The following is a 50,521-nucleotide window of genomic DNA, read 5'->3' on the forward strand; positions in this document are numbered from 1 at the left end:
GTTTGAACACCTCAATTTTTTTTTATTTGAAACCCATAGGTGTTGAATAGTTCATTGTATGCATTAACTAAAAAGAGCATTTTTTGAGTTAATACATATCGGTCTTCTGATTGTAAACGGAGCCCATCCGACTCCCGCTTAAAACATAAGTGGTCTTTAATATTAGTGCGGATCTAATTTGCACGAATCTTAAAATTGATCGGACAGTCCAGATGCATTAACTATTCCTTTTTGAGTTAATGCAGAGAATACGAATTCGTTGAACACCCCCACCTACATCAAAGCATAGATATTCACTCGAAATCTCGAATACAGCGGTACTTGGTACTTACATAAGGGTATTTTCGGAAATAAAAATATTAATGAAGTACCACCCTCTCTTACCTCTCTGAGTCATCACTGGAGGCTCAAAAAAGAGCCAATTACCCCTTTTCTTCTCTTCACCGCCGTTTTTTTCGGAACCCTAGCAACCAGAGAATCAGAGATCAGAGAGAGCTAAGATACAATGGAGCGGAAGCTTACCGCGACGGCTCTAGTAGGAGACTGGAAGCTCCATTTGGCACTGGCAGCTGTGATAGGAGTGGTCGGGATCGCTCTGGCAACGATGGGGCCCACTTTAGCCACTATCGTTACATTTTTCTGGCCACTCGTCGTATCTACCGTCTTCCTCCTGTCCGCCGTAGCCGTACTCTTTCGGATCTCTCCGCCACCCAGCGATCCCCTTCATGAGGAAGTCCCTGGTCAAGAGCTGATGCAATACGTGGCAGGATTGCCTGACGAGGTGTCATTGGAAATGTTAGAGAGACTAGATCGGGAGTGTCAGTCGGAGAAGGAAGAAGGAGAGATGCAGAGGCGAATGGAGGAAGAGACGGTGAAGGAACAGGAACAGGAACAGGAACAGAGCGGTGAAGCTTCTACTGCTCCGCTGGATCAATGTTAGGTAACGTGGTCTGCTGATGTCAGCAAGGCGGTAAACTTTTCCTTTCATTTGTTTGCCTGTGAATGCGTCTGCAGTACTGTAGACTGTAGAGTAGTGTAAGATAGAATAGACTCGCTGCAATTTAGCTGTAGCTGGGAATCCGTATCGTAGAGGATCACCTCACTTTATGGTTTGGGATTAAATATCAATTAGCTTGGGATTCGGATCGCATAGGGGCTTTATTTTTTGGGCCTTGAGATTCGCGCCAAGCTAAAAAGTATGGTCCAGATCTAGTAATTGTAAAAGATTCCCTTATCAGGTATTCGAGAGGATGTGAATTCTGTAGCTGGAGGAGTATTTCCAAATAAGTTTTAGTCATTCATTCCTTGCCGTTTCTTTCTTCTTTTCCTGATTTTGTTTATTGTTTTATTTGGTGCAATTCGATGACTAAATGGCAATCGTGTGACATTTAAATTAAAAAAAAAATGCGATGGAAAATATATTATAAAACAAAAGGATAAATTACCCAATTTATTTATGGCGATAAAAGACACTCAATATGTTTTTATTTTTATTTTTATTTCAATATGTTTTATTAAAGTTGCAACAAGTGCGTATCGCATAATTCACAAGCGTGCATATCATGTTATGCATTGATTGCGTCTTCTACATCAAATATAATATTTATTGTGAGAATTATGTTGTTCAAGATTACAACTTTTCGTCACTATGATTGTGATTTTACAATTAAATTACATTGATGCGTCATCCAAATAGGATTGTAGTTGCCATCTCACCAAATTTCCAACTAATTATTTTTCCTTGCACCTTGTTTGGATGGAGAGTAGAGGAAGGGAATGGAAAGAAAAGAAAAATTTTCATCTAATCGTGTTTGATTGACAAAATTATGTTTTAGGTGAAGGGTAAAGGAAGTGAAAAAATTTAACCTTGTATTATTGTAATTAATAGAATCGGTTTTCCTTTCAATTTGAGGTGTAACAGATAGAAAAAAAAATTCTTACAAATATTTTTAGAAAAAATAACACAAATGTCCAACTCTATATCTTACTAATATAATTTTCATACAAGTTTTTTATCACAAACTTATAACAACCATCAAATTTTCCATTAAACTTCTAAATTTTAATCAACCAAACAAAAAATAAGACGAAAAGAAAAATTAAATTTATTTTCTCTCATTAATCATCAAAACACAAATAGATTAAATATGTTGATCTTCATTTCTATTTCATTTCCTTCTATTCTTCACCTCTCCTTCTTTTATCTACTCTCTATCCAAACAGAGTGTTGGTAACGATCTAAAATAAATATGGAAAACTCGACAAATTAACATTCATAAAGTAATATAAATAAAAAGTTAATCATATTATTGAGATTAGGAGGAGACTAACTTCTTGGATTGAAATTTATGAGGATGTCATTGGTATAACTAAAAGTTAGGAGGGCCCTTAATAATAAATATGATGCGGAAACACGTGCTAAAGAGTCCTTTGATTTTGGTTTTTTGTGGGCTGAACCTGCTCATGGTAAGGCTGCTCGTACAGAGGCACGTCATTCATTTCTAACTGGTCCCACATGGTTGTATCAAGACTCAAGAATCATGATCAACAACTTGTTTATTTTAACCTATTCCACACTACAGGGGCCCAGTCATAATATAATTTATTCACATTTCACGTGGTTTTAGGCTGAGCCGGTAAGCTGCAGAATCCATATCCTCAGAGGCAGTGGTGGACCCACGTCATTCCGAGTCCTTATCATCTGCCTTAACTCAAAAGAGTATCTTTCAGTACATTTCGGTTGTCCGATTGTAAACATAGTCTATTTGGTTTTTATATAGAATTTTTTTTTAATATTAGTATTGATCTAATTTACATGAATTTTGAAGCTATTCCACCGTTCAGATGCATTAACTCAAGAGATTTCTTTTTGAATTAATGCAGAGGATACTAATTCTGTGATTTCAGAGAGGACAGCTACCTCTTGAATTTTGAGTTTTAGTGGAGATCATGACATTCTGATTGATTTTGTTTTTCTCTAAAATTTGTTTTATCGATGTTTGATTTGTAATTCAGAATAAATTTTAGGATTAAAATTAAAATAATTTTTTTGAATTATGATTGGTAATTAAAAGTATAGGTTAGAGAATTAGAAATTACAAGACAGAATATTAGAAAGTATAAGTTAAAGTATATTTTTTTATTAAGTATCTAATTAGTTAAAGAATTTAAACTCGATTCAATATTTTTTAACTCCCTTCCGACAAAAATCTTAGGTCCACCCCTGCTCAGAGGTAACAGAATATTTCTATTTAGATTTGGACCGTCCAATCGAAATTCGGGTCTATTCGGTCCAAGATGAAATGCATAAGCTCCTTTAATATGAGTGCAGATTCTGATTAAACGGTTGGATCTAAACAAAAATATTTTGTTACTTTAGGTGATACAAATTCGTAAGTTGCACGTATGTATCTGTATCCGCTATTATTTTATTTAAGAGCATCTGTATTTTAATTTATTTTTACTTTCAAACAATGTGCTGACATTTTCTGTTTTACTTAATTTGATGTGTAATAATTGTTAATTTTAAAAGTTTTTTCTTAAAGAAAATGATTTCTACTTTTGACGTTAACAAAATATTATAATTTTACTTGTTCTTTTCTATGTTGCGCTCTCTCTCTTCACCTAAAAGGTTTGTAATCCACCTTCTCTGTTTATCTTGTCATTTTTCTCTTCTCACCCTTCTCTCACGGATTGGAATAAGAACTGAGTAAAAACATGAAGATTCTCTTCAGATCTTTTAGTCTTCTTTGCATGTCTCAATTAAAATTTTAAGTGTAAACGGGAATAAAAACTGCAGACTTAGTGCAGTGACATAAACTCTCATCCTTCTTTTAAGAAAATGCAGGTTCAATTTTTAGAATAGTATCTCAAAGATGTTGAGGATGTACCATGATCTTTTAATATAAAATAAAAAATTAAACAAGAATAGTTATTGTTGAAAGACGGTTCAAATGCCTCCATGTTTTTGTGCCTCCATCATGCCTCCATTTCTCTCCATCATTTTCAAAGTTCAAATAGTCGATCCGAACCGCTCAACCTAACCTCCATACTAAAATATGTTTGGAGACCAAATTTTATATTTTTAGGAATTTTTTTACTATTTTTTTAGATAGGTACAAAAATACTGTTTTTAGATGGTTCAGATTTACTGATTTTGTACCTATCTAAAAAAATAGTAAAAAATTTCAAAAAAATATAAAATTTGGTCTCCAAACATATTTTAGTATGGAGGTTAGGTTGAGTGGTTCGGATCGACTGTTTGAACTTTGAAAATGATAGAGAGAGATGGAGGTATGATGGAGGCACAAAAACATGGAGGCATTTGAACCCTCCTCTAAGAATAAATACGCATGTTATGAGAGCAAATCTAGATGAGGTTAAAAGCATAGTGACAAATCAATAGTTCGGATTCGGTTCAATTAATTAGGTTGGGTTAAAAGTTCGATTCGGGAAAATTTGAATATAATTCGGAAATGATTCGGCACCACAAGGAAGTAAAAAAATTTTAAAAAAAGGAAAAAAAACCTAACGAAAAAAAAAATCTCGTTTTTCGCATTTTTTATATGTGTTTTATTCACGAATAAAACATATTATACGTTTTTTGCGTTTTATTTCGGTGTTCGGTTTAAAAACGTTTAAAAAACGAATTAAACGCAAATAATTCGCGAATTAATCATGCATCTGGTTACTATAGTTAGGAAGTACGTTTATATTGAGAAATAGAAAATTTGCCTCAGAGAATCATCATAGGCATATTTGGGAAGAAATCTACTAGCTTAAATAATACAACCGTTATATTTAGAAAAATAGCGACAATCCACAAGAATCCAGCAATTTATATTTTAGAAAAATAGCTAACGGCTAATAGGATTTTGTGTTATAAATACGCAATTTGTATTTTAGAAAAATAGCTAACGGCTAATAGGATTTTGTGTTATAAATACTCATGTACAGAAGTCAGAGGGTCTTGTAAATCAGAACAATTGAAATAAAATCATTCATCATTTCAGAATTCTAGAAACTGTAAAAAAATTCTAGAAATCAAAGATGCGAAAAAACAGATTCAATTCAACACATAAATTAGGACTAAGTATATTAGGTTGCACTTACTGACTTACACGAGAATCAAGATGGGGAACAAAGATAAACTGAAATTGAAAGAAAATACTAAATAGAAAATTAATAGTAGTTACCACTTACCAGGGATAAAGTCAGGTTGCAATTTGCATGAGAAGTAAATCGATGTCAGATAGATATAAACAACACATACTTTATGAGACAAGTTGATATGAATGATGAAAGCATAGAAACTACTTTACAGTAGTTGGGTTGGTGTAGCTACAGGAGTCCGTTTGGTGGAAACAGGAGAGAAATTAAGGCTCTTACGAATTTCTAAAGGGCCTGTCGGTGAGGAGTCCGCATCATCTGCATTAACACATCTAGACTATCTGATTTTACAACCATTCAGGAGCCCTTCAATATTAATGTGGATCTAGTTCGCATAAATCTTAAAACAGATTGTCCGGTTCAAATACATTAACTCAAAAGGTTTTTTTTTTTTAGTTAATGTAGAGAATATGAATTCGTCGGTGAGGGAGGGAAAGAATAGCAAAAAAATTGAGAAATTGTAAAATTGAGAATTTACCATTTTTCTTCTCTATTTTACATGTGTTCGGTACTTTCAACAATTAAAATAGTGACACTTATCTTCATTAAAATATAATAAATATAAGAAATAACTCTTATAACTTTTGTTAAATTTTGATAGTGCACCATACAATTCTCTTGTCTTCATTAAAATAAATGAAGCAGCTAACAGTCCCTCAAAAATTCCCGGAGATTTTCAACTAATTCTGTAAACATCAATACTAAATCATGTAAACATCAATACTAAATCCTGTAAACTAATTCAACAAATCCTGTAAACATAAAAACGCGTGAAAGTTGTTAAAAACGCGTGAAAGCGATTAAAAACGCGTGACAGCTGTCGAAAACGCGTGACAGCTGTTGGGGACCACCTTCTGTGAACATACACATAATATCCTGTAAACATACACATATTATCCTGTAAACATACACATATAATTTTGTAAACATACATAGTGTACTTAAAATTATAGCAGTTGAAATATCTTGTAAACATACACATATTATCCTGTAGACATACACATATTATCCTATAAACATACACATATAATTCTGTAAACATACATAGTGTACTTAAAATTATAGCAGTTGAAATTATGGCAGTTGTGGCAGTTAAAAACGCGTCAGAACTAAGCTAAAAAGGGAAGACTTTTATACACGGGAATTTTTGGGGAACTGTAGCCCGGGGGACATTACCTTTTCTCTAAAATAAAACAGATCAAGAATTTTCAGACAAGTTCATATCTTTGTCAATTAATTGAAAATTTTACTTAAAGAAGAAATTCTATCATAGAATTCCATTTATACCCTGAAAAAAAAAATCTAAACGATAACTACACATTTCCATAACAAATTTAATGCACTGTAACGTGATGAATGTTTACACATAAACAAATTACATATTCAATAAAATGTTGAATGCAAATAGTGATAAATAAATTTCTCAAAATAAAAATACAATATAGTCATGCAATTCTCATTTAAAGGTAATATATGATAACATTAAACATTAAACAATAATAAATTTAATCCAAAAAAACATTAAACAATAAACTAAAATAGTATAATAGATCTTAAAATAGCAATAAAAAATAAATTTACAAGAAGCGTTTACAAATTTAATTTCTATGGCTTCTTCGGTTTTGCATATTTTCTCACAATGCATTTTTTATAGTTGTTCGAAGCACATCTCCAACATGTATGTTAGCTGGGATCATTCTCTTCGTCAAACTCTTCCCCATCCTTTCGTAGCTCTTCTTGATGGTCCAGAAAATCATCATCGTCATTTTGTAATTCATTGTCTTATGATAAAATTGTGCAAAATAAAACATGCTAAAACAACCAAGCATTGTATCTTAAATTTATATGGATGCATTATCATAAGAATCTTGAATCTATTCTTTACCACACCAAATGCCCTTTCGACAACATTTCACATTTGGGCATGGCGGTGATTGAATAGATCCTCCGCTGATCGGTAGCGACTGCATCTAGCAACTTGTTGAAATTATGATAAATGGTACACATGACCACGAAATAGACAAAGAAATCGACCTGTGTTAGCATACTTTGCACCAGCCATGTAATTTCTCTCTTATGGAACGGTAAAAACACCTTTCTCAATTGCCTTACGTAAAACCTTCATATCATTAGCTGATCCCTCACATCCCACTAAGACGAAAACAAATTTCATATCAAAATCAACTGCAGCCATAACATTTTGTGATACAAAGTTTTTTCTATTAATATGAAACATTCACTTTCGTCTTTTTACCAATGCAGGAATGTGCGTACCATCAATCGCACCTAAAGCATCATATACAAAAGTTAGGCAATATTATATCACAATATAATATGATAGAAGTGATTAAGAGTTAGATGTACAATAGCTGCTAAGAGTTAGATGCCAGAAGTGATTCAGAATGTGAGCGAGAGGGGTACCTTAAAAAGAAAAAAAGTTGGTGTCATTACTATATGGTAGGATTATATGCTTGTAATCCGACAAAGTAGAATTATGATAACTAAGTATATTTTTATATACTAAACGTTAGTAGTCTCATTTAGAGTCATCATCCTCCTCTGCAACTGTGCAAGAAGAATAAATGGGGAGACGAGTGAAAGAATATTAAATCAGCGAAATAAGGGTAAAAGGAGACATTTTCTATCTCTATTCTTCTCCAATTTTTAATTCCATCTCCCCACTGGAATTGAAAAAGGTGGAAATGTATCAATTCTCAATTCTCTATTCCAGTTCATTCCAGTTCTGTTCGGCTGGAATAGAACCTTAATTCCGTTCAATTCCTCTATTCTAATGTTGCCGAACAGGCCCAAAAGATATTGTCTACCCCATATTTGGTTATGGCCTGAAGGGTGGAATAAGGAGTTTAGTCCTTGTTATTCCACCAAACGAGCATTAATTGAGTCGCCTTAAGATGGCATAAGCCGACCGGCCTAAATTAAACCACTTCACATGGTGGTTTAATTTTATTGTACATCGTGGCCTAACTCGAATGATTATAATAATATATTATTAGTATATAATTAGTATATTATTATTAGTATATACTTATATAATTTATATCTTATATTGTTAATATATTAAATAATTATTATAATAATAATATAATATATTAATGTTATATAATTAGTATCTCATTATTAATAATGATTGTTAATATATAATTATATAATTAATATCTTATATTGTTAATATATTAAATAATTATTATAATAATATTATACAATTAGTATATTTTTATTAATAATAATTATTAATATATAATTAATATTTTATATTATTAATATATTAAATAATTATTATAATAATATTATAATATCTCATAGTTATTGTTAATAATTATTATAACAATATTATAATATATTATATTTATTATTAATATATTAATATTATATAATTAGTATCTTCTTATTACTATATAATTATATAATTAGTATCTTATATTGTTAATATATTAAATAATTATTATAACATTTTATAGTTATTATTAATATATTAATATTATATAATTAGTATCTTATTATTAATAATTAATCAACTTAAGCTTTCAAAATTTTAGTCCTCCACTAACTCTAACCAAACAAGGAATACCTTAAGCCATGATCTAACTTTAGACCTCAACCAAACATAAATAGTTTAGACCGACCTAAGTTGGAATAATCAATTTAGACCTCCTTAGCTTTAATCCATAATCAAACACCACCTAGGTGTCTAGGATGTTATTAGATTTGGTTCGGTTAAAATTGAAATAAATAAATTAATTAAGATTTTATTTGGTTTTTAATAATACAATTGACTTCACTGAAATAAATTTATCAATAGAATTAAAACTGAACAAAACAAACTGAATTGGATTTCGGTTTATTCGGCTGAACCAAAATAAGAAGATTAATAATAAAGAAACAGTTCTTGCTAATTTTTAGTGATTTTCATACTCAAGGAGAAAAGAAAACATTCATAATTATTTTTTATAGGCTCAAAGAATTATACTACTCTTTTTGATCGGTTCACTCTAATTGATTTTAAAAAATTCTAAACCAAACCAAATAATTAAACCAGTTATTAAAATACAAACCGAATTGATCTATTTAACCGGAAAACCAAAACCATTTAATCCGAACTACCTCAGCATTATATTTACGAAAAAATAACAACTTATGCCAAACAAAAGAAATTTCATCTATTTATAACTCAGGATTGCAGATCTGAGCCGTCTGATTATGAACAGTCATTTATTGAGGGGGGGAGAAAAAAAAAAAAAAACAATGTTGCAGGTTTCTACAAGCTTACAATCAGCTCTCATAATTGCAATGGAAATCATCTGGCCTGTTACCTGACTCTAACTTTATAGACGGGTTTCTGATTTTTGGTGGGCTTACAAAACCTTCCCTTTTTTAACGGGCCGGGCTGATTGAAGTTCTCTCAATGTCCCTAAACAGCCCAAATCAATCAGCCCGCCATTGCATAACGGAGCCAAACCAGAATTCAGATCTAATGCAATACCAGACAGCGTAGAATGAATCTGAGTCGTTCGTTCTAATCTGACACGACTCTCAAAGCGGAGCCCTGCTGTGAGGGTACCACTCGCTAAACCAGTGAGGTCTGAAATGGCGGGAAGGAGGTCGTGTGTGTCGACGATGGAGTCGCCCTTGCAGTCGCGCCTTCTGGCGAGCGTGAGAAGGTTTGTCCGATCGTTGGTTGAAGATATATGCAATGGCCGCTCTCCTTCGGTCGCGCTGGATCGCTATCGCTCCTTCTGCTCCGATCCTTCTGGGAACTGCGCTTGTAGCTTCGACACTCCTTTCGCAAAAGAATTTATCTCCATTGGCAGACAACCTCAAGCTGCTCACAGGCTAGGTTCGCCTTTTCTGTCTTGGTATTTCCAATTCTAGCCTTGTTTTGGTAAGCAGTGTTGTGTTGTTAACTTGTTATGGATTCTTTTGGTTAATTTTATATGCAGCTGTTTTGCTTAGAGTTCTCTCCATTATCCAACTGCTGCTTCAACAAAACAAGCACGCTTCTAAAAGGGACATATTTTACATGGATCCTGCACTTTTTGTAGGTATGCATATTTCTTCTCTTGTGTAATTTGGTGTTAGTTGAACTTGTAAAATTTTATCCATAATGCCTTTGTTTTAGACTTTGAAAAAAAAATGCAAAAAAAGCATGCATAAATAGCTATTATTCTTTATTTTCAGATCAGGCTGTTGTGGATCACATAATTAATGATATCTGTGTTCTTTTAAGATGTAGCCGTCATCATCTTAATGTGGTAATATTTGATTCTTTATCCCTGTCATTATGATTTGTCGAAAACCTAATGTGATCGATGTTTTTTCAAACGATAATTAATTTTGGCTTTTGTGCAGGTTCCTGTCGGAAAAGGGTATGCCGCTTTTCCTTCAATTATGCAGGACAATTAAAGATATGAATACACATTTTATTTTAAGTTGTGCTCTTAGTTACTTCATTGATTTTAATGAATACATTTTGCAGTGCTTTAAAGTTTCATCTGTAATGCTCTTTGCACAATTGCAGGCTAGTTATGGGTTGGCTGAGATTCAAGGAATCTGACAGAACAATCTCTTGTATAAAGAACCCAAACACTGTAAGATTGGATTAAATAGAATGAAGTGATATGATTGCATATTTACAATTATATGCTTTGATTATTCCTTAATTTATGTGATTACTGTGCAGGAACATCCAATTCCAGTATGTCTTGAGGATGTGGAAGGTATTGTACCAAAGTTCTAGCATTATCTAGCTTGTCAGAGATAATATTGCACACCATTTCTCTATTTGCTTCCTGATGTGCTTTATTTTGGTAGACATGGTGAGTGTTGCACAATACATACTAGTTGTGGAGAAGGAAACAGGCAAGCTTTCACATGACATTCATATTGCTGAGTTGTGATTTATGTTTTACTTTAATTGGATGACTTGCTGCTTTTCTTTTTCGGCAGTATTTCAGCGCTTGGCAAATGATAAGTTCTGTGATAGAAATCGTTGTATTGTTATCACGGTCAGTAAGATACCCTGTTTATGGTAACTTAGTTTGCACAACTAGTTTATTACCTAAATCACTAAGGTAGTTCACTTGGTAAATTTTAGGGAAGAGGCTATCCTGATGTCCCAACAAGAAGGCACGTGTCTTTATTTTCTCTTGTTCTACTCTTTATTTGTTTTATTTGGTTTAACCGATACAAGCTGTAATTTGGGTCATTGCATGTTACATATACAATAGGTTTTTGCAGCATCTTGTTGAGCATCTGCATTTGCCTGTGTATTGCCTAGTAGATTCAGATCCTTACGGGTTCGACATTCTGACGACATACCGCTTTGGTTCAATGGTACCATCTATTTTAATTTTAAACACTTGATAATTTCTGTTACTGAATTTTGCCAACTAGTTGCATTGGTAGCAGATTGTATTCTTTTTTGTCTATCACTTAATATTTACATATTTAGCATGTCTGTTTTTTCTCTATAGCAAATGGCATACGATGCAAAGCTGATGCGGGTACCTGAAATGCGGTGGCTTGGTGTTTTGCCCTCTGACTTCGGGGAATTTAATCTTCCTGACCGATGCCTTCTCAATTTGACACCTGAAGGTGAAAACATTTTGTCTGTACTAGTAATGGTCTAACATGTCACTGTTGGGCCTGCCTTGTATTTATAAACAAAGGAACTTCACAAAGGAGTCTGAAGCTAGCAGCGTTTCAGCTTGAGTGGGACATTGATCAGGGTCAAAAGGAATCATTTCAAACCCACTATTTATCTGAATTTTAAAAAGTGGTTCTTGATTTGTAGTATTGCAAAAAAAATGCCCATTATAAGCTCAACTACTGACTGGGCTCATGGAAAATATGAAGTGATTACATTGTCCTCAGTTCAGTTGTCTGTATGTTAGAATTGTTTTAGACTTGTGCTGGGGTTAAAAAAGTTAATGCTGTTCTACGAATCAAATTTCTCTTGTTTGAATGCCTTTTTTCTCTGACTCTTAACTCTAATAATTTATGTAATCAAAGAAGCTATACGAAATTGAAAGCATTGGTTTGTCAATGATATTGGAAGGGCAAATTTGTCCATGTTTATCTTTGAAAATACGAAGGACAAACATAGGGTTTCTTTTGGCACCACAAAACCTTTCCACTCCTCTATACTGCTAGAGTACGTAACTAATGCTAATTTTGGTGTAGACAAGAGGAAGGCTGAAACCATGCTATCAAGATGCTATCTGATCAAGGATGCACCTCAATGGAGGTCTCACCATTTTTTTTTTTTTTTCTAAACTCAGCACATGTAGTTCCAAGTCTTTTACTTTCATCTGTACTTGTTTTCTTATGTTTAATGTAAGTTTCATATTTTGATTTAACATGGCAGGACAGAGTTGGAGATGATGTTGCACAAGGGAGTCAAATTTGAGATTGAAGCACTGTCTGCTATTTCATTTTCTTTCTTATCAGAAGTGTACATCCCTACCAAGATTGAACATGGGAAGCACATTTAATTGCCATGCAATCTTAATGTAGACGTTTGTAGCTTAGTCAATGAAAATTGCATCTATTACATATACTGCATTTTTTATTTTTTTATTTTCTTTGTTTGTGAATAATTCCTCACAAATTTATGGGAGTTGGTTGGTGTATTTAGAAGTGCTTATATTACAAATATTGAGTTTCTAACAATAATTTTGTTTGATGATAAATTGGATAGAAGAAAATCTTGGAGAACTCATTGTAAACAAGTATGTCATTATACAAAAAGCTGATTTGAAAACCTAAAAAGAGATGAAAAGCCAACCTAGCAGTTAAAAATTACAATACAATAGAACCACCCAACAAATGTACACCAATACCAGTATTAACAGTTAAAAAGCAAAAGTCATGCACAGAAAAACCAGGGCAGGAAACACAACTTTACATCATTGTTGGTTGGACTGAGCCACTATAAGATTATATACTGGCAATGTCACCAACTGATCTGGATCAATTATCAAATTCCTCGAGAAAACACACCTTTCCATCATCGTTGGTTGGATTGAGCAACTATAAGATCATTTGGTGACAATGTCCCCGAGTGATCCACATCAAGATTTTCAAATTCCTCCAGAAAAACTGCTATATCCTCTTCGGTAATCTTCCCAATCTCTTTCAGCTTGTATATTATGAACTCTGGAGCACTGCATAATTAAAAAAATTATGTATGAATCTTAAGATGATCATCACATGAAAATGTTAAATTGCATCTAATTTTTTGGACTCAGATATGATGCATACCTAACAATATGATTGCCGTCAAAATCAGCTGCTTCGAGATCGACATTAGTAGTTCTTCTCGTAAGCACCCATTTGGCCAGCTTCTTTTGCTTATGCTCAGTATTCCACTCAGCTAGGTAGAAGAAGAATTGTGCTACAATTAGCGTGCTAATTACTATCCAAAACACGGCAAACACACGGCCCCATTTTGATGAAAAGCTCTTGTCCCCATACCCCAGTGTTGTAATAGTTGAGCAAACACAATAGAATGAGTCGACAAAGTTTAGTTGCTCCACTTTCCACAAGAAAAATATACCAGTTGCCATAAGCAGCACCAAAACGACTGCAGTCGAGTAAAATTTGTATTTCGCCTTATTTGTTTCAATCGCTTTCAGCATCTCGGCTTTACGGCCCTTCATCTTCATGTTAAGTGCTTTGAAGAGGAGCGCCTCCTGTTTCTCTACAAGCCGATCAGCTGCTTTATTCAATAATAGAGCAACAACTGCCACACCTAAGAACACAAAGGCGCACGCAAGAAGCTTTGATACGGCACTATTAGGCACAAGGTCACCATAACCAACAGTTGTCATTGTTACTATAGTGAAGTAGACCGCATCCAAAATTGGGTTAGTGCGTTTACCAGTCATTTGGTTCTCAACAATGTAAAAGCAGGTTGAGGCTGCTAGAAGGTAAAATAGGAAGAGCAAGGCAACTAGCTTGAAACTCGGTTCAATACCACCAAAAAGGTTTTTGCCAGGAACCCATTTGGCCGGTTCGGGGGAGCTTGAAGGGGTCTCACATGAAGTGGCGCTTCTAGTCCGGCGGAACCTTGAGGGTTTTAATTGAGATGATGGTTTCTTTTTGCTCGTATCTTTTCCGGGATTTAGTAAGCTATTTGTTAATTCTTTGTGTGCTCCTTCGAAGTCGGCCATTGATCGGTACACTCTTCAGTGGTGGTGGTGCCCACGGAATCAGAGAAATAAATACAGAATGCCAACTTATGTGGAAGGAAGAATGAATATCAATCAGATCAAGGTAGAACTTGGAGAAAAAAAATGAAAAAAATAAATAAAAAATAACACGGTCTGCTCCTATGATACCCAATCAAAATTTCTCAATTACACATGCTGGTTCAAGCATCAGAGATGGGGAACTCACCTTGGGGAAAATACAGATCCAGGCTTCAGTGTGAAAAATGGAAGAAGAGGCTACTCTTTGACTTGAGACCGAGACAAATGCCGACAGTTCAGCATCAGAGATGGGGAAAGATCGCGAGAGAATTAAAGTGGTTACACAAAGATGTGACACGGTGGTTATAGCTTTTTCTATTTTCTAAAAGGAGAAGAATATCCAGAGAAGAGTAGCGAGTGCGTATCCTCTGAGATATCTCAACTTTTGCGTGACCGACGTGTCCGATGCCTATTCGGGGGTGATGTGGGGGTCAGTATTGTGTGTGCTTTGAGATTCGTGTAAAACGTACTTAAACGGTTAAGATTTTCCATAAAATCACGCAAAGTTTGAGATATCTCAGAGGATACCAATTCAAGAGTAGCGTGGGTCCTCCATTCTCAACGGCTCTTCTGAGTTCTGATGAGGGCCTTTTAATAGATCCAACGCATATAATTGTTTCTCCATGTTATGTCGGCACGTGGGACCTGATTTCAGAAATAATAAACGTTTTAGACCAATTCGTCAAAGACCATGTGTAGATAAAATATTCCAGTCCAATCTAACATTTTTTTTATGGGGGGAATTTCATGTATACCCCTCAAAAACTTCAAAATTACATGTTTCTCCTCTAAACTTAAAAAACTCACAAATTATCAATGTAGTAATTGTTGCACTTAGGGGCACCTTTAATTGCTCAAAAACTGAAATTAAATTGCAATTGAAAGTAAAGAGATGAGTTTAGAGAAATTTGACACGCGGGGTGATAACGGAGTTCGGCAAAACAAAGGCCTACGTCTCCGGGGCTTCGCAACCTTGTGAGGTGCACCTTCCTATTACCCAATACGAAAGGATTACAACTTGTGAACCGTTGAGCCCTTACACACCAAGCGGGAAATCAAACGGCCAACTCAAAGAGATGAGAACAAGGTCTCGATTGTCTAGGAACACAAGAGAAACACTCAATAGATCACTCTAACCTAATCTATATCAAGATTGGTGAAGTAGGTTTGAGGTTGCTTGAGGGATTTTGAAGTTTTAGGCTCTCACAACAATGGAGTATGCTAAGCTCTCAGAAAATCACTTTTGAATTAATTAGGGTCGGCTGAGATAAGTGAGAAGAAAACCTCACTCATCTATTTATAGTGTCAGCTCAAAAATGAGCTGTTTGAACCAAAACGTTACAACGTTTTATAAAACGTTACAACGTTTTATAAAACGTTACAACGTTTTATAAAACGTTACAACGTTTTAGTTCAAATTGCGATTTAGGGTTTAGATTTCTGACAGCTCAGCAAAAAGGTTCAAAAACGTTACAACGTTTTATAAACGTTACATAACGTTTTGTGCTGTAAAATCTTGATCAAAAACAGGAACAGTTTGAAGCTTAGATTTAATTAAAACGTTGTAACGTTTTATGAAAACGTTACAACGTTTTATATTTGAAATACTGACAATCCTAAAACGTTATAACGTTTTTACAAAACGTTACAACGTTTTATTTGTTTTGTACACCAGTGCTTCTGCCGTTTTTAGTAATCCTAAAACGTTGCAACGTTTTGTAAAAACGTTATAACGTTTTAAGTTATTTCTGTGTTTTTAATCAATCTTTTACTTAAGTGTTTTTGGCAGAATTAAAACGTTACAACGTTTTATAAACGTTACCAACGTTTTACTTCTGCAAAAACATCCTCAAACTTATTTTACCACCTTTGATTTTACAATTTGTCTTCTTGATAAAAGTCTTCATGATTTCTTCAGTCCAAGCGTATCATTCTGTAATTCCAACTCTTCTTGGACCTACATAATCTTAAAATAGAAGAAATCGTAAAATTCAATAATTGTATGTTTTTACAAATTAGTCAAATAGACGAAAATGATTATTGTACGAACAACAATCTCCCCCTTTTGACGATTTGCAAAAACATACAATGCGAGTAAGTGCATAAATCGAAAATTGTCCAGTTTGGTTCACTCAATTTTGATTTTGTGTATCTAGCAATTGTTACCAATTTCTCCCCCTTTTGGAAATCGACGAAAGGGAATAGAAATTAGCACTAATTTTAAGTGCTCCCCCTCAAAATATGCACTCCCCTCAATTTAGCAATGTAACAACGATAATTCACAAATAAACTATGATTGAGGGTATAACTCTAATCATGCAAGAAATTTCAATTTCAATTTATCACATCAAATTATGCACATCAATTATGCATAAACCATGTATATAAACCATTTCAATTCATGCAATCCAAAACAATTCAATACAATTTATTAAGGCTTCAAGATATCCAATTTTGCACTTTGTGCAATATAGCCCCTAACAAGTTATCAATTCATATACCACATTTAAAATATCTACATCTCATACACATTAACACCAAATAGCAAATATCCAATATGTCAATTCAATCAATTCATGCAATTCAACAAAATTAAACATTGCAAGCATAGTATAACATGAGATTTGAAGAAAAATGCCTAAAAATCACAATTTTTGCAATTTGAACCCTAGATTTGAGCAATCTAAATCATAGCTAGCTAATAATTGTAGCAGTTCAACAAATTTAAAACACGAATTAAACCTCATTATAGTTCATAACTAAAACATGCAACAATAACATTAATAGTTCATGCAAAGAGATCAAATTGTCAATTTCGAAAATGCAATTAAGATAATTTTAAAGGTAGATCTACTGTGCGGGTGGGTCTTGAGTGGATTCATCTGCTTCTTCATCCATTTCCTCATCTTCTTCATCAATACCATCAAGGTTTGGTTCTTCTTCAGGTTCTTCTCCACGAGAAGCAACTGAGCCACACGACACGCCAAATTGATTGATGAATTTCTTTGAGAGGTTTTGTTGGCGTTCATCAAGATTCTTAAGGGCTTTGGTATGATTCTTCAATGTCCCTTTCATTCTAACCATCCCTGCTTGCATTGTCACCAAGGACATGTGTTGTTCTTGCATTCTTTGGCATAACCACATCATTTGATCATTTGGGTTTCGAGGAATTTGAGGAAATGGTAACGGTTGATCCATTTGAGGCAATTGTTGAGGGCCAAATTGGGGTTGGTTTTCCTGAGGGTTTTCAACCGGTGGTTCTTGAATCATCTCATCCGGATCCCAATACTGGTTTGGCAGGGCATTTTGATAGAATATCCATGAGTTGATATCCCGCGTATCGGGAGAGTACATCAGCTGTCCTGAAGGAGAGTACATCTTCATCCACCCAATTTTTGTCAGAAGAGTGGTCAGGTTCTTAGGGGAACGATAGGGTAGGTCCGTTGGTAGAATAATGCCACTCAACCTGATAATTTTGTGGATGACATGGGCATATGGCAAATTTGTCACGGTGCTTCTATGTGCACTTTGCATATGACAGAGAATGATGTAAGGAATGTTGATTGACACTTCATCCAATTGAATGAGATGGCGAAGATAATACATGGCACCGTATTCAATGTTGGTTTTGATTTGAGACTTAGGGGTTAGGATATTGTTGACAAAGAGAAATAACAATCGGTGTAAGGATGGAAGAGGGGTTGCATAAATGGATGCACCGGCCACATTGTTCCTGTCGAACCATTTCTTGTAAGAGTCAGCGGTTTCAGTGGCACCCCTTGGCCAATTTCTCAACAGATAGCTCTCTTCTCCTTCATTTTGGAGATCCAACCATTGGGCAACATTGGTAAGGTCCATGCGGATTTCTCTTCCGCCTATCCATGAGGTCATTACAAATGGGCTCTCGGCATAGATCAAATTTGCATAAAAGGTACGGGTAGTGAGTTCCGCAAATGGTTCATCAAGTTTCACTAGGGGTTCCCAACTCCAATGGTTCAGATATTCAAGTATTTTGTTATCCTCTGGTAGGCTAAAAGTAACAGTTGCTTTGTTAAAATAGTAGGATTTGCACAGTTTTCGGGTTTGAAAATGACCGATATAGTTGTCATATGCCTCTATATCCCGAAAGAGATACCGGTTCTCTTGGTCTATTTCAAAATTTGGTTCTGCGTTACTTCCTCCAGAACCATCCCCAATACGGGCTCTCTTCTTGCCCCTTTCACCCGTTTGCTTTCTTGGACCCATTAATTTTAGAAAGGTTTGAGATATTACCGATTGAAGAAGCAAGTAGCAAATTGAGAAGAGTGAAGTAAGAGAAGTGCAGAGATGAACTCGGATCGTCAATCCAACGGTCGGATCGCCGGATTTGAAAGTAGGGTTTCGTCTAGGGTTTTGGAGACCGGGTGATAGAGAGAGAGAATGGAGATTATGATTGAAGAATTGGATAGAGAGAAGAGAGGAGAGGAGAAATCGAGACAAGTTTCTTGATTTCGTAGATTTTGTTGGCAAGAATAGGTGAAGAGAGAGAAAACGGCGGAGAGAGGAAGAGAAGGAGAGGAGGCGGCTTGGAGAAGAAGGGGATGAAAGAAATCGGGTCGGATCTGCACTTAAAACGCCTTTTCGGCCTAAATCGTTACAACGGTTTCTAAAACGTTACAACGTTTTGTGAATGTACTGCGTTATTGTCTAAAACGTTACAACGATTCAAAAACGTTATGTAACGTTTTGTGCTGTCTCAGAATGATCAATTTTGCAACTTTTGAATTTGAAACTTTTATTTAAATCGTTACAACGTTTTGTGAAAACGTTGTAACGTTTTAAATAGGAAAACTGTTCTTCAAATGGCTAAGTATCAGAAATAAATCGTTGCAATGTTTTCTAAAAACGTTACAACGTTTTAGGTAGTGAATTGCCCTGAAAATTGGTCAAGTATCGGAAGTAAAACGGCACAACGTTTTCTAAAAAACGTTATAACGTTTTCTAAAAACGTTATAACGTTTTAGGTAGGGAAATTTCCTTGAAAATTGGCTAAGTAGCAGATGAGAAACGTGACAACGTTTATAAACCGTTACATAACGTTTTGTACTGTCAAGTTTAACACAAATTGAACTGTTTTGACTTATATGAATTATTTTAAAACAAAGTTTTGATATGCATTAATCTCTCAGTTCAAGCATGCCTAATTTAAACCTTAATTCATTGTGTTGTTGAGTATTCAAGGGTTTTGTGAATATATCGGCAATTTGTTCTTTGGTGTCAATATGTATAAGTTCTATTTCACCTTTTTCAATGTGATCCCTAATAAAATGATGCCTTATTTCTATGTGCTTGGTTCTAGAATGAAGGACCGGATTTTTGGATATCATAATGGCACTAGTATTGTCACACATAATTGGTACGTTGCGGAAGCGAATTTCATAATCAGTTAGGGATTGGATCATCCAAAGAATTTGTGTGCAACAACTACCGGCCGCTACATACTCGGCTTCCGTTGTGGAAAGGGCAACCGAGGTTTGTTTGCGACTCGACCAAGATACAAGTGAACCACCAAGAAATTGGCATGTGCCACTTGTGCTTTTTCTATCCATACGATCCCCGGCAAAATCGGCATCGGCATATCCTATCAAGTCTAAATCCGATTGTTTGCCATACCATAATCCCAAATTTAAACTACCCTTGATATATTTGAGAATTCTTTTAACGGCTTTCAAGTGCAATTCTTTGGGATTTGCTTGATACCTAGCACATAGACATACCGCAAACATTATATCGGGTCTACTAGCGGTTAAATAGAGTAGGCTACCTATCATAGCTCGGTATTGAGTGATGTCCACCGATGTGCCATTTGGATCCGAGTCAAGGTTTGCATTCGTAGCCATTGGAGTCTTGCTCGTATTGCTTTCGGTCATCCCAAACTTCTTGATCAACTCCTTCGCATACTTGGTTTGACTCACAAAGGTGCCATCCATGAGTTGCTTGATTTGGAGTCCCAAGAAGAAATTCAATTCACCCATCATACTCATCTCGAATTCACTATTCATAAGAGAAGAAAATTCCTCGGCAAGTGCCGCATTAGGTGAACCAAAGATTATGTCATCTACATAAATTTGCACCACCAATAGTGCTCCATTCCTTTTCTTGGTGAAAAGAGTTGTATCATTTTTGCCTCTAATGAATTCATTGTCAATTAGAAAGGAACTTAATCTACCATACCATGCCCTAGGGGCTTGTTTGAGTCCATAGAGTGCTTTGGTGAGTCTATACACATGATTAGGAAATGTTGAATCAACAAAGCCTTGAGGTTGATTAACATACACTTCCTCATCTATGAATCCATTCAAAAATGCACTTTTAACATCCATTTGAAATAATTTGAAATTTTTGTTTGAGGCGTATGCTAAAAGCATTCTAATGGATTCAAGACGAGCTACGGGTGCAAAGGTTTCTTCAAAGTCAATACCCTCTTGTTGTTTGTACCCTTGAGCTACCAACCTAGCTTTGTTGCGAATTACATTTCCATCTTCATCCTTTTTATTTCTAAAAACCCATTTGGTTCCAATAATCATTCTATCATTTGGCTTAGGTACAAGTTCCCAAACTTTGTTCCTTTCAAATTGAGCAAGTTCATCTTGCATGGCACAAATCCAATTAGGGTCTACATTTGCATCTTTGAAATTTTTAGGTTCAATATGAGATACAAATGCACAATGACCAATCATTTGATTTAATTTGGATCTTGTTTTAACTCTTTCCCTAGGATCACCAATTACATTAGAAAGAGGATGAGATGGTACTTCCCTTAGGTCTTGGGGGATTTGGTACTCAATTCGTGGAGGTTGTATTTCTTCGGTTTGCATTCCTTCAACTATTGGATCCATCTCATTATTGGTTGCATCTTCAATTATTTGATCCGTCTCAATATTGTTGGTTGTATCTATTTCGGGTTGAGTTTGTTCGGGTTGATTCTCAATTGTGTCGGTTCTTGTTTCAACTTCATCTTGATCAACAATTGGCACTTCAACACCTACAATCTCAATACCTTTCTCGACCTTTTGATTAACATTTTCATCAAATTTAATATGCACGGATTCAATTACGATTCTTTGAGATGGAATGTAAATTCTATAGGCTTTACTTGAATTTGAGTATCCTACAAACATTCCCTCAATTGATTTAGAATCAAATTTGGTTACTTTGGGAGATTCATCAAGAACAAAGCATTTTGAACCAAATACTCTAAAATGAGATAACTTAGGCTTGTACCCTTTTCCATAGCTCATATGGTGTTTTATTCAACATGGTCCTTATGCTTACGCGATTTACCACGTAGCATGCCGTATTTACCGTCTCGGCCCACAAGTGTTTGGGTAAGGAGTATTCATTTAGCATGGTTCGGGCAAGCTCAACTAAGGTTCGGTTCTTCCTCTCAACTACCCCATTTTGTTGAGGTGTGCGAGGAGCCGAATACTCATGTTTATATCCCCTTTTAGAGCAAAGTTGATCAAATTTTGCATTTTCAAATTCCCCCCCATGGTCGCTTCTAATCCTAATGATTTTTGACCCCTTTTCATTTTCAACACGTTTGCAAAATTCAATGAAGTTGCTAATTGCTTCATCCTTGTGTTGTAAGAACAAAACCCAAGTAAAGCGACTATAATCATCTACAATTACATATGCATATTTCTTCTTTGCTAAACTTGGTACACTTATTGGTCCAAATAAGTCCATATGTAATAATTGCAAAGGTTGATCGGTTGAAACCATATCCTTGGATTTAAAGCTACTTTTGGTTTGTTTACCTTGAACACATGCCTCACATAATCATTCAAGTTCTAGTTTATGTGTTGGTAGACCACGCACAAGATCTAATTTCCCTAATTTCCTAATGGTATCAATTGAAACATGACCTAATCTACGATGCCATAACCATGATCCATTGGATATGGCACTTAGACATGTTTCACCGGAATCAAAGTGAGTAAAATACAAGTAATAAACATTTTTCTTTCGTTTTCCCGAATAAATTAGAGCATCGTCCGAGGACCTAATTATGTGACAAGCATTAGCATCAAATTTGGTATAATATCCCGAATCACATAGCTTACTTACACTAAGTAAGTTGTAATCTAATCCATCAACAAGATATACATTAGATATGGTCAAGTGTTGGTTACCAATTGAGCCTATACCAATAATAAAGCTCTTTCTTTGATTATTGCCAAAGGTAACCGTACCTCCATCATATGGTTCTAAGAATTTAAAATTAGATTTGTCACCGGTCATATGGTGTGAGCATCCACTATCAATGATCCAAGCACTTTCCTTTTGAGATGAAATCAAACACACCTACAAAGTATATATTAGTTATTATTGAGTTAGTAACTAACATATACCTTGTCTTTAATCTCCCCCTTTATGTTTGGCAATTATAATACTTTAGGGGAGATTAAGTGTGAACCTAAGCTAGTATAGCTTTAGGAACCCAAACAACATTATGTTTGTTGTTTACATTCCTAAAGCTACATTCTAAGGAAGTGTGGCCAAGTTTGCAACAATAGTTGCATATTGTAGTTGATTGCTTTTGAGTAGTAGAGCCTTGTTTGAGAATGGATTGGTACTTCACTTCATGCAAACTACTCTTATGACTACCATGTGACCTATTTGCAACTTTAGATGCAATGCTCTTGGTTTTGTTAGAATCAAATTTATTGTGATGTTGGGGAACATCTCTAGCTAAACCATTTCTTTGAGTTTGGTTTTGTAAAGCAATTTTATTTTTGAATTCATAAAACCAACCATCGGGTCCTTTAAAATAGGTTTTGTTTGACCCTTTTGGATTAAGAGTGTTCCCATCACTATCTTTATAAGCATTTTTGTTCTTAGAAATTCTTTTATTGTATTTGTACCTAAATGCATAATTTGTTGACTTTTGATCTTGTTTAGCATTTGAGACATGAGAGGACTTCAATTTTGATGATTCCTTGCTCAAAGGAGTTAAACCCTTTTTAGTAAAAAATTGATAAGTTGAATATTGTTCACAATTAAACTTTAATTTGGCATTTGGAATACTTGAAGTTTGAGAATGTTCCCCTTTTCCTTTAGGGCTTAGCATGTGATTAGATTTAAGTGAGGATTTACCCTTCTCAAATCCAAGACCAACTCTATCATTTTTATAATAGGATTGATCATGTATCAACTTGCTCACATAATAGGGATCTAGACTAGTGACTTTTGATAATTCACTAGGAGATCTCAATGCCCGAATTTCAGTTTCTAAGGTTTGAACTTTAACTTTAAAAATGCCTATTTCACCTAAGTGTGATGCTTTTAACTTTTTATTTTCAAGTTCTAACATGTCATTTTTAGCAATTAATTTTTGAATAATACCTTCCTTCTCAACCAAGATTCTATTGGACTCATCAAGGAGTGATTTCAACCTAGATTCATGATTATCGTGCATTAGAATTTCATTTTTGAAAGTACTTGCATCATTGGTGTCTAACCTATTGGTACACAAGTCATTGTTGGTCTCATTTGTGATTACACAAGTCAATTTCACCACTATACTCTTCACCACCTTCATTTATACATTCAAGTTCGGTCTCATAACCATCAAGACTAAGTGTTGAATGTACCTCACTAGCGAAGTTTGTTGAGGTGTTGACTTCATCATCTCCCTCCTTGGCATTCCTTGATTTAACAAGCTCCATGAGAAAGTTGATGGTTGTTTCATCGGTGATGTTCTTGCTAGCTATAATTGAGTCTATGTCAATTTTCGAGGGACCTTCATCTACACTTGTCATCAATGCAAGGTTGATCTCCTCTTCATTCTCCGATTCCGTATCGGATTGTTCCGTCTCACTATCCGAGAACAAAGCTTGCATAGCTTTGGCTTTCTTCTTCTTGTACCCATCATACTTTTGTCTTGGTTTTCGATCTTGTTGTGCTTCCCCATCCGTGTTCTTCAATTGTGGAAATAGCTTGAAGCATGTTTGAATGGAATGCCCCTCTCTATGGCAAGCGAAACACATTAGCCTTTTGTTCTTCTCTTCTCGTTCCTTGTTGTATTTTCTTTCAAAGTCAAGCATTCCTTGAAACATTTTGGATAAGAGAAGGGCATCCTTGGATGTTTCATGATCAATTTTGTTGATAAATTGATCATTTGAAAGACGGGTGTTTGAGGAGCTTGGAAAGTTTCGGTTTTGTGCCGGAAAAGCTACGGTTTTGGACTTTGAGCTTTGCTTCAAATCACCGGATTGTCGAAGTTTTTCTTCAAAACTCCTAAAATGAGCATAGAGGTCATCCGGTGTGAATGTGTCGTGCGTGCCTTGGATTGCCTCTAGAGCACTCACCAACCCGGACCATTTATCCCTCATGAGCATCACCCTCAATAGCTTTCCTACAAGTTTATTGTTAGAAAGTGGTTCTCCCAATTCGGTAAACTCATTTTGGATATGCATAAGTCTATTATACATATCCTCAATGCTTTCACCATCCTCAACCTTAAAGGTTTCAAATTTTGCTTCTAAACCGGTTATTTTGGTTCGTTTGATTTGGGTATTGCCTTCATACCGGTTTACAAGAGCATTCCACATTTCTTTCGCACTTGATGCACTACCAAAGAGTGAGGCTACCGATTCACTAACCAAATTGAATATGGCATTGGTTGCTAGGTCATTGTCTTTCTTGGTTTGTTTGGAATCAACAGTCTCAATTTTGGCATCGGTTGAACCCTCGGTAGCTACACTTGTGTATGTTGGTGTATACCCTTTTTCAACCACATACCACACCTCAAGGATATTCAAGTAATTAATCATGGTTTTCTTCCAATGCATGAAATTTTTGGTGGTAGTACCAAAAACTAGGGGTTCTTTCACGGATCTATAGGGTGCCATTTGTCAAGTTGATCTAATCTCCAATTAAGTGTGTCTTAATTTGAGTAACTTGCTCTGATACCACTTTGTTGCACTTAGGGGCACCTTTAATTGCTCAAAAACTGAAATTAAATTGCAATTGAAAGTAAAGAGATGAGTTTAGAGAAATTTGACACGGGGTGATAACGGAGTTCGGCAAAACAAAGGCCTACGTCTCCGGGGCTTCGCAACCTTGTGAGGTGCGCCTTCCTATTACCCAATACGAAAGGATTACAACTTGTGAACCGTTGAGCCCTTACACACCAAGCGGGAAATCAAACGGCCAACTCAAAGAGATGAGAACAAGGTCTCGATTGTCTAGGAACACAAGAGAAACACTCAATAGATCACTCTAACCTAATCTATATCAAGATTGGTGAAGTAGGTTTGAGGTTGCTTGAGGGATTTTGAAGTTTTAGGCTCTCACAACAATGGAGTATGCTAAGCTCTCAGAAAATCACTTTTGAATTAATTAGGGTCGGCTGAGATAAGTGAGAAGAAAACCTCACTCATCTATTTATAGTGTCAGCTCAAAAATGAGCTGTTTGAACCAAAACGTTACAACGTTTTATAAAACGTTACAACGTTTTAGTTCAAATTGCGATTTAGGGTTTAGATTTCTGACAGCTCAGCAAAAAGGTTCAAAAACGTTACAACGTTTTATAAACGTTACATAACGTTTTGTGCTGTAAAATCTTGATCAAAAACAGGAACAGTTTGAAGCTTAGATTTAATTAAAACGTTGTAACGTTTTATATTTGAAATACTGACAATCCTAAAACGTTATAACGTTTTTACAAAACGTTACAACGTTTTATTTGTTTTGTACACCAGTGCTTCTGCCGTTTTTAGTAATCCTAAAACGTTGCAACGTTTTGTAAAAACGTTATAACGTTTTAAGTTATTTCTGTGTTTTTAATCAATCTTTTACTTAAGTGTTTTTGGCAGAATTAAAACGTTACAACGTTTTATAAACGTTACCAACGTTTTACTTCTGCAAAAACATCCTCAAACTTATTTTACCACCTTTGATTTTACAATTTGTCTTCTTGATAAAAGTCTTCATGATTTCTTCAGTCCAAGCGTATCATTCTGTAATTCCAACTCTTCTTGGACCTACATAATCTTAAAATAGAAGAAATCGTAAAATTCAATAATTGTATGTTTTTACAAATTAGTCAAATAGACGAAAATGATTATTGTACGAACAACAGTAATATTCGGTCTATTCAGCCGAATATTCGGTCGAATATTTCTATTCAGTTGCAATCCGAATAGAAAATCTATATTCGGTCCGAATATGCAGTTTAGAGCATATTATCAGTTTAGAGTATATTAATAGTGATAAAAATACTGATTTAGAGTATATTAACAGTGGTTTATATCACATATTACTGGTTTGGAGTATATTAACAGTGATAAAAATACCGATTTAGAGTATATTAACAGTGGTTCATACCACATATTACCGAATAATTGTTTATATATATATATATGAATTCTCATTTCAAATCTGTATATGTAAGTCCGCATAAAAATCTGCATATGCGGTATGTAGTGGCTTTCTGTATACTACATATAAACCGAATATTAAAACATTGCATATTATCCATTTTATTGTCGTTATATTAAAATACATTATAAATTCATAAAATACCAATATTACCCTTTTATTAAAAAGCATAAAACGTCCATCTGACTCCAATTTGAATCTAAAAGATTCCTCTACTGTCTGAATTGCTTTAAGAACTGTATGTGATAGGTCAGCACGAACCTTAAAGCGAATATGCATGGATATTGAAATAACGTGCATAGATCTTAATGCAATACACACAAATCAAAATTGCTTTATGATTCGTGCACTCTAGATCAGCACAAATCTTGAAGCAAATAAGCACATATCTTATTGCGATGTGCATTGATTGGACGGTAGAGGAACCCTTCAGATTCAAATTTAAGTTCGATAGGGTGTTTTATACTTTTAATAAAGGTTTTTTAAAATGTGTTTTAATACAAAAAAAAGAGTAAATATGTGAGTTTTTGAAGTTTGAAGGGAAAAATATGTAATTTTAAAATTTAGAGGAGAAATAAGTACTTTCGAAGTTTTTGAGGGTATACGTGAAATTTGCCCATTTTATTTATTTATATACAATCCCAAAGCACTGATGACAGATCTCAGTACCTCCTCAACCATCATGACTCACGACTCGCAATTTCTTAATTAGAAATCTTGTGATCAGAATTCGTGCCAAAATGTACAGGCTTATATATCATGAACTTTATTTCTAACTTGAGTGAGTCTATGGTACTATGCATATTACGGGTTGGCACCGTGTCACGGCTCTATATTTGAGTTTTCAAATTCTAACGGTCGATCCGAACCGTTCATCTTGTTCTCCATATTAATATGTGTTTGTAGACCAAATTTTACATTTTTTGAAATTTTTTTACTATTTTTTTACTTTTTGGTGACAGCGGATTACACCCTATGTTTTCAAAGTCCAAATAGTCGATCCAAACCGTTCAACATGATGGATATGTTAAAATGTGCTTGCATATCAAATTTTACATTTTTCTGAATTTTTTTACTATTTATTAAGATGAGTACAAAAATTCAATGGTCTAAATATAGCGATTTTGTTAAATACTTAATAAATAGTAAAAAAATTCCGAAAAATGTAAAATTTGATCTGCTAGCACATTTTAAAATATTCATTATGTTGAACGGTTTGGATCGACTGTTTGGAATTTGAAAACTTTAAAAATAGAGAGTGTAATTCGGTGTCACCAAAAAATGATGTAATTGGATCCCTCCTCAATTATATATTACAGAATAAAGGATAATTTATAATTTTATAATAAGGCTTGCTAGCTATTCTCAGGGTCATTTCACCTCCGATCTAGCTTATAAAAACACACCATTTCATTTACAATTTTAATTTTGTTTCTGTCAAATATCAATTATATATAAATTTGATCCAAAATGACGTAGACACTTATGAATATTGTCATATGCTTTCATTAATAGACGAGTTAAAGTCGGAATTGCTTTCATTAACTAAATGGATAATTTCAATTTTAGTTTGCCAGAAATATTCTATCGGCCCATGGGCCTTTTAGGCAAAAGAAAGAAAAAATCTAATTCCACCAAAAGTGTACAAATAGGTACAATTGTACAACTCGTAGTCACAGCTGAAAGAAGCAATTTTTCTTCCTTTGTCCTTTTTTCAAAGGAAACATAAGCAACACTTTTTTTTTGAGTAATTACAATAAAAGATTTTTCTCATTCAGATTTCAAACTCATGACTTCTTACATAGAAATTATGTGTCTTTGCTACTAGATTGAATGCTAATTCTTCAATAAGCAACACTTCAACACCACAAAACAAAAGTACTAATTGTAAAATCATGTAATTCACATGATAGCAAGGTATATATGCTCTGGCAACTATATTTTAGTCTATCAAGCCACACAACAACATTGAAAAAAGACAGTTCAAATTCGAGTTATTCTGGCTAAGGTACAGGAGCATTACCGGAGGGTTGGCTGCGGCATGGAATACGGTCCCAGTTTCAAACTCCTACAAAATTTTGATAAGAAACTAAAACCGGTTGCGAGAAATCTTAGACAATGGGCAGAAACGGTGTTCGCTAAGAAGAAAACTTACTTGCTCAATTTAAATTTTAAAATATTAAATAATATGTTAAATAATTAAAAGGTGATAGTGGAAAGAATGTCAAATTTGTATGGAACTATTGGATATTGTGGTGTTTTAACTGATACAAAAATTAACTATTTCAAAAATTTAGATGGATACATTAGAAATTTTTCAGTATTATTTCAGTACATGAAACCAGCAATTACAACACTTTTTTTTAATTTTCTATATTTTTAAGCATAATATAGTCCCGAGTTTGGCTAGTATAACATCAGTGTCATTTCAACCTATATAACACCAACTCTAAAACCTATTAAATCGACTTCAAACGGTGAATTCAAACCGTTCAAACCGACCTACTTCATTAGTTGTGCATTTACATGTCAAATTTATAACTTTTCGAATTTATTTAGTATTAAGTCAAGCAGTCAAATATGTGAGTTTTTAAGTTAATTTTAATACATTAATTTTTCAATATTTTTACCGCTTGATTTGATACTAAAATAACTCGAAAATATAAAAAATTTGTATGTCAACGCATCACTCATAATGTAAATCAATTTGAACAGTTTAGATTAGTAGTTCGAAGTCAATTTGATAGATTTTAAAGTTGATATTATATAACATGAAATGACACTGATATTATATTAGCCAAACTCTATGATCCCACAAGGAACTGACCTTGTCTAGTTCTCTACTATGACGATGCTTACGAAATGATGTAGCCTTGTTTGTTGTCAAATTGTTGGGAAGGCGCTTTCCTTTCCACCGCTTATAGCTCAATAATCAATTTTTTTATTACTTTCCAATAGAAAAGTGTTATCTCCATTGTTAAAAAATTTGGCTTTCTGAGTTGATTGGCTTGATATTTGTGATTTTTCAAATTGATTAGTACCACAAGAAAACCACCATGGGCCAATAAAATTGAATATCCAATGCAAAAGAAATATAATAATAAAATTGTACTTTTGAGGGGGTTTACTAATATAAATGCTGACTCAATACCCATGCGCATTTTGATTAACAAATGCTGACTCTACCACTTGCACCGGATAGTTTAATTAATTAATTATATAAATGAACATCCATGCATGACCCCTTGCTTATTTTTAATTGTTTTTGGGTACCTAATTCAAGCAAATAATTAATATCCACCTGGCAATACAACTTGAGAACACTTGTCGCCGAAATCTGTATTTATATCATAATAAAAAATATAAACCAAAACATCCTGATTTTGAGAGAATTCCACATCTATCTGGGTCGCCAAGTCAATATGCAGCTCCTTCTTGTTAGGGGAAGCGTATCCTCTGCGGAGGTTTTACCTGCGGAGCTGTGCGGTGGTTTTGATCTGGTTTGTTCGTTTCGAATCGGATGGACCAGATCAGATCTTGCCCGAATTTTAAAAAAACTCAAAATTTGGTGAACCCTTAATCCAGCCCGTCTGATCCGAAACGAACGGACCAGATCAAAACCACCGCACAGCTCCGCAGGTAAAACCTCCGCAGAGGATAGCGTTTCCTTGTTAGGAGGGGTCGGAGCGCAGATTGGCTTGGCGGTCTCCCAAAAGCCCAAAAATGCACTATAATACTAAATTTATTTAGGTTTAGAGAGACCTCCAAATCAATTTGTCCACCTCATCTCAAAAAAAAAAAAAAAAAAAAAGTGATTTGGAGGTCTTGGACGTGTTTTGATTTTTTTTTAAATGATATAAACAAAAATTTCGGCACTTGTCAGTGTCTGATGTAAATAACACGCAAGTACACGAGTCTTTCTCATTTATTTTAAAAAGGGGGCTTTGTCTGCTGATTTAATTTGGTTTTCACTTCTCACTAAAATACAGTTTCAATCTTTTGAGAAAAGCTAAACATTTTCTCAACTACAACATAGGTGATATTGACACAAAAGGTTTAATTAATTCAATGCAACTTGGAATGTTGTTCATATAAAAATTAGACTATGTTGGTGGGTCAACAAGGTAATTAGCAAATAAATCAGTGTAGTACCTGTCAGGGGCCCCAATTATATATCTAACTTTAACTAAAGCCACCCTTCATTTCCGGAATCCGAATCTACTGTAATTCGAGATCAATGAACAGTGATTCTGAAATTTTTGCAATTCAAATTTAGCTGTCGAACTATTTTGAGATACGTGCATGAGAAAAACAGTTGTTTCAAGATGTGTTCTCGAAAAAAATCCGACGGGTGAATTTAGAATTACAGAGATTTCAGAGTATTGCAGCTGATTTAATTATTTTCTCATTTCCGTATTTGGTCGATTGCTATATATGAAAGGGAATATATCACATCAGGATGCTTTCACACTTTACATAATTCCAAATATGGAATCTAATTTATATCAACAAATAAATGATGCATTCACACTATGCTTTATGCTGAGCTAAAGCCTTAATAATTCATTTAAACAGATCTTCGATATTGGATTGAAGTAACAACATATTCACTACAAAATAAGAAGCGTGATAAATTGTGCATAGTAAAATTAGATAAATTATTCTTGTACCATTTGTTGTGCATCATTTATTGCATCCAACAATATTTATACTTGCAATAAAAACTATTTATATTTAAACTGTTATACAAAGCATTTATCACTTTTTTATATGATCATAAGAAAATTCAAGTTAAAAGATTTTGTTGAAGTGAAAAACTAGTTTTTGGTTTAGTGGTAAAAACAAATGGTCTATGTGAGAAGTCATGGTTTTGAAATATGAATGAAAAAATCATTTGTTTTACTAATAATAATATTAAATAATTAGGTGACTTGACCTCCAACTTTTACTCAAAAAGATTTTGTTTAAGTGAAACATAAAGCTTTCAAAATTTTGTAATCCTTGTAAATATTTTTTATCATTTAATATAAATATTTTTTAATAGAAGTAAAAACATATTTAGAGTGCAGATAAAATTTTGGTTTATCTTGTTTCACTTTATTACAACCTAATTTGGAGGTAATAAAACAAAGGTTTAGAAGGCTAAAAGTGATTAAAAGAGTAACATATATTAACTTTGTCTTCCTATTAGTATTAAATATCCAACTCAACTAAACAATAATAAGTTATAAATTTTTCTTTTTCTCCTCTTCCCCTGTTTCTCTATCATGCACTTCTATTTTAAATTAGAATTGCTTTGCGGATTTTGTTCTAAAAATATATATTTATTTAAGAAAATTCAAAATTCAAAATAATTTTTTTGAGGAAACTTGTGGAAAAAAAATGATATATATGTTTTTCGAAATGTAATGAAAAATGATATGACAAGTTACCCAAGAATTCCAAAGAGAAAATTGCATTACTTTAATGAGTTTTGTTATATATACATTTTTTTTTTATGGGCAACAATTATATTGATAAAAAAAGTTAATTACAAGATCTAAATAACGATAAGAAAAACATAAGACAAATAGATGCAATAAGAGTTTTTTTTATATCTTAGATGAGTAAGACTTTAGGTGTTATGGATAGCACAAGGTATTTCGTGCTACATCATTTGTATAAACTTTAAACTTCGATTTAAGTAGCTCAATAAATTAGTTATATAATAAACTTGCTATTGTTGAAATTTTTTTTACTATTTTTTATGATTTATCAAAAATATGACAAAAAAATGGCTTAAAGGTAAAAGAAAATTGCCAATATTTCAAGTCGTTTTTTACCATCTTTCATAACTCATAAAAAATAGTAAAAAAATTTCAAAAATAGTAAAAATTGGTATTCTACAAGTTCATTATATAACTAATTTACTAAGCTACTTAAATCGAAATTTGAAGTTTATATGATAAATTTTTGAGGCCCGGCATGGAATGTTATGCTATCCATAGCACCTAAGCCTTATTCATCTTAGATTATACCATCTTAAAAGAAAATAAACAAAACAACCAGTTTTTTTTCTTCAGAAAATTCAATTTTTATCATGTCCGCAGTTTGAAATGGCGGACCACACCTTGGTAGGATTTTCAGAGCCATGATGGACCGATATGGTCCGCTGTTTGAAACTGCGAACTAAATTTGGGTATCCACAGTTTGAAACATAGAGTAGAAATCGAAATTTCAGAAGAAAAAAAAAACTAATTATTTAGTTTTATGTTTTGGAGATGGTAAAAATAAAAACAACTAAGGGCGTGCTCCGGAGAGGGGGAGAACCCCTTCATTAAAGGGAAGGAAGGGAAAATCCGCATAATGACGGGCTGTCCACACCGTTTACCTGCTCCATAAGAAGAGAAACAGAGAGGTAGCAGAGGGGAATGATTATTGTTCGGAGGAAAGGAGAGAGGAGTGTTGTGTTGATTTTTGGTGAAATTTGTCATCCCCGAATCAGAGTGTAGAATTTATTGTTCGGAGAGAAAATTTACTCGTTTCTCTTCCTCTATGACCTCCGGTTCAGATGCACAACCTAATAAATTCAGGAGCCATCAGGTGGTGATTAGGGCTGTAAACGAGCTGGCTCGGGCCGAGCTGGGCCTTAGCTCGACTTGTTTATTTTGGCCCGAGCCTGGACCAAGCGAGCTGGACCTAGGTCACCCGAGCCAAAATCTCTGGCTCAGCTTGTGACAAGCCAGCCCGAGCTAGCTCGCGAGCTGACGAGCTGGCTCGCTGGACTTTATTATACAAATTCAAAATTAAAAAAAATAAGAAATCACATTCAAAAAATTTAAGAAATTGTTCAGCAGGCACATCTTCAAGCAACTAAAGCCCATATCTTTTCTTTCCAAACCGAAAATACATCAATTTTGCATAATTGCGTCTTTGAAAATGGGACTGGACTTAAAATTATACGGGACTAAATCCTAAATCCACTGTAGCTTAACGAGCCGAGCTGGCCCGGTCCGAGCTGACCTTTGGCTCAGCTCGTTTATTTTGGCCCGAGCCTGAGCCGAGCTGGCTCGTTAACAGCTCGGTCCACTACCGAGCGAGCTGTTAGCGAGCGAGCTAGAGGCGAGCCACGAGCAAGCCGCGAGCTTTTTTGACAGCCCTAGTGGTGATGATAAAGAAGAAAAAGCAACATTGGACTGCTGACGACATTGATGAGTATACATGATTAAGAAGTTTGTAAACTTAAAACTTTCTTTATGCATTGCAGATTTATTCCACTACTTGCGTGTTAAGTTTAATTAATCATAATTAACAACTACCAATACATATTGACAATTAAATTACAAGACTTAAGAGATTTTGAGCAAAATTCACTTGATATTTGAAAGGAAAAAAAAAAAGATGGTTTCTCTCACTTCCTCTTATAACCAAACAGGTCTTTGACAAGAGAACCCTCTTCTCTATTCTGTTGTCGACATGCTGAAATGGTTTTATTTTAATGGTGCTAGAGGCGAATTTCGATTTTGATAAATGGCTAGCTTATTGTCGGTTTCACAGCAGTTGGAAGTTGAAATAATTTGTCTTTTTCCTAATTTATTATCATTTATACTTTTTTTCTTTTTGTAAATTTGATTTTTTTTTCTTTTAAATGAAATTTGTTGGCTGGCAATCTGCGGCCGACTTTAATAACAAGACAATTCCAATGTCGAATCAATCTCTACCTAATACTCAATTCTATTTAATTCTATTTAGATTAAAATTTCATTAATTTCGCATTTTGAACATTTAAGATTGACACTATAAAATGCATTATCATATTATTATTATTATTATTATTATTATTATTATTATTATTATTATTATTATTATTATTATATAATATTAGTGTTATTTCAATCTATATAATACCAACTTTAAAACCTATCAAATTGATTTTAAATGACGAATTTAAACCGTTCAAATCGATCTACTTCATTAGTTGTGTGTTTACATGCAAAACTTATAATTTTTTAAATTTATTTAGTATCAAGTAAAGCGGTCAAATATTAGGAATTTCTAAGTTAATTTCAATGTATTCATTTTTAAACATTTTTTACCACTTTACTTTGTACTAATATAACTCAGAAAAATAAATTTTGTATGTAAACACATCACTCATAAAATAAATCGGTTTGAATAGCGTGGATTCACCACTTGAAGTATATCCAATAAATTTTGGAGTTGGTGTCATATGACACCGATGTCATCTAGACGGACTCTTTAGTAAAAGTTGGAGGTCAAACCACTCAACTATTTAATATCTACAACGGAATTGCTCCTTCCAGATTTCAAACCCGCAATCTCCCACACATAAAATATTTTTTTTGTCACTAAACCAAAGACGAGTTCTTGCATTACCATGTTACTAAATTTAGATCATCACTGATATTAGTATTATATTTGGTCCCCATTACATGTCATATCATGATTAATTGGTAGGTAAATTATGGAGGAAATTATTTGAATCATTTGTTGACAAATCATGTTTCTATTGTACATGTTCGTCAACCCCCCTTCTTAATTTTTTGAGTTCTTTACTTAATTTTTTTTAGTGGCTTAATTCTTTAGAATAATGGTTTTTTAACGTAGATAAAAAATCTCCTTCTTTATTCTTTTTTCGTTTTATTTCTTAATCTTTGTCCAAATTCTTAAACTATCTTCAAAATATTATTTGCCTCTTTGAACTTTTAAATAGATAACAAAAAATATTTCAGCCAGACAATTGGTCAATTTTCTCAAACAAAATCTAAATTTTTAGAGCAAATGATTTCTTATGACAGTTCCAAGCAAGCATTGTTGAAATTTTGATTTTAAAATCTGAAATTCGATAAATAGCAGAATAAACGATAATTTTTTTAAAATAATATATTTTGGAGGTATTTTAAAATAAATATGAGCTCAAGATAGAGGGGGTACAAAAAGCTCGTAGTTCATAATTCAATTGAGTTCGATTTGGAAAAAAAATTGATTCGAAACAAACTCGAACTGAGTCTGGCTCGGTTCGAAACTCTTCTTTTTAGTTCTAAACCTTGCTTCAATTTCAAACCATTTCGGTTCAAAAGTGGTTCGAATCACACCGAATCAAACTCAAACTCTTCTTTTCAGTTCGAAACCCTGCTTTAATTTTGAACTAGTTCGGTTCAAAATTAGTTTGAACTCGAACTGAATTAAGTTCGATTCAGTTCGATTCATTTGTAGCTCTAGCTCAAGAGCATGAATATTTTGTCAATTCATTAGTGTTTCTAAGATGTTTTCTCTCAATTGAATTGAATCTATTTATACCAATCGCAATCAACGACATCATATATAGATTTGTGCTAAGTGCTACTACTAAAACAAATATTATAGCATGAAAAAGAAAAGGTTAGGTAGGTGTCGGTGGTCAAACCAGTAACTAATAGATAATTGTCAAGAAAAGAGATCAATCTTGCTAATCACGCAGTTTGTTATTTGGAGAGAAAGATGTACACAAATTTTCAAAGAAGAAGCATGTAATCTGATGCAATTAACAGAGCAAGTCGAAAAACACATTGAAAGCTTAAAAGTTCAAAAAAAATTTACCTTCTGAGTTTGTAGTTTTCTTTTGTATTTCTATCTTTGTATTTTCTTTTCATCTATTTTTTATTTTTTTTTATTTTATTTATGCTCAAATGTTTTGAACATAATTGTGTTTTTTTTTTTTTTTTTTTTAATTCTGATCCCTTGTAACTGCAAAATAATTAATAAAAAAGGGCTAAATCCTATTTTCTTTGTCAAAAAAAAAAACTAATAGATAATTGCCATGAACGGTATTTGGGTCAATTCAATGGTATTTGCCTTCACAATTCACAATAAATAAAAAAACATGTTAATGTTTTTCCAAAACGGTTTTCTAACAAGCATCACACATCACTTATTTGCTTGGGGGAAACAACTTGAAAAATAGAGCAAATCTCAGAGCGAAACCAAGCAAATAGTCAAAAGGCTGACAGATTGGGCTCAAGATGGACCACATAATGATATGGAGTATAAGATGACATGGTGAGCCGAGTGCAATCATACCGTACTTCCATAAGTGACAGAGACGAGCAAAGAAAAATAAGTGGACCTGGGCGGCTCGGCAACAACCTTGCTTTTTACGGGTCCGGATCCCCTAAAGTAACTCAATTTTTTAATTTTAGATCTATACCGTCCGATTAGAGGCGGAGCGCACGGGGCTCTTTTAATCTTACGGTCCGATTCGAATCTGGCCGACCAGATCTAAAATAAAAATTGAGTTACTTTAGGAGATCCGAACTCGCTTTTTACGCTTTTAACAAATAAAAGGAAAGTAACTTGCAGAGAAATAGGAGAAGGCGGTTTGAACTAAATTAGTCGCACGCGTGTGAATAAAGAAAAGCAGTGGAGACCAGAGAGCAGAGAGGGTTCCCTCCTTCGCATCTTTTTTCCATTGTGGTGTTATGAGCCTCAATCTTATCTAATTAGTTGCAGATTGATAGGCAATACAGCTAAAGCCACCATGGGTATGTTCTTATCTCTTAGAGAGCTCGAAAATACAAAAAGGAAATGTAAATTTTTTCTGTGTAGTACAAGTATTGTTCCCGTGATTCCATGACTAATTGCCCCCAACTTAAGAGTAAGGTTTCTAACTTGCTTTTCATTTGGAATTGTGAAAAGACAAAACAACAAATAACCTAATTAGATTCATCAATTTTGACTTGACTTGCTCATAATTGCTTTATATTTTCAATAGTTTTCTGTCGATGAATTTGTATGTTATTTTCTCATAGTCGATTCTGGTGCTTTGTAGTTGCAAATCAGAATTATTGAAAACCCCTTTTTAATTTGGTACAGGTGTATTATGTACTTATGATAGTGATAGTGATGATGATTACGAAACATTTGTCGAGAAGATGAATCCACCTCGGTACTATCTCATACACTCACTCAATAAAAAATAAGATATGTAACGAACTAATTAATAAGCTTCTTTTCTAATGTTTACTGTTCCTATTTCTTTTATAATCAGGGTTGTAGTAGATAATGAATCATGCCCGAATGCAACAGTTATTGAGGTATAGTTTTTACATGCTTCTTAATATTGTACTCTTCATAATCAACATAATTGCTGGGTAGAGGTGTAGGTGAGTATCATACTTCTGAGCATGTACCAGCTTTGCAGAAAATTTTCCATGCTTTGTAAGTTGCTGGTTCATGAGCATAATTCTTTGAAAAATATTTGAAATTCTCAAAATAATTAAAATAGTTACATCAGCTACTTAGTGCAAGAACCAGAAAAGAAGAACTATTACTATATGCCATTGGCTAGGGGAACTTTTTTTTTACGTCAACGAAAATTAAAAGCATTTTCATATTCTTATTCAAGAAAAGTGGTTCATTTATTGATTATACTGTCTTTTCCTCTCGGTAGGTTGGCAGTAAAGCAAATAAGAACGGGATACTGCTGGAGGTTGTTCAAGTGCTAACTGATCTGAATCTTGTTGTTACTAAAGGTTATATTACACAAGAGGGAGGCTGGTTCATGGATGGTACTGTACAAAGTTCTGTTGTTCTTTAACATTATTTACAAGACCAAACTTAAAAAAACATTATTCAACAAGACCATAATTAATGAAAGATTTTCTCTGCTCTTTAATACCAGTTTTCAGTGTGACGGACAAAGATGGAAACAAGCTAAAGGACCAAACAACTATTGAGAAGGTTGAAGGCCACATTCGTAAGGTTGCAACACTTGGTTGTTACTTTGCAAAATATTGAATAAAAACAAAAAAAAAATATTATTTTACGACACTACTGATCTAGCCCTACCTGAAATTTTAAACAGTCACTAGGCGCGGATTCATCATATGTGCCATCAAAGCGGAGATCAGTAGACGTGGCTACTTCAACAGACTACACAGTAATAGAGCTAACCGGCAATGACAGGCCAGGATTACTTTCTGAAGTGAGTGCAGTGTTGTATGATCTGAATTGCAACCTAGTCAAGGTCGAGATATGGACCCACAATACCCGTGCTGCTGCTATCCTTCATCTCACTGATCAATCCACCAACTCCCCTGTCAAGGATTCTGATAGACTTTCCATGATAAAAGAACGCCTGAACTATGTGCTCAAAGGGAGCAACCTCTCTAGAGGAGCCAAGACTGATGTGTCTGTGGGGTGCGCCAAAAATATGGAGAGAAGGCTCCATAAGCTGATGTCTGACGATGGAGATTTTGAAATTGACAGTCAGGATGTTGCAGGAGGCAAAACTAAGAGGCCTAGTGTGACTATTACGAATTGGAATGACAAGGATTACTCGGTTGTTACTATAAGGTGTAAAGACCGGCCGAAGCTTCTGTTTGATGCTGTGTGCACCTTGACAGATATGATGTATGTCATTTTCCATGGCAATGTTGCTGTTGAAGGTTCTGAGGCATATCAGGTATCAATCTGATTTCTTGATTGATTTGGCTGATTTGGTGTTGACAGAGAGAAAAGATAAAGCAATGGGTTTTAATGTGGTTATGGTTAATTGCTAATACAGGAATTTTATATTAGACATGTTGATGGTTCAAGAGTCAAGGACGAAGATAGAGAGCGAGTAATACACTGGCTCAAAGCAGCTATTGAGCGTAGAGTATATGAGGTAAAGCAGACCCCTAAATTAGGTTTCCTTGTTAGCCGCCATTTATAAATTTTTCCAATTAGCTGCTATATGTTTCCATTGTCTTGTTATTTCTTTTTCTATTTTTTCTGTTTTAGGTTTTCCTTGTTTTATTGTTAATCACTGAGCATATTCATCATTTTTTAAATGATAGACCTGTCCATTTTAAGCATCTTAGATTTTGCAGTGCTGCCTCCTGTCCGCCCTCCTTGGAAAAAAGGGAATGTGGTTGATAAAATTTTGGAATGTATAGAAGACTTGTTGAACCTGAAATGCTTGCACACTTTCCTTTTCCTTTTGTTTTCTTTTGGGGGCTTTTAGGTTCATTGATAACCAGATGCTATGCAAAAGCACCTCTGTTTTATTCACAACAATATTTTATTCTACTTGCATGCAGAATGAAATGTCATAAATTTGATAACAATTGTTTGCTGAAAGTCGAATAATATATATATATTTTTAACTGGAGAGATTTTTGCTAAAATCTTTGATCTATTGATGAAAGGGCAGAGCAAACAATGAAAAGAAAGGGAAAAAGATCTCAGGGGTTTACAAATCTAATAATTAGCAATATTGAGTATGATCAGGATATTTATGTGTTATTTCTTTCTCATTTTATGAAGAGCTAAGCTAAATTGTTTGCAGGGTCTGAAGCTGGAACTGTCGACACCTGACATAGTGGGGCTATTAAGTGAAATGACCCGCATCTTTCGTGAGCACAGCTTGACTGTGACCAGAGCAGAGATCTCATCAGGTGAAGGAAAAGCCATTAGTACTTTTTATGTGCGTGACAACAATGGAGACATAGTCATGCAAAAGACAATTGAAACTATTAGAGAAAAACTTGATCAAATAGTCAAACAAAAGACTATTAGAGAAAAACTTGATCAGTCTGTCTTACATGTCGAAGGTCAAATTGAGCAAACAAGTAAGTGTACTAAGCGATCTCCCATAAATTTCCTTTTTGGTGAATTGTTTCGGGCCATGTCTTTAAACTTTGGCAGACCTGGTTTATAATCAGTTACGCAACCTGTCACTCGGTTCCCTATTTTTGATGGGGAAGAAAGCCGATGGGTGATGTTACTAGTTGTAAATATTGTAGAAATTATCTGGTGTGTATATATATAAATGTACAGCTGTGTATAGATAGCCATAGTTTGCAGTACTTAGTTGTAACTTGTAAGTATGATCATTGTTGTTGTAACTCTAGAAGCAGGTATTGAATGCTTGTCTAGATTTAAGTTTAGTGGCCTAAGTTATATAATCAGGTTCCCTCATATTCTTCTTTTCAAGTTTCACAACACAAAATTGAGGCTTACTTTTAGACACAATCAGTTACTTGAGTTTCACAAATTATTAATTAAATTCCAGTTTTATTAGAAACTTAACAAAATTATGGCAAATTCTTGATTTAACAGAAATGCAGAATAGAATAAACTCTTCCCTTTAATTGTCTTTTATTTGCTACTGTCAGGATTTTTCTGTCAGAAGGAATATGAAATTTTCTTAGCAGCACAAAAGTAATGTCGAGACTAGTAATCAGAAAAATAAATAAATAAATGAGATGAGTAAATTTTCTCAAATTCATTAAGAATTACAATGAAAACTCAAGACAATCAAATTCATATCTTCATTTATCTCTATTTTTTTTTGTATCATATAAGGAATGTTATTTATCATTTAATGATTTTATTTAAGTAAACATGACTTTATTCTCTATTTTAGGTATACAAATGCATACAAATTATCAATGTTATTAGAACCGGACCGGACGTCAACCCGGTAAAGCTTCGGGTCAATGGTTCACTGGTCGGATCGGTGGGTTAATCGGTTCAATTGCTGATTTTTTTTAAAACATTTATAACTTATTATGCGAAAGCAAAAATGATTATTTTACTTGAAACTTTGCCTGATATATGACTTTATTCTGACATCAAGGCACCAACTATTCTATCTTAGTTCATTTACAATGAAGTCTGAATTCTGACATATTTTCAAAACCATCAACAAACCAGAATAACCATGTCTGAACTCATAATAGGCATTGACATTTACCATAATTCATCCGAACCATTATTAAATACTAGAATGTAGCAGAAAAGTCTTTGAACAAATTAAAATTTCAGCAGAAATGAATCAAAACACTGAAAATTTATAATTAAACATGTACATGCCAGAAACAGTACCGGCTAGTTAGATTGAATTTATTAAAATCAAAGTCGATTTAACCTCATTACACCAGACATCTTATTTCTCAATTCAGCTTGAACTTTGCAGCAATTACATAAAATATAAAATATATATTTGTTGAGACTTGAGAGAGAAACCCATAGAGCACACCAGTCGGTATTTTCATTTTATTTCATTTCAAAATGGTACACACAAGTATTTTTGTGATTCATCTATAATTCATGAAAATAACATTTTTTTTTAATTTTGTTCTTCATTCGGATTGAAGGAGACCAGTCAGCCTGTGATATATCAGTCTTACCAGCACTATATGTAAACACAATTTTTTTTATTTTCAGTTGTATGTAAATCCAATATTATATTTATTGCTCATACTACATTAAATACCAGTATCAAAAATATGTTAGAATGTTCCTACGAATGAACTGACATTGTAATACATTAACAATCATTAAGCCATAAACAAACAAACAATAAAAGCCAAAATAGTAAAATGTAAGAAGAAAGGGATGTCAAATCACCTGATGCTATGTATACAAAACTTCTTTCTTGGGAATAGCTCAAAAATAGCGATTTTTGGGTTAGTGATTGAGAATAGTGCTAACCCAAGAGATTCAAGAATAGCACTAACTTTGTCTATTCCGAATTAGTAGAAATGTTGTTTGGATTGTATGTTAGGAATAGCAAATGGAGGGAAGACATATAATAATGATTTATTTGTTTTTATTTTTTCAACTAACTTTTATATTTATAATGACTTGTTAAATATATATAAAGCATCATATTTTTCAATAATACTTCAATCTAATATTTAAACTAATATTATTTTATTTTTAAATTAATATTAAATTTAATACTAATATAATATTTAAACTAATATTATTTTATTTTTAATTTTTAATATTTAAACTAATATTATTTTATTTTTAATTTAATATTTAATTTAATATTTAGTTTAATACCAATCTAATATTTAAAGTAATATTACATTACATTTAATATTCAAAAAATATTATATTATATTTATTTAATATTCAAAAAATATTATATTATATTTATTTAATACTAATATAATATTTAAATTAATATTTTATTTAATATTAATCTAATTTGATATTATAGTTATTTAATTATTAATCTAATATTTAAATTAATATTATATTACATTTAATATTTAAACTAATATTATATTACATTTAACATTTAATATTTAAATTAATATTATATTTATTTAATACTAATATAATATTTAATACTAATCTAATTTGACATATGAGAATAGTTGATAATGAATAAAATAATATGAGTAAGTTATTATTTTATTAATATCGCTAACCCAGCCATATGAGAAATTTGCTAACCTACCTTTTTGTTGGAATAACAGAATAGCACATTTTCTGAGCTATTCTTATTTTCTGTTTTACGTTTGGATCACACAATTTAAGAATAGCAAAGCAATTCTTGAGTTAGTGCTTGATACGGGCTATATGAGGTAGCAGGCGGTATGCTGGAATAGGGTGGAACTGGGCTCGTCCCGCTATAGATCACAGGCCAAGAAATGGTCAACTCAAAGAGATCGAGGGACGATCTCGGATCCTGAACTCGGAGGTCAATAGATTACCTCGGAGATAAGGGAATGGACCCCGGAGATATCGTACTCTGTCCTATCTGATATCTCGGAGTATGAATATAAGAAGACAAGTGTGTAAAAGACTATGGGTGTCAGAGAGTAATGGTGTATCTCTGGCTTCGCCCTTTTCCTGTGAAAGGGATGACTTTATATAATATTTTCTACGTACCGCCTTCCCCCTGCCAGGGTAAGACAGAACGTGAATCAGTTATAGGGTTATGTGAGCGTGGCCACTTATGATCGTGTGATCGTGGCTGTTAGGAAGACGAGGTCAGTAACCGACGCGGCTACCAGTTATAAGTGGTTATTGACTCAAGGGAGACTTTGGGGCTTTTATCCCCCGAGGCGTAGGCTGTCTAAGCCGTTTATTGGGCCGGCTTATTATGGGCCTCAATCGTGGACTTTGCATTGCATCCCGGGTTGGCCTCGCAGAACGAGGTCCTAATCCCGGCCTTGTTCATGGCCCAGATTGAAGCTACATGGGCCGCGGAACATGGCCTTATCATTAGCCCCCGAAGTCAAAAGATATCGCATACAGATGCTTTTGACTTGAAGTCATTCATGAACACTAAGGCATAAAAAGAAGTATCTCGGGATGAAAAATAATTTATTCTTGTTACTTTTCTCACCGTACATTTATTGATTACTTTTGCGCATAAAAAGTTACAATAGATCCCTAAGTCGGAAAAGATTATTCAGAATCAGACTGCCATTGTTTGTATTTCTTTTTCGGAGTGTATCGTCGTTTGGACAAATATTTCGCACATGGCTGGCAAAAGAAGGTTCGCCACCTCGGGTCATCTTCATCTTTTGGTAGGTATTCCGTTATACACGGGGGATGCCATGCTTCTTTGCATTCCAAGCATGTGAACATTTCTTGTCGTTTCCCATACTGTTTGCACGTCGGACAAAAATCTACCTTATCTCGGGAAGAAACGCTGTTGTCCGAATTTTGTCCGAGGTGGGTGCTCATAGCGTGTTTTCTGAGTTTAGCGGCATATGTCCGATGTTTTCAGATTATATATAATAGTACAGACAGACGCAGTAAATTTATTAATTTACACGGATTCCGCCGTTCGATACGCGGTAAATTTATTAGTATACTCGGATTCCGCCGTTCAATACGCGGTATGTTTATTCGCGTGTTTTTTTTTTTTTTTTTTTTTTTTGTAACTTGAACGGTAAATGAAAATAATGTGGGATAAGTCGGGGGGAAAGGAATTGTTATGGTTCGTTACTCACCCCGTGGTAGAGCCCCCGAGGTACAAATAATTCATGTGAAAAAAACAAAATATTTCATTCACAAGTTGAAACATTGGATAGGGTCATATTAGTCTACAACAAAAGTAAAAATAGTGATGCCCCGCATGCATTTCGGTTTCCATGCTCGGCAAGGAGTCGCGTGTGATGTCGCTTTTGGACAACAACAAACGTCACACCCAACGAGATGGGCCTAACAGGGGAAGGAAGCATGTAAGTGTGCTATCCCTCCAAGAACCAGACTCGTGGGGGAGGTGGACATTGCCACAGGAAATGTCCCGGCTTGCGGGGGTCCTCCCTGGCAATCCACCTCAAACACGAGGTATGGGCCTTTTTCCCACAATACCAACAGGATGGCAAGCGGGTCCCGACATCCAACTTCTTGCATACCTCCCAGGTTAGAAGGGGAACACCATACACATCTCGCGGCCCGGTGTGCAGGAGGTCATCTTCGTCCGAACTACTGTGCTCTAGCTCGACCCAGTTAATGGCGTCCTCCTCGGGGGGTTGTTCTAATTTTATCCCCATCTCGAGGAGGTCACCTAGGGTGAGTTTCTCATTATCGATAACCCACTCTAAAGTATCAGGGTCCCAATATTGTAATAACCCCTTTTTAATTGCCGGGGTTATTCGGGCCCTAAGTCCTGAGTGGGATAAACTGGAAGAGGTGGTATGGGGAAGCCGCGAGGTGGAACCCTCGGGCTTTATCCCCAGTAATTTGCGTTTAAGGGCTGCTCGTGTAAGGGGCATAGTGAGTATTTCTCCGAGATAGGAAAAAGAAGGAGGAGTTGAGACATGCGGCTGCCGTGCGCATTGTGGGGGTATTTATAGATGGAAATGTTATCATGTTGGTAATAAATATGGTAGGACCCACAAAGACCTTCGTGCCTCGGTAAGGCGAGGCGTCGTCAGATTTGACTGGATTTGACGAGAACCTTCGAGGTCCCAAGGCGGCGTCATTAAATCGATGTGACAGCGTTTCATACTTTCGAGAATAGCAGGAATGTCAGTCAGAAAATATTAAATGCTCTTGGAAATCGGAGCATCACAGTTTTTCATAATATGAAAAAATGGAAGAATGTAGGTAATTAAATTATCAGGGCAAAATAACACGGTGAATATGAGATGAATCTCGTCATACATTCCTTAGAGGAATTACCTCAAAACAAAATGTAGCCCTCCTACAGGTCATACATCGAGGAGAAGGAAAGGAAACAAAAGTTTTTTTTTTTTTTTTTTTTTTTGAAAGTCGTTTGAAACCCCCGGGGTGTGGGGGTAATAACAGAAAGGGTTGTAATAATTAAACATGGCCCTCCTGCTAGGAGGGTATAACAGTTGTTTGCGAAATTGTTCCCCGGGTTGTGGGAATGCAACAGATATTTATGTAAATTATTACCTTTCTGCTGACAACCCTTGTTCGTATTCTTTTGCTTTTGTGCTTGAAATAGTGCTGTATTGTATGTTTTTTTTGTAAAGGGGAAATACTTCTCTTTTCCATCTGTTTTTACCTTGATACCGATGATGTATCACCTTGTGCTTTGTAGTGTAGAGGAACAGTACTGATCGTGTTGATCCGCGAAGTTTGTTCTATCGTCGGAAGAGCTTACGCTGTGTGCGGGCCTCGAGGTTCGTTCTGCGGCTATTTTGAGCTTTCATTATTAACGGATCTCGCCATGCAGTTTGTTGCGAGGTTCAATTCGCGGCGACCTTTTTAATACGTGAGGTCCGATCCGTCGCCCTTCGGACTTTCATTGTTTATGGACCTCGTCGTAATGTATGATGCGAGGTTCAATTCGTCGCTTATAGAGCTTTCATTTTTTATGAACCTCGTTTATTATTTTAGTACGTGAGGTCCGATCCGTCGCCCCTTGGGCTTTCGTTATTTACGGAACTCGTCGTAATGCATGCTGCGAGGTTCAATTCGTCACTCATAGAGCTTTCGTTTTTTATGAACCTCGTTTATTATTTTAGTACGTGAGGTCTGATCCGTCGCCCCTTGGGCTTTCGTTGTTTACGGACCTCGTTGTAATGCATGTTGCGAGATTCAATTCTTCGCTTATAGAGCTTTCGTTTTTTATGAACCTCATTTATTATTTTAGTACGTGAGGTCCGATCTGTCGCCCCTTGGGCTTTCGTTATTTACATACCTCGTCGTAATGCATGTTGCGAGGTTCAATTCGTCGCTTATAGAGCTTTCGTTTTTTATGAACCTCGTTTATTATTTTAGTACGTGAGGTCCGATCCGTCGCCCCTTGGGCTTTCGTTATTTACGGACCTCGTCGTAATGCATGCTGCGAGGTTCAATTCGTCGCTCATAAAACTTTCGTTTTTTATGAACCTCGTTTATTATTTTAGTACGTGAGGTCCGATCCGTCGCCTCTTGGGCTTTCGTTGTTTACGGACCCCGTTCTTTAGTCACATGCGGAACATTATTGCATAGCCTGTCAACTTCATCGATGTTACACTTAAACAAACATTATCGAAAAGTACAGCACACAACACCTATCACCTATGGGGGCCCAAGGTTGGGCATACATCCTTTCGAAAATAAAGAGGTAAACAATGCGGAAAACTAAGAAGATACAACGAAATAATCATGGACTGCGATGTATTTCGATATGGTGCTATTCTAGACGTAAAACTTGCGAAGATGGATTGCGTTCCATGGTCGGACGAGATTTCGTCCTTCCATGTCTTCTAACTCATAAGCCCCTTTTCCTCGTGAGCATACGACTCGGTAAGGGCCTTCCCAATTGGGGCCGAGCTTGCTGACGTGCTTTCCTGAGGCTTCAATCTTCTTCAACACTAGGTCTCCTGGTGAAAAGTCCCGAGGTACCACTTTCCTGTCAAATGCGCGCTTGATGCGTCTCTGGTATTCTTCCGTGCGAACTCTGGCTTGCTCTCGCACCTCTGTCACAAACTCCAAATCGGTGGAATGGGCGTCTTCATTGTCATGCGATGTATAGGACATCACTCAAAGGGATGGCTGAAGGAGTTCTATCGGGGTGACAGACTCCATCCCGTACACAAGGTAGTAAGGACTCTGTTGTGTGGCTTCTCTAGGTGTGGTGCGGTATGCCCACAGCACCTGATCGAGCATGTCGGGCCAATTCTTCCGGTTGGCCGCCACCTTCTTTTTTAGGCCGTCTAATATTGTGCGATTGGTTACCTCCGCTAGCCCGTTGCTGGCGGGGTGGCTAACACTTGCGAAGTTGTTGTGGACGCCAAGGTTGGCGAGAAATTTCATCGTGATGGCTGCATTGAATTGCGTCCCGTTGTCCGAGATGATGGCATAGGGCACGCCAAAACGACAGATGATATTCCGCCAGATAAAGTTTTTTGCTGCTGCTGCCGTGATTTCGGATAGGGCCTCCGCTTCTACCCATTTGGTGAAGTATTCAACCGCTACTATGATCCATCTTTTATTTTGCGAAGCCTTCGGGAAAGGTCCCACGATGTCGATCCCCCAAAGGTCGAAGGGCCAGGCCCCCGAGATAGAAACCTGGTCGTACGGGGGAATGTTGCTAAGCCTGCAATGGAATTGGCATTTACCGCATTTTCGGACTAAGTCCACGGCGTCTTGCTGCATGGTTGGCCAGTAAAATCCAGCTCGGATGGCGCGCTTGGCCAGAGTCTTGGCGCCTTGATGGCTCTCACATACTCCTTCATGAATGTCCAGCAGGATCCGCTTCGCTTCAGCTTCGGGTACGCACTTCAGCCATGGTCGGACGTATCCTCGTTTATAGAGACAACTGTTAAAGATGGTGTATAGGGGTGCTATCTTCTTAAGGCACCGAGCTGACAGCGGATCCTCCGGTAATGCGCCCGAGGTTAGGAACGAGAACATGGGCGTCATCCAAGTTTCCGTACTTTCCGCCATTAACATCTCGCGGCTTTCTTTCCCTATACTTGAAGCGGGAACCTCCATTACTATGATTGGTCTGTCTCTGTCGAGATTTTCTGCGGCCCCGAGTTTGGATAACGCGTCGGCTTGGTTGTTTTGCGTTCGCGAGACATGTCGTAGTTGAACCTCGTCAAAGTGCTTCTTTAGAGTTTGGAAATGCTCATGGTATTTACGCAGCTTGTCATCGATCGTTCGGCATTCTTCATTGAGTTGGCGCACTGCTAGCTCTGAGTCGCTGTGCAGGCAGATTTCTCGAGCGCCTACGTCTTTAGCGAGTCTCAATCCTGCGATCAATGCTTCGTATTCAGCTGTGTTGTTGGTGACTGGGAACTGAAAATGCAGTGCGTAATTCAACAATTCTCCTCGCGGTCCAATCAGGGATACTCCAGCCCCTGCCCCTTGTAGCGAAGAGGCTCCATCCACGTACAGTTTCCATTGCCCTTCCGATTCCGCGGGCGCGCCGGAGTATTCAGCTATGAAATCGGTGAAAATTTGGGACTTGAGTGAGCTCTGAGGGTGGAAAGAGATGTCGAACTCGGATAGTTCTAGTGCCCAAGCCAACAAGCGTCCAGATGATTCGAAATTTGCGAATGCCTTTTTTAACGGGACTCCCGTATACACTTTGATTGGGTGGGATTGAAAGTATGGTCTTAGTTTCCGACCTGCCTTGACAAGGGCGTACGCGGCTTTCTCAATGTGGGTGTATCGCGTCTCCGCATCCCGCAGGACGTGGGATACGAAGTAAATGGGCTTCTGTTCTCTACCTTCTTCCCTTACTAACGCGGCACTTACCGCGTGTCCAGTTGTTGCGAGGTATAATACCAGGGATTCCCCTGGTGAAGGTCGGCTAAGACATGGAGGGTTGGCGAGGTATTCCTTGACTTGTTGGAAGGCTGCGGCGCATTCTTCTGTCCATTCGAACCTTGCAGACCGTCGCATCGCTTTGAAGAATGGGAAGCACACGTCGCCCGACCGTGCTATGAACCTGTTAAGTGCGGCTAACCTACCCGTCAATGTTTGGAGCTCTTTCAAATTCCTGGGAGGCTTCATGTCCAATATTGCTTGAGACTTAGAGGGGTGGATTTTTATACCTCGCATCGAGACCATGAATCCTAAGAACTTGCTCCCTGTGAGTCCGAAGAAACTCTTCTTGGGGTTGAGCTTTATGTCGGCCCTGTTTAATGTCGCGAATGCCTCCCTGAGGTCCTCGATATGCCCTGTGTTGGACATACCTTTTACGAGCAAATCATCTACGTAGGCTTCCATATTACGCCCAATCTGCTTATCGAACACTTTATTGACCATATGCTGAAATGTAGCCCCGGCGTTGCGCAGGCCGAAAGGTATCATCTTGTAACAGTATAGTCCAGAGTGCGTCGTGAACGCAGTTTTCTCCTCGTCTTCTTCGCTCATTCGTATCTGGTTATACCCCGAAAAGGCGTCCATGAAGCTCAAGAAGGCGTGGCCCGAGGTAGAATCTACCAATTGGTCAATCTTGGGTAGTGGGAAACGGTCTATGGGGCACGCCCTGTTCAAGTCTGTGTAATCAATGCACATCCTCCAGTCCCCGTTATATTTTTTTGACTAAAACGGGGTTAGCTGTCCATTCCGGGCAATCGACATTCCGAATCTCTCCCGCGTCGAGTAGTTTCGCCACTTCTTTTGTGACCACCAATCGCCGTTCTTCCCCCATGTTGCGCTTTTTTTGTCTTACCGGCTTGGCTTCCGATTTTACATGCAGTCTGTGCTCGGCGATATGCCGCGGGATCCCGGGCATGTCGGCAGCGGTCCAGGCAAACACGGCTTGGTTTTCTTGGAGGAAAGCGATCAACTCGTCTCTAGCCTCCCCCTGAACTGCTTTTCCTATGTTTACCAAGTTTCATTATCCTACTTCGATCTGTTCTATCTCGTCAATGGGCTCTAGTTGGGTTTTAGACTTGGTGACGTCCACAGGGTCTAGCGGGAACTCAGTGCCCGGTGGCATAAAATCTGCACTGGGCTTTAAATTG

At 35.6% G+C, this 50,521-nt stretch overlaps 4 protein-coding genes across 8 annotated transcripts; 3 read left to right on the forward strand and 1 right to left on the reverse strand.

The window, feature by feature from the left end:
* The first annotated feature begins 376 nt into the window (after positions 1-376).
* Positions 377-1,301, forward strand: LOC144574127 (uncharacterized). The gene has a single exon (XM_078323991.1). The coding sequence runs from the start codon at positions 506-508 to the stop codon at positions 938-940; it is 435 nt and encodes a 144-aa protein (XP_078180117.1). The 5' UTR covers positions 377-505; the 3' UTR covers positions 941-1,301.
* An 8,429-nt stretch (positions 1,302-9,730) lies between these two features.
* Positions 9,731-12,783, forward strand: ATSPO11-1 (Spo11/DNA topoisomerase VI, subunit A protein). 3 transcript variants are annotated; one of them, XM_078323763.1, is made up of 13 exons: positions 9,731-10,024; positions 10,128-10,229; positions 10,366-10,439; positions 10,537-10,553; positions 10,706-10,775; positions 10,868-10,904; positions 10,999-11,046; positions 11,134-11,192; positions 11,282-11,313; positions 11,415-11,520; positions 11,661-11,781; positions 12,370-12,433; positions 12,559-12,783. In XM_078323763.1, the coding sequence occupies exons 1-13, from the start codon at positions 9,775-9,777 to the stop codon at positions 12,593-12,595; spliced, it is 1,017 nt and encodes a 338-aa protein (XP_078179889.1). In that variant the 5' UTR covers positions 9,731-9,774; the 3' UTR covers positions 12,596-12,783. The 3 variants fall into 3 exon arrangements, with proteins under 3 accessions (XP_078179889.1, XP_078179890.1, XP_078179888.1); XM_078323762.1 differs by having other exon boundaries at positions 9,732-10,024; positions 12,554-12,783; XM_078323764.1 differs by lacking the exons at positions 11,282-11,313; positions 11,415-11,520 and having other exon boundaries at positions 12,554-12,783.
* A 107-nt stretch (positions 12,784-12,890) lies between these two features.
* Positions 12,891-14,731, reverse strand: KCO1 (Outward rectifying potassium channel protein). Of its 2 annotated transcripts, XM_078323767.1 has the most exons (3): positions 14,587-14,731; positions 13,450-14,425; positions 12,891-13,352 (listed from the first exon to the last, which is right to left on the reverse strand). In XM_078323767.1, the coding sequence occupies exons 2-3, from the start codon at positions 14,358-14,360 to the stop codon at positions 13,196-13,198; spliced, it is 1,068 nt and encodes a 355-aa protein (XP_078179893.1). In that variant the 5' UTR covers positions 14,361-14,425; positions 14,587-14,731; the 3' UTR covers positions 12,891-13,195. The 2 variants fall into 2 exon arrangements, with proteins under 2 accessions (XP_078179893.1, XP_078179891.1); XM_078323765.1 differs by lacking the exon at positions 14,587-14,731 and having other exon boundaries at positions 13,450-14,562.
* A 22,478-nt stretch (positions 14,732-37,209) lies between these two features.
* On the forward strand, positions 37,210-40,805 carry LOC144574105 (ACT domain-containing protein ACR4-like). Of its 2 annotated transcripts, none has more exons than XM_078323967.1 (8): positions 37,210-37,384; positions 37,716-37,788; positions 37,891-37,936; positions 38,293-38,410; positions 38,524-38,603; positions 38,707-39,306; positions 39,409-39,510; positions 40,174-40,805. In XM_078323967.1, the coding sequence occupies exons 1-8, from the start codon at positions 37,381-37,383 to the stop codon at positions 40,543-40,545; spliced, it is 1,395 nt and encodes a 464-aa protein (XP_078180093.1). In that variant the 5' UTR covers positions 37,210-37,380; the 3' UTR covers positions 40,546-40,805. The 2 variants fall into 2 exon arrangements, with proteins under 2 accessions (XP_078180093.1, XP_078180092.1); XM_078323966.1 differs by lacking the exon at positions 37,210-37,384 and adding an exon at positions 37,458-37,497.
* Positions 40,806-50,521: the final 9,716 nt, after the last annotated feature.

This window comes from Carex rostrata, chromosome 22 (genome assembly GCF_964058835.1).
Source record: "Carex rostrata chromosome 22, lpCarRost1.2, whole genome shotgun sequence".
Classification (NCBI taxonomy): Eukaryota; Viridiplantae; Streptophyta; class Magnoliopsida; order Poales; family Cyperaceae; genus Carex; species Carex rostrata.

Excerpts from the sequence above, each read along its gene's own strand:
- LOC144574127 (XM_078323991.1), top strand. The coding sequence starts at position 506 with ATGGAGCGGAAGCTTACCGCGACGGCTCTAGTAGGAGACTGGAAGCTC.
- ATSPO11-1 (XM_078323762.1), top strand. The coding sequence starts at position 9,775 with ATGGCGGGAAGGAGGTCGTGTGTGTCGACGATGGAGTCGCCCTTGCAG. Across the intron at positions 10,025-10,127 it reads TCAAGCTGCTCACAGGCTAG|CTGTTTTGCTTAGAGTTCTC; the intron begins GTTCGCCTTTTC and ends TTTTATATGCAG. Across the intron at positions 11,782-12,369 it reads TCTCAATTTGACACCTGAAG|ACAAGAGGAAGGCTGAAACC; the intron begins GTGAAAACATTT and ends ATTTTGGTGTAG.
- KCO1 (XM_078323767.1), bottom strand. The coding sequence starts at position 14,360 with ATGGCCGACTTCGAAGGAGCACACAAAGAATTAACAAATAGCTTACTA. Across the intron at positions 13,353-13,449 it reads GACGGCAATCATATTGTTAG|TGCTCCAGAGTTCATAATAT; the intron begins GTATGCATCATA and ends TTAATTATGCAG.
- LOC144574105 (XM_078323966.1), top strand. The coding sequence starts at position 37,473 with ATGACTAATTGCCCCCAACTTAAGA. Across the intron at positions 37,789-37,890 it reads GAGAAGATGAATCCACCTCG|GGTTGTAGTAGATAATGAAT; the intron begins GTACTATCTCAT and ends TTTTATAATCAG. Across the intron at positions 39,511-40,173 it reads TTGAGCGTAGAGTATATGAG|GGTCTGAAGCTGGAACTGTC; the intron begins GTAAAGCAGACC and ends AATTGTTTGCAG.